A 72,089-nucleotide genomic window follows, 5' to 3' on the forward strand; every position below is an offset into this window, starting at 1 on the left:
CTCTTGAGTTCTCTTTAAGGGCGAGAGGCACAACTGGATGGGTAAACAGTGCAAGTCAGATTCAACATGTCTTTACTGACCTCTGGTGGTAAGATTCTGTATTGTCATGTCATGGGATGGGATATGGACTTGTTGCTTTATAATTCTTGCCAGTCAGACAAAGGTTTTCATGGTAGTCCTCTGACCAAACACATGAACAAATAAACATTTTGCTCCAAAATAAGGAGGAAATGCAAGAGGACAGTGCTTGTTTAAGTGGTCCATGACTTGAAAATAAAGTTTTATTGTTCAAGTCACAAAGGTTTTTGTGCCAACTGGGCTCAATGAGTACAGATAACATGGACAACATGTATCACTGAAAGTAAGCCTAAACACAAAAGACCTCATATTTTCTACCTCTTTTTGCACTAAGACAAAATCAGCAGGATTCACAAGGAGAAGCCCTTTGGTGTGTGTGTGTGTGTGTGTGTCACTGGGAAACTTTCTGTATCCATTCATGTGTTTAAACCTTTTTCTCCTTCTCCCTTTCCCCTCTATAGGATACAGTGTTGAGAAGCATGGGCACATTAACTTCCCTCCCTCCCTCCCAGCCCCCCTCCTCTGCACTCCTCGCCTCCATCCAGCCTTTAAAAGAGATTCCTTTCTATCCAGGACCATATGTTTGACCCGTGGTCCCCGTGAATGCAGCCATCTGCTCCGGCCTCCAGATGATCCGCGGCTGTGTGAGAATGCGGGCCTGCCTTTGTACAAACTCACTGGGCAATGTGGGAGAATCCCCCCCCAGAGCACCACAATGGGAGAACAGTCAGACATTTTTAACCCTTTCCCGGCTACGCCCTCCTCAATGGCAGCCACCCCATCCCATTGTCCCTGTGACAAGGGAATGATGAACTATATCAGTTTCTCATTACAGAACTGCCACACCGTGATGAGGGGTTTGGTTTTCTTATTATTGTTGTTCCAAATCTTTTTGTTGTTGTTGCGGTGACCCATGGATCTCATTTGAGGGCTGGGGGGCAAACTGATCAACATACTAAAGGGGAAACCATTATTGAATATCATTCATAGGACATTGTAAAATGAAAATGATTATGCAGTGGCGACAACTGCCATTATGTAATTCACTGATTTGAATGATTCAGACATGCTATAAGGCACCAATGATTTTCTTAAATTACATTGAGCTACTATTCATTTTCTATTGTCATCTTTAAATAGCAGCCACGCCAATGAGGCAACAGTTGTTTGGTCCAAGCATCAGCTGCCATGTAAAGGCATTCAGCTGTATTGCTATGCAGGGAGTGCAAGCCAAGGGGTGTAAAGATTAAGGATGAAACAAAAGCCACCTTATCTCCATATGAAATCTGATACCTTGAATTGTTGGGAGGGATGCATTACCATACGAGGACCCTTGTGTGAGGAATACGATTACAATTATGTAGGAGGAAAAATAATCATCCAGATACAGATTGTTGTTTAAAAAAAAAAAAAAAAAAGTTTATTTCCAGTACAAAAAAGAAAAGACAAGAAAAAGAAACCAATATATTAAACTTGATACAAACAACTCAAAACGTTATCTATAAATACATTAAAATAAATTAAACAAATTAATTTACTAAAGATTCTCCATTAACACTAAACAAGCCTGAAACATGTCGGTCAAAAAGGCATTTAAATACAATGAAACGCAAAAGCATCCATTTTTCTGAACCAACCACCAAACATCTCAGTAACAAACAAATCTAGTCTCACCTGCCCAAGCACTTAATCTATAAAAGGCTACTATACAATCTACTGAACTAGGCACAATTCTGGTCCAACTCAGAAGAATCTGATTTCAAAGGCGACTTGGTTATAATCATAGCACTTCTCCTTTTACACTTATGTTTCTGCTAATCTTGGAATACATGCAGAATGTCTACCACACAGAAGGAATAGCACTATCTGTGCGTTTTCAGAACTTCTACATTAGCAACTTCAAACACTTGCAGAGATCACAGAAACACATGAGAAAACACTGATAAATTCTCACTCAGCTGCCATGTAAAGTCAAGTTAGGAAACCGATTCATCTTCGATCTAAAATTGAAACATGTTATGGTCCCTCTACAACTTTAACAATGAAATTGCAGTTTAAGAAAAAAGTATATAAACCTGCTAAACAGCTTTACAGGCACTTCAGTCAAAAAAACAAAGTTTTTTTTTTTTTTTTTTTTAAAGGTCCACTTTAAGGCCAGTCGAGAGAACAATTGTGCACAGTTAAGAAAAAGAGCCCTTCTCCAGTTTGTAAAATGATTCAACCAACATTCACATGGGGAAAAGCTTCCATCTTGGAAGAGCGATAGGCCTACACTACTCCTCATCTTTGGCTTTTTTTTTTTTTTATTCTTTTTTTTACATCTAAGATTAATTTATTGCTTCTCAAAACTGTGGTTTACATGACTTACACTTCTTATGACCGGAATTCAGAGAATTTCCATAGCCAATCACACTGTGATTACACCATCTTTGTAAAACATCTTGTAAAACATCAGTGCAGTGCAACTCTGGCACCTGGCCCAACAGTTGACTTGGACCTCGATCTTACACTCAATTGTATAACTTACTCTAGGCTTGAGCTTTACTGAAGATCACCTTAATGTGTCAAGCATCTGCCCTTACAATAAAGTGGGTATACAATAGTATACAATCAAGGTTTCTTAAAAAAAAGTACAAAAGTATTTTCATTGACAAGACACCAGAGTCAGTGAGTGGTTTGGGTGGATGGGTTGAAGAGACCCCACCTAAAGGAAGAAGCTAGTGCCGCTGCAGCCCTCGCTACTGAAACCCTCGTCAGGCACTGAGAGCTGGCTGAAGATGGGCAGCCGCCGGCCGGAAGCGTCGGTACCAGAGGAGTCGGAGCCGCTGAGGCTGCTGGCTGAGCTGCCGCACCCCCCCTCGTGGTCAGACAGGGAGGTGTAGGAAAGGCTCCTGGATCCTAGGGTAGGCCCACTTGGGGGGCTCTGCAGCAGGCCGCAGCCCTCCGAAAACACCCCAGTGCTCTGGCAGGGAGAAGGCACAGGGGACATTCCGCAGAGGGAGCAGCCAGAGTCTGGGGAGGGGAGAAACTGAGGCCGGGGGGAGTCGACCTCAGGGAAGGGATGGCCGAGGAGGTCGGTGAAGTCAGCCGAGGCGGGAGGGGAGACAGAGGGCACACGGAGGAAAGGGTGAGGCAGGGAGGGCCCAAGGGGCGGAGGAGGAGGGGCGGAGGGGAAACCGGCAAAGCTGAAGCTCTGCTTAAGGAGAGGGGGCCGTGGTCGGGTGCGAGATGGCTGCTGGGGGCCGGGACGGCCTGCTGCTGCGCCGGGACCCAGGTCGTCCTCGTTGTTGTGTACAAAGTGGCAGCGGATGCCATAGGGGCAGAAGCCGATGGTGTGGAAAGTGCGACAGGGTTCCGTCTTGTACTTGGGATGTCGGTTCAGGTCTCGAATCTCATCTGGGCCATGGGCAAACTGGCACTTGCCCCCATACTTGCAGATACCGCTCTCGGCAAAGGTGCGGCACATTTCAGTCTTATAGCGCGTGGAGGTGGAGGAGCTGGATATAGGACTACCATTGGGTGGGGTGGCGGGCGACTGTTTAGACTCGGGGGACGCCCAACCCAGGCTGCCTGTGTCATTGGTCTCCACCATGCTAACCGAGCGCTCAGCCCAGAAGGACATCTTGTTCCATCTTGATGGGAGGGAGGCCTCTGCCTGCTGGCCCCAGTTGCTGGAGTTCATGGTTGCACTCTCGGTAGAGTCTGAAGAGAGTGCAGAGCTGGATGCAGACAAGGAACAGGACCTCTGGTAGCCTACAGGTCTCAGTGGTAGTGCTGATGTTTGAGATGGGTCTCTGAGGTCCAGGCTTAGAAGCTGCTGTAGGAGAGACCAAAAGTAAATCAATGTTGCTAACATAAGCCTACAATTTTCCCAAGAGCAGTTAGAGGACTATGGTTGTGTATATCATGATCTGGCCCACTTTCATATAATCTCTTGTTATACAACAATCATTTTAGTCAAAACAAACCTACGCCTACTATGTGTTATACTGGAATGAGTGAGCCGCCAATTCCGAATAACAAATTGCATCCGATAAATACCTTTCAATTGGTCAAACTGATCATGTGCAAAAAACCATGCTTTCTACTAGTTAAGCGATTCGACATTTAATCTCAGTTTTATAAAATACTTCAATGCATCATCTCCTAAACTATAAGACACCATTGGCAGTTGTCATACGAGAAGGTTTTCGGTAAACTACGCTAAATGCATATGCCCAAAACTCGTTTACTTTTGAAGCGCTAACTTGAGGTCCGTAGCTAATCAAGTTGCAAGTTTACTTGTCTAACTTGCTAAATCATAAACCGTTCGGTTAGCCAACGCTTGTGTCCGTTCTGAAAATCTAGCTATTGTGCAATCGATCTACCCCAACTACACTAGCTAGCATGTTTTGAATAGTTCCTGGTGAAAAATCGAACCGCGCAACAAGTTCCAAAATGATGTCAATACAACTACAAGAATGACAATGATGTGTCTACTCAGCTTCAGTTCAGATGTAGCACGGCCCCCATTACATTGATTTGTGAATAAACGCATTGCATTTTTCAATTAATTAACTAATGTGCTGTCAATTAGTTACCTACTCAGTTCCTCATCATTTATCCGATGCAACTGTTTGATTGCATGCGGTTGTAGCTAGCTAGCCAGATATAGGGAATGAACCATAACATTACCACACACACCAACCAATTTGCTAAGTATGCCTAGCTTCCGAGGAGAGGACTCGCGCAAACAGCTGCATGTATCAACTATAAGAACTACTAACTCTGCTATCTGTCGAGTATATTAGCTACCTTTAGACCACAGTCCAATGCAAACTAATCTATTGATTCGTATGTTACAAGTTACATCTCTTGCTTTGTTGAATCAAAAGTGATGATTAGCTTTCAATTGCGGATTGCATGCATGCGAATAACAGACTAGCAAATTAGCTAGCTAGCTACAGCATCCAGACTACACGCTACGGCTAGACACGAGCTGACGTTAGCAAGTTAGCTTCGTTCGTGATGTGATGGGAAGTAAATTACCTTGCACATAACCTCTTCCAAATCAAGAAATTGATTGAGCGCGTATGATGGCATTTTCTTGACCGCTATTCACCCACGATTGCCTACGAGCAACAGAAACTTGCAAACTTGCTAGCTCCAGTTGACAGAGTTTTCAAAGTTTCAGTGCAAACTGCAAACCGTTTGCTGACCCACGTGTGGTTTTAATGCTACACTGTATAGATGGCCACACCCCCGCCCAAACCCTCCTTCTCAACTTTTCTGCATGGCCCTCCCACATGCATGCACAGAGAGATGAGGAGAATATCTCACTACGCTCTTTGCGCGCGCTGGCTCGCGAAATGATCTGTAGTAATATGACTCATTTGACTTGCAGTCACGTATTGACATTAACTGATGCAGCACTTATTCACTTTTTCAGCGATTAAAACTAGCACGCCGCTTACTTGAACATGACAATAATTGACAAATCATATACAGACTACTCTTGCCACTAGGAGCACGGGATGTAAGTTGCTGACGGTGGCGCGTGCTCTGCTGCGTTGACGGGTGATCGAACCTCATTACCATGATAAGATGACAGTTCATGAATGCTAATTCATGGTAAATCATATGAAAATCCAATTTACCTGACAAAATCAACACTCAACAAGGCAAATAGCAACGATAAATGATTTGACAAATTGTGCTAATGGGTTGATAACAGATATTGCACAGACCTTTGGGAATCAAGGATTGCAATAGTTTACCAAGATGTCCAACACTGCAGTTCAAAAGGTTGTATCATGTCTAATTCTGAATCTAATGGCCAATGGTCAAATTAAGTTTCCTCTTTACTTGTGGAGCCACCTGGCCAGTTAGCCTATATTATACTGTACATAATACACACCTTTCCATACATTAACAGTCTCCTCAACATTCACCTAATTAAAACATCTGTCCATAGAGGAAGATCTTGAAGTGAACTGATGTGCTGTGATATCACAATCACTGGCGAGTCATGTCCTCCTGGTCAGATAAAAGAGACTAGGGGGGAACGGGAGAGCTGGCTAGACAAGCCAGCATCCACGAGTAGTCGCTGGGTTAGCCCAGCTCAATACTGTCCCCCTCCCTGGAGCTCAAACAGAGATGAGGGGTCTTGGGGGAGAAAGTCCTTTGATTTCAGAGGATGAAGGTGTTGAAGTTTTCACCCCAAGGCAGAGATACACAGACATAAAAGCCAACTGCCCAAGGTGACAGAGTGCAGGGGGTGAGGTGTTCACACGTTGAGTGTAGCCTGCGCTGGTGACATTTCGGTTAGAGATAGCACAGCCAGGGACGGTAGACATGAGAACTCAGTGGGTGCATCGTGAGTGGAGACAGTGTACAGGCCAATTGGCAGACAATGTTTCCTGTGTTGCTGCCACTTCTGCCAGGCACAAGTTCGGACACCCCAGTGGATTTGCTTATTACCAGAGAGGTTACCAAACTTACACTTGTCCTACATTTCTAAAACGATAATCATTATACTGTATGTCTTTCCTAATCCCTTATGCATTAAAGTGTTTGTTGAACAACAGCTTGAGGTGACCCACATGAGAATCACCACATAGGCAACCTGCAGCAGCATCCTACCTTTATCTAAGTATCACCATTTGGCATTACACATATTCACGTCATGAGAAAATGTATATGAAAAAGGATACCAGTTTTTGTTTCATGCCTCAATATTGCACATATGGTCTTATAGAGTCACCACTTGTTAGGGGCCTGCAGACCTTGCTCTCCCCCCTTACTTTGCACTAACAAGGCCCTCTACATTGTCCAGGGAGAAGAGAAAAGACCAAAAGGAGGAGTGGGGGTGGACAGAGGGCTCAGTGAGGGCCAAAATGTCAGCGCTCTAAGGGGCTTTTGGAAACACAAGGGCACTTGTGAACAAGCTGACTTATAGGTCTTATGTCCCATGCACTTTAGCTCTTTCAGTAACATACCGTAGACATTGGACAAAGCCAAAAGAAAAGCTTTGTTTTTGTTTCGCCCCAATGCTCAATGTTTTGTTCCCCCCTCAAAACACCACCCTATAATGTAATCAAAGGTTCTCTATATGAGATATAGTAGGTCCACCATTACAGGATCACCTATCCTTTCCCTACATCAGTCCTAAACAATGAATACAAAAATTAATTTAAAAAAAGAAAATCTATTATTATTATTATAAATTTTTTTTTATGTTGTTTAGTAATATAGTGGATTTGCGCTATATTATGTAATGCTAACAATAATTGAAAATAAAATAATATAGCCATCCGCAGAACAAACAAGGAAATGGATAGAATGATTTAGTGATAGAGATTTGCTATTCTAATGTCAATTTGTTGCTCAATAATTATAGTGATAAAGGCTACGAATGTAGGTTCCCCTTCAAAAAAGACAAAGAAAAACTCTGGGCTTGATGGAAGATGCACTACCGAGCAACAGAGTCACAAATGATCCTGTGGACTGTGACGAATGCCAAACACCTCGCACACCAGACCTCCAAAACTGTTGGTCTAACTAAAGGTCATTAGAGTGTGGTAAACAACAATCTGTGAGTTTGTTTTGGGTAGTTTGAGGGGAGCATTAGGGGTTTCTGTGTTTGATGTGATGTTGTCCAAGAGCAGGGGGGGGGTGAGTGCATTTTGTGTTGTTGGGAGGGGAAGGGAGGAGAGGTGGAGGGTGCGTTTTTCCCTCCTTTAGCTCAGCTGGGGTAATGGGGCTTTAGTGCATAATTAGTTAGAAGTTTTTTGGGGGCTAACAATGACTCCCCCCTCCCCCCTTGAGGAGGTGAGGGAGAGTGGTTTGACTAGAAGGGGGAGGGGAGGGGAGGGGAGGGGGAGGGAGGGAGGGAGGGAGGGAGGGAGGGAGGGAGGGAGGGAGGGGTGGGGTGAAGGGTGATTGTTCAGGGAGGAGAGGGCTGGCCAAAGCCCCCTCTCTAATGCTTAATCACAACAGTGTCAGGAGGCACTGAAGGACCCCTCCCGAACAGACCTCTCCACCTTCATCACTCATGCAACACACACTGCACCAGGAACTATAATGTGTGTGTGTGTGTGTGTGTGTGTGTGTGTGTGTGTGTGCATGTGCAAGTGGGTGTGCATGTGGGTACGTGTGTGTGTGTGAGTGAGTGTGTGTTGGAATGACACACAAAAGGTTTACAGTTATGTGTGAGAACATGCTCAAAGCCTTTGTGGTGGCTACATGCATACATTACATAAGGAGCCAGGACATGCTACTAAAGAACGATTTCATTCTCATGTTTAAAGGCACGGGGTCGGTGAAATGCTGACCCATCTGGAGTAAACAAAAAACATGGTGTTTTTCGCTTTCGAAAGAATTTTCAAAGTGGCAAAGTTGCAAAAGTTACATGGCTGCCCTCAGAAGTTTTACTGCAAAATTGGTTGGTTGTTGGTTTCATTCCCTCTCTGTACCACTTTGTTTACAAACATTATCTCAGACTGATCTGAGGAGAAAGAGACACACACAGCTCACCTTATGCCGCTGAAAGTAAAAGTAAGTTACTTTTACTGCAGCGAAACACCCTCAGTTTCTAAAATGCCACAGGTGGTTTGTCTCATGTTGCCTCAGTGAATATGGGCACGATGGTACAAATGCTATTCACACACACTGTTGTGCGAGGTCTGATAATGGAACGCCGTTAGGGGCTATGGCAGAAAATCCCTGCCCCCTTCACCAAGGCTAAAAACAAAAGAACATGGGCCCTGACTTGACAGGGATCGCAATCCTTCAGTGTAGCATGAAAAGGCAGCTTCACACCCTTCTCAGCTAGCCATTGTCATGCTAATGTCATGCATGCTAGAGCAATGCATTGAAAATGTGATGACAGAAACCTGTCCATTTTGTGTAGGCGACATGCTCTTAGTGCAAAAACAGTCCTCATGTCTGTAGTATAGACCTATTTCAAAATGATTTCTGGATAACCTTTCATGGAAAATCATAAACATATAACATCACCAGCCATTTATACAAAACCCTTCCCCTCTTGTTTTGGATACCAGGCAGCTGACAACCAAATCAAATCAAATTGTATTTGTCACTTATATCACATACAGTTGTAATTGACATCGTGAAATATTTTGGGATCTTGCTCCTCGCTCAACAACAGCAGTCGGCAAACAATCAACAATTCAATAATAAGTGACAAAAAGTGACAATATTTACAACAACCAAGAACTGCTTAGAGGTCTATGCACTGTGCCCTACGTTTCTCCCTATGTTACAATAAGGTCAGAGAGAACATTGCAGTTAAGTCATTCAGAGCATCTACTACAACTTTGCTACAAGAAAGGCTTATGCTTTTATAGAAAGCAACACAAAACTTCCCTGAGCTTATTTCTGGTGGTATATGGCTCACAAGGGAGAACGACAGTCACTTCTGGAGCTGTAAGTTAGAGACCTGCAGTGTCCCATTGCTAAAGGGAACGGCAAATATCAAGGCCAGAAAAACAGAAGGCAGCCACCTGCACTCTCCCAGATTGTCCCAGAAACGCTGGGCCCTGCTGCCATGATCTTCTTCTCTCTGTCACATGAGGCCTGTATACCGTGACAGTGGGTCATCCCGTTTGTTTGTCCTCTCCTTAATCTGTTGTGATTTCATTTGGAGATGATGAAGTGCACACCCTGTTGCGATGATTCACCTCAGGGGGTAAAGGAGTGTGTGTGTGTGTGTGTGTGGGGGGGGGGGGGGGGGGGGGGATGTGTGTGTGTGTGTGTGTGTGTGTGTGTGTGTGTGTGTGTGTGTGTGTGTGTGTGTGTGTAAGCATGTGTGTTATTACGTGTCTTGTATGTAGACCTGTGCATGAGTGCAGCTGAGCTAGCTTGTGCTGAACAGACATGCACTTTACTGTGTTATTTACCACTAAGTAAGCAGTGTTGAGTAAAGCATTACATTTACATTTATGGCATTTAGCAGATGCCTTTATCCAAAGAGACTTACAACAAATACATTTGTCTCAGTAAGTGAATCATCTATCCATCAGTCATCATAAGAAAACGTAATCTAGGGGCCATTGGCAGTCACAATGCTAGAAGAAGGAAGACATTTTTTTACATTTGTTTTTAAATTTTATTTTTTTTACAGTAGAGAAACTTGTACAGGGGGGTATTGAGGATGAAGAGGTCTTTAGGAGGGACAGTTAAGATGTAGCCTGAAGAGATGGGTCTTCAATCTATGGCGGAAGATAGGTAGTGACTCCGCAGTCCTGACAGCAGTGGGGAGCTCGTTCCACCAGCGGGGCGCCAGGATAGTGAAAAGCCGTGACCGAGTAGCGCGGATGCTGCATCCATGTAGAGGCGGTGGTGCTTAGGCGGCCAGCCGAGGTGGAAAAGTAAAGCCCTGTGTCTGTAAAACAGACAGGCCGGTGGATGGTTCAATCAGTCAGAGAGGTTCCTCAGGTGATGCCAGGAGCAGGTGATACACCTCCACTTAAGACAAGTCAAAACAATCTCTCAACCTGAGGGGAGGTATTCACTCTGGCAGACTGACAGGCAAACCCTCCCTCCCCAGGGCATGGCGTTTGTGTGTGTGTGTGTGTGTGTGTGTGTGTGTGTGTGTGTGTGTGTGTGTGTGTGAGCATGACAGTGTGTGACACAGAGCAGGCAGTGGGGAGTAACGGGGACAACAGTTTACTCAACCACAGTCCGAGAGCAGAGAGGAGTCTGGTTACCCAAAGAAAAACAAACCGCTTGACAGACAGATCAGATCAGGTCTCAAGAGAACCACAACTACCAACTGGCAAAGGGTCATCACACAAAGGAATCCGATGAACGATCAGAACTACTTTGGTTTGTCCTGCAGTTATGGTTAACTTATCAAGTGCATATTGAATAATCCTGTGTTGTGTCTGTTATTAGAATATGTGGTGTTTGATATGGCAAAGAGCACAAAGGATGACCGCTGCACAAGGTTGACGACTGGTGGTCTTCCTTATTGGAGTTGTGTGACCAGATAGGTTAATGGAAAAAGCACATGAGGTATTTGGGCCTTAAACTACTCAGCATGTCCTCTTCACAGAAGTGGAGTCTTGGAAACGGTGTTATAGGGAATGGCAGGTCATGGCTTTGAGGTGCCCAAATGGTTTGTATTTGGCAACCCGATCCAAGCGGTCAGTTTGGCTTGGCCTGATGGCTAAGCTGAAGTGAACTACCGGGACTGTAAAGGTCATGAAGCACCCTCCCACAATGCAGAGCTACCTTAGTAGAGCAACAACATCTCTAGAATCACAAATTGACATTTCACTTTGTCGAACATGATGTGTTTATTTTCGGATCCCAAAAGCTGTGGATGAGCAATGTATTTGGAAGCACTGAAATTCCTTGGGAACGTGTTGTAGATATATTTACTGAGTAGCCCAGGACTACCTAATCCTTATTTGGAAAAATATAGTATGTCCCATCTGGCCTTTTATATCCCCCCCCCCCCAAAAAAAAGAAAAAGTCCCCGTTTAAATGGTAAGTTAAATATTTTAAATATTGATGGTTCCTTACCTTGAAAGTAGTCTAGAAGCCAGGAGAAACTGTAATCCATGGATCAGAGTTGTTTAAATAGTCACAACTAACTTCAGCCCACTTTAGCGGCCGCTAACAAAGAAAAACAAATGGAGTGATTGAGGAACAAGTTCAACATTTGTAGCAAAAGCAAACATCAAAGTAACTTCAGAGAGTTCATTTGAGGTGATAGTGCCCAATCACTCCCATTGTTTTTGTTAGCGGCAAAAGTAAGATGAAGTTAATAGTGGCTATTTAAACAACTCTGCACCATAGATTACAGTTTCTCCTGGCCCATACACTACTTTCAAGGTAAGGAACCATCTGACTATACAGTATGTTGAAAAACATTGAACGAATACAAACTCATAAAGGTTTAATGAAGCATTCATTAACCCTTCGTAAAGCCTACATAGATGCCTCATAAATCATTCATTAGCAAGGGTGTTATACCAGGTCCTGGCATCTGGCACTTTGCCAAATTTGGCATAGCCCTTTTGCCAGCCTTTATGTATCATGACATTTGCTCCTAAATAAATGATTCATGAAGCATCTATGTAGGCCTTAAAAAGTGTTTATAAAGGCCTCATAAAAAAAGTTGTCTGTGTGAGATGTCTGAACTCCTTGCAGCCTCTTTCTCATTAGCCCATAGACCAAAGTGTTGCGTTGTACAGTACATGTAAATCTGTCAACAACTGACCTAGGCCACATGAAACCCATGTATGTCTTCAAAATACACTATTTAGATAAGGCCATCTTGTCTCAAATCTCAGAATGTCTTCATCTGCATGTATTTCTTGCTGTGGTGGGTGACCCCTTTACACAGTTGGGAGGGAGCATTCCAGAACCTTTTCTTTTAATCTTGAATATGTTAGAGAGGCGAGAGAGGGTGTTTTTGTACGTTCCTCGGAGACTCTGTTTTTTATTTTCCAGCCCTAGCCCCACAGGGAGGTTCCTTGTGGTCTGTTTTTCTCCGCTCCCCACAGAGGGCCCTATCTTACCTCACATCAGGCAGATATGCTTTCAAAGCCTGCCCCTGCTAGCCCCCTTTATGGCAACTCTTTTAATGGCCATTCAAAAGCATGGAAATGTGGGCGCATAATAGGGAGGAGAGGAGGAGGATGGGGGGGGGGGGAGTATGCGGAGTGAGAGAAAATGAGAAGAAAAACAAGGCCCCGGCTGTACAAAACCCCATTGAGAGAGCTGGCTGGAGGGTGCTGCACAGCACAGCTATGACGCTGAGGGATTTTCTCTGTGAGGGCCAGGGGAGTTATTTGGGACGCTGCGGAACATCTGCTTGCGAGTGAACAAGGCAAAGGCAAGCCCCCTCACGTTCTTTCCTCAGCCACCCCCCACCCCCCACCCACCCACCCCCCCACCCTCTCTTTCAGTCCCCCCCTAGCTCCTTCCTTTTCACCACGGCTGTCCAATCATAATAAACTTCAGGGCTCGTCTAATTAGGGCTGGCCTGGCGGGGCTGAGGAGCGACTCCCTGTGCATGCCTGAGCACTGTGATTGTGGTTCTCCTTTAGATGAACAAAAGAGCCTCCACCTCCATAGCTCCATAGAGGGGGCTCCTCTTTTAAAAGGAGCGACTCAACACTATAGCACCGTGCTGTGGGCCATGCTCAATGAGGGAGAGAAATTAATGGTGAAGCATAAAAACCTATATATATATATATATATATATATATATATATATATATATATATAAAGTGTGAGTATATGTATTTAAAGCGTGTTGAAAAGATTGTTAACATATTAATCCACTAAAGGACAGGTGGTTGCATCCACTAAAGAGCGCTTTTCTTTATTTCTTAAAAAAAATAAAATGATATATATATATATATTATTTTTTTTATAAGAGAATGCAGACTGGTTGCGATGGAAAGTCAAACCGTTTCCATTATGATGAAGTGTCTGTACAACGAGACTTGCAATGAAATCTACCATTACACTTCCAATGAGCTGGAAAGAAATGCATGACGTTACACCCATGGAATGTGAGATGTGTAGATATGCAAATCCATAATAAAGATGGATGACACAACATTTGTGCATTTCCCCTCACCCATGGCTCTCAGTTGGCTGGTTCAGGGTGGATACGTGTAGCAGAGTGAGCTTAAGTTGGAGTGATATGACATCATATGACATAATACCTTATCTGTGTTCGCTCCCCACTGCTGATCTGCACCATCAAGTTTAGAATGGGCTTTTCTAACTGTCATGATCGAAAACACATACTGCTCTGTCATAAAGATGACTTAATTGTAGTCACTATTGTGAGATGGAGAAAGAAAGAATTCCATGTCAGCAGACAAATTTGGATTCAGTATTTCAGCCCTTTTCCCTTCAAAGAAACCACTGTTTGTATTCTATCTTCATGACATTCACTGAATGCAAAATAATGAGTTTGAGAAAGGCTTTAAACCTTTAAACTCCAAACGCCTCTCTGCTGCTCATGTCTGGGAGTACATGCTTAAGCAAACAAAAAAAAATACAAACCCTTCCCCCCACCATCCTAGGCTCTAACCCCAGAAGGCTTTGCAGGTCACCGTTTAAATAACTGCAAAATCTAAAACAGGCCCACATTTCACCTCCTCTCCTCAGACACGGTTGTTTATTCCTCCTTAAGGACACTTGACAAATAATCTGGTTACAGGGCTGATTTGTGGATCCTAAGGGCATGGAGAGGTGGTTGGGGGATGAGTGGGGGTTGGTGCGCTCCACCCAAACCTCCAGCCGCCCCCCAAGGCCAGAGGTAAGGCAGATGGGCTGTGGATCAGAACATGTGGAGGTGATTAGGCCTCAACAGGCCAGGCCACTAGCCGGCCAACCATTCACCAACCCCCCAATTTTGACCAGGTCTTCATGTAAATCATGTGGTTATATGTTTATTCTCCCTCCTTGGTTGGTTTGTAACGGTTTGTTTTATATTGTGTGTTTGAGAGTGCTGTTTATCACTGCACTGTGGAGAAGACCTAGCGAGACCGCTAAATCGTTCTCTAGTTGCTTATGTTCCTGCACTGTACAAGCACTATGTTAGTGATTCAATGAGTGCATGTCCCTGTGCACAATGTGGAGTGCATCAGTTTTGAAACCACCAAAATGCCCTCTATTACTGACGATATATTGAATCGTGATAAAATCCCAACTCAGCCCTATTGACATATATTCAAACGTGGCTTGAGTGAATTGATGAGTTGAATATTTTCACTACCACTGGAAAGCAAATTGATTTGTTTGCCTTCATTTTTCCAGGATGAATCAATGTGGCCAGATGACAATAAACCCACACTAGGCATGGTAATATGTGCATCAGGGGATCTTTCTGTGTGTGCTCTACCCTACAAGAACAGCCAGCCCCCTATCCAGCTGGGTCCTATTAGAGCCAGCAAAAATACCCACAGGCTTAATTTAGCCCAACACAGATGCCCTAACACCCTTTGGGCATGCCCAGCAGGTACCACACAAGGGTCAGAGGTTACGACCTCCCCTTTGCCCTCTGACATAGCCCCCCCCCCACCCCCGCCCCCCTTGCCATTCCGTTCCTTGGAACAGCAATCCTGTTGATTCAATTAAACATGAAGAACGCCGTATTGCTCGCTTACTAAGGGTGCTGGGGGACATTGGGCCAGTCAGAGAGAGAGAGAGAGAGAGAGGGGAGGGGGGGAAGGGAGAGTGAGAACGAGCAAGAGAGAGAGAGAGAGGCAAAAGGAGATCCATTTGAGCAAGAGACAGGCACACAAAAAGCTCTGTAACCAGGAGAGAGGCCAAATGGGAGGGAGAGGCGGGGGTGGAGGGGGGGGGGGGGGGTGAGGGGTTGGACAAAGGGGTAATTCTTTCTAAGGGAGCCCATTGGGTCCCGGTAGGGATGACATAGGGTGACTCAGCTGTGAAGGAACTCTGTGGGGTCGACTGGCCACAAATGCACGGATTACCAATGACGGGACATTTCATTAGGTAAACATTGAAAGATAAGCAAGAGTAACTAATTCTCTTCTTGGGGCTTGGGGGATGTGCCTTTCTATAGAAGACTGTGTCAGTTCTGAGATGAGAAGAGGCAGGGACAGGTCTGTTGTGCTGCTTTTCAAACAAAGCACAGCACAACAAGTTGGTTGAGAACTAAAACAGTTCTACAAATGAATTGCATATAAAGGCTACATATTAATAACATGACATTTTGCTAATGTTCGACAAAGTTGTAAGCATACATCTCTTGATATTATGCATAAATATATTGTTTGCAGGATAAAACAGACCATATACAGACCAGCACACCCACCAAGTTTTTGTTATGATAAAGGGGCTTGGAAGGTGAATGAGGAGACCCATAACCAGATCTCTTCTTTTTAATCTCTCAGCCTGAAGGATTGATCCTGGAGGTATATAAACTGATCTCTGTAAACCTTATGACCCAACCAGACCTCTATGTACTGTGGGGGAGTCTCAGCCTGTACGCAATGAGGCATGGTTGCTATATGACTTGTGGTAAACCAAAATAAATCTGGTCAAAAATATAAGTTATCAAAACAATATTCTACCATGTTTAATTTCTACACACATGCACTACATCTACATGTCTGTTGTGTATATATCTATGCATCTATACTCCACTGTAGTGTATAGCACAAACTATCAACACATCAATACATGTTACGAGCTAAATATGTCAAATAGAAAAACATTTTGTCCCAAGGATTTGACAATGCATTAGGTTGTTTAAGAAGTCTGAGATAGAGAGTTAGATGCTGTTGTTACGAGGCTTTGTTTGAAGGGTGTTGAAGGTACAGAACCCTGTGCTGATGATGTCAAACTACAAAAAGTCACTATTTTATAATGTCTTCAGATACACCCCCCCCCCCCCCCCTAACAGTACACTGTACCTGCAGGCTGAACCAATTGTGGATGACCCCAAATGGGCATTCTAATTAAATACCTGTTGGACACACCTTTCTTAGCCATTGGAATTTGGGCATTGTGTTCTTGATGGGGTGAAAATAAGGGTACGGTTGAAAAGTGTCTGATTTGCCAAAACAATCCATTGAGTTAGGCCTGAGCTTTAGTGAAACCCAAAACCAGGTGGTGTACTCTGCATTACCTTGGCACCTGAATAAGGTGTGTGTGTGTGTGTGTGTGTGTGTGTGTGTGTGTGTGTGTGTGTGTGTGTGTGTGTGTGTGTGTGTGTGTGTGTGTAAGTTACAACAGTCTGGGAGTTAGGAAAGTAGCACTTAAGGTGATTTGAAAGAAAGGTGCTCCTTTTCCCCCATGGCATATAACCCAGGGGACGTTAACCTGACCCCACCCATGTTAAACCTATAAACAACCTGTCCCATGTCTTTGTGACAGCACATACAGAGGAGATAGAGTGGTAACAATACATACTGACATATGATGAATATGATAACTTTTATGCATAGTCTGAGAACTAAAATGGCAAAAACAATTGTAATAATTTGGGCTATTAGCTTTTCAGCTTGTATTAAAACCAAAGCAATCCCATTATTAGTTTAAATAGGCTCAGTCGGTCTACATGTGACCACTTGGCCCTAAATGCCTCAGATGATCAAGATTTGCTGTTGAGGACAATAAACAATGTCTTGAAGAGCCTTTAAAGTGATTTCTGACAATGCTGGCATTAATGGAATGGTTTTGTGCAACAGCAATAGAACCCTATGATTAGTGAAATGCCACACTGACTCCACCGCACACAATTATCTCCTTAGCAGTTATACTGGGCTGCATTTGGATTCCCTTCTGAACTGAAGGAACCTTTCTTTCTTGCTGGTTGACCTGGAAGTTACTGACCAGCAGCCATAACAAGGACCATTCTAATTGTACAAGACATAAAGGACAGGAGATTTGGATTCAAACAAGGTCAAGGAAAAGTCGCAAGGTAAGGAAAAAAGCTGAATCTTCTAAAGTATTCGAAAGCAGTCCAAGTAGCACCCACCCTCCCTTCAAAGAGTAGACTTCCTGTCCCTTTGATACTCTCATATGCCGCCCCCCACCCCTTTTAATCAAGAGGGGGGCTTTATTTGAAGGAAGTGATTAGCTACAAGCTCTCAGTTGGAGAAAAAAAAGTAATCCTTTCACTAGCGACAAAGAAAAAAAAAAGTTCCTCAGACGTCCTGTTATAGAGACCAGAATGATTTCACTTAAATAAAAACATTTGACTGTTCGAAACTTCCCTTGTACCTGTGTTATTAATGACATATTAACCTTGAAGGAAACCACACAAGGATTCAATTGTTTCGTACAAATATAAATGGTGCAAGACTGTGTCCTTCACTGCCGTACGGCTAGATGTACGCAGCTGATCACAACTTAATACTCTGCCAAATTATTAAGCATATTGATGGGACATGATGAACAGATGTGTAGTGGGTGCAGAGACTCACCGGAGCGTTGTCCTGTTCTCTAATCAGTGGTTCACCAGAGCAACGTGGCCTCACAGGGAATGTAATTCATTAGAGTTCTTCGGAGGTAATTAACTCCATGCAATGCAATAACTGACTGAAGTCTGTGACCCATTGACCCCACCTGACATCAGCTATCATACCTGGTGATGCTCTGCCAGGCCTGTACTGCATCCATCTTCAGTTGTTGTTTGTTTTTAGGTGTTTTTGCCTAAAACCTTATCATAAAAAAAACAAACGAATTATGTTCCAAATTGTTGATCTTGGCAAGCGTTCGGCTATGTTTATGATGTCTTCCGATTTTTCAGCCTAATAACGGGTTCCTTGACACGTCTTTGGTGCTCAAGTTGACAGACACCAATAGCAGACTCCAAAGGCAAACACAAAGCCTAGAATCATTGACAGCTGTCTTATGCTTGCACATATGATGTGACGGAACACCCTGACTTACCAGAAACTCCTGTCAAGCCAATTCCTCCATTACTTATGGTGCCCTGATGTATGGTTAACCCGAACCCTATGTATGTTGTAATTTCAAATGGTGAAACCAGTATGTACACATATACCCACAATTAAAAGCTGGGAATCTCTACTTTAACCTCATAGTAATTGTTTGATTTCAAATCCAAATTTTTGGAGTATACACTGCAGGGCCAAAAGAAGAAAAAATGCTTCATTGTTCATTACTTATGCAGGGCACTGTACATGTGTATCGCAACTACATTGTCAGGTTTGACTGACACTGGTTAAGGCCACAACATATTATTTGCCTGAGAGCGTGGTTTGAACCAATCCCTTATAATATATAAATAAAAAATAAAAAGGGCGTAGCCGACTTCAGCTCTGTATTGTACCCAGATTTCCTCCTTTGCCCACAAACGGTCACATCTGCCATTTCGAGGAAAGAGTGGTAAATTAAAAGTTATTGTTGATACAGACCTCCGCAACTTTACCTACGTCCCCATTCCCTCATTGCAAATTTCATGAAGATTTATTGGAGAAACAATAGACGGAAAGTTCCTTTCTCCATCTGGAGTGCGCAAATGTCAATCAGTTTGAGGTAAACCTGGAGCAATGACGGAGGTTGCAGCCCCCCTACAACACAAACAGGATAACACTGTTAAGCTGCTTCAAGAGCATAAATCTGTCTGCATGCCATAAAGCAATCTACAAAGAATCAAATCACCTCCCCCCCCCTCTCTCTCAACATTCCACATTCTAGACTTTACAGATGTATCACAATTAGTTTATAGATGTGGACAATTAGGTACGAATATTTGTGAATATTAACATTGAAGAGCCGCTTGCAACCCCAGGAGCATGAAATGCACTGAAAAAGACCAACCGTAAATACAGTGAGGAAGTATAATCACAGGATATGACAAGAAAAGAATCATCTACACATCTCTCCTTTCGCCATCAGCTAAGAGTGGATTCTTGGGAGAATAGAAGTTGTGACAGCAACACAAATCAGTAAAGCCCAGCCAGCTAGGGGCAGTGGGTGTAGTGGGGGAAGAAGGAGGAGGGAGGGAGGGAGGGGGGGTTGCTTTTGTGTCAGAAGTACTGCGTACACTCATTCACTCCCCAGCTGCAGCCTGTTTCCAGGGGCTCCAGTTCCCATACTTAGATTAAATCTCCCAAACTCCGGCCGATAAATGAGTGACTGAGGAGGGTCCTGAAGAAGAGGAAGGGGGGAGAAGGGGGGGGCGGGGGGGTTGAGGAGAGGAAGGGGGTGGGGCTTTCCACTGACTGCGTCCGCTTTAGCAATGCGGCAGGGGGCGGGGATAAGAGATGCAGGAGAGGTGGGGTTGGTGGACAGAGATACAGGGGGTCGTTTCCTAATCAGACCGACCAAATAGAGTCCCCCCTTCCCCCTCCCTCCTCCTACTCCTCCTCCCTCTCCTGTAACTTTATTGATTACATTGTGATGCAGCTAGCGGAAGGCCTGGGAACACCATGAAGTACTATGTGGGGCGGCAGCTGGTTCCCTGCCTGCCCACTCACTCATTCTCACCCACTCGGCTCACTAAAGCTAACTAGCTTCCACTAGCACAATCAGGCTTTGCGAGACAGAGAGGGTTTTTACAGAGTGTACAGCCTGGGAGGAGGATCCTCTAAACTCTCCGCCAGATGATAGTCCCTCTGTCCCTCAGACTTTGTTGTGTAAATGTTATGACATGCACAATGTTTATGGGCAATTCATATACTCCCCCCTCCTTGTTTTTATACCTTTCTTTAAATTCCTTTAGAATGACCTTTTTACGTGTGGAAAAAAATTGTTTGGTTGTGCAGATGCATGGAAAATCGTATTATCCTGCAGTGGCACCTGGTGAATCTCTGATTGGAGAAAACAACATTTGCAGAATGCAGTTTTGTAAAATGTGCAACACTGACTCAAAGTCAAAACATAGGACACTGAAGGATACATCCTTGTGTTCGTAGCCTGTATTTATATGTATTTATACGTCTGTGTGTGTTCTACCCAGCTCCTCTGACTAGCCTAAATGTTTTTCAAACCAAATTACAGATCTGACAATCAACACTGTGATAACCAGGTTCATTTCTAGCTTCCTACCGACAACAATTACCTAAAGCCATTTAATTACCATTTCTTGAATATGTTGTACACACCAGTGTTTGCTAGTTCAGGGACAGTTACAGCCACATTACATAGCAATGCAGGTTTTTGTATAAAGATCACATTGAATTATAGTTAAGTGATAGTTAGAGGGATCTTTATTGGAGGAAAAAGAGAAAACACATTGACACCTTAAAGCTATTACAGTGGTCACAGGCACACTAATAAGAGGATGACTGTAGAATCTAGATACAACATTTGCATAGGTTTTTTAACTGTTTCATGGAAAAAGTAGACAAAAAACAAATTCACCGGAAAAGCCATTATATATGACTAAGATGTACATAGTAGAAAACTGTATACAACTCCAAAAAAATTAAGTGAGAAATTTCCACTGGTTATATCTGAGAAAGCCCGAGATAAAACAAAAAAACTGTCTCTGAACTAAAATAAATAAATGAGCAATGAAAACTAAATCAAGAAAATAAACTATGTAGGATGTTTACTTGAACATGCATGCAGCAGAGACGGAGCGTTTGAAGTTGGGCATAGTTAATTCTCTGCTTCTGAGCAACACACACACACACCTCTTTTTATGGTTTAGAAAGGAGAAGTGAGACAGCTGGAGTTCTGGACCAGAGCAGTTATTTACTTCTCCCTGTGGCAAAGTAAAAGTTCTCCACAAAGAGACGGTGAATAGCTGCACCCCGGGTAGTCTTGCCCCTGCTGCACCCCGGGTAGTCTTGCCCCTGCGTTCTCTTTTGTGTACCTTGGTTTAAAGCTTAAGCACACAGCGTTTGTTTCTTTTCATAAAGGGAAAACAGCCTTTAGGCGGCGTGATGGCGAAGTTGGTAGGGATGACTTAAAACATTTTGGCGATTTGGCTATTGAACTCACAGAAATGTGGAAGAATGATAGAACGTGGGCTACGTTGAGGAGAGGAAAACTAGTGTTGGTTTTGGAGGTACTGACAAAGATCCTTTTATCCTCAGAATGCCTTTCCTTATAAGTACATTGCAGGTCATTTTCAAATAACCTGAACCGAATCCAAACTTAAAACGTACCGAGAATATGGCGATTCAATACAACTTTTTTACTTTAAGGGAGTAGAAATATATTGATGTGACTGATTTTATCTTGATAATAATAGAAAGTAAAAAACATTTAACATCTTAAAATATAATCAAGTAATTTTCCTGGATAAAACCATCATAGATCAGATGAAATATACAGTCCAAGTTGGATACAAAAGAGGTTGGTAAAATATTCCACTTGATGTCAAAATGAATGAAGTCAGGATCACAAGGGGGAACATATATCCTCGACACATCACATACATTCTAAATTCTTTTTAAAAGTCCCTGGACAAGTTCAAACTAGAAGAGGATTTATGGAACCTCATTCCTCCATCCTCTGTACATCCTGATTGACAATAATATGGAGATGCTTATATGGATATGGTTATATTTTGCACCAACAGGATCAATCTGACAAGTTGTTATTGGATAGATACTTTATTAGAGCACCGTATTATTGTTTACAACACACAGGTGGAGTTGAGGCTGCGGGTTCCTACGACATGTTGAAGACTGAGCTGTTCTACGGCCTGAGGCACTGGTAGTAAACATAACAGCACCATGCATTTCAAATTAAGGTGGCAATCTGGGATTCAAACAACAACAAAGTGGTCTCCCCGCCACGCTTTTGATAAACAGCTGAGGGATGGGGCTATATTTCATAGACAGCACTATGGATCCAAGGACTGACCATCCATGAGATCAAAATGCTAGTTTTAACCGTATTTTGAAGCTATACAGTGCTTGTTTACCATTACAAACAATGGAGTAAAACAAGCTTATATTTTGGGTTCTGATGGGGTAAGACACTTCATGAGGTGTTTATTAATTCTATTCTTCAATAATCAATAGCTATATATTAATTACAATTTAAAAGCCCAACATTGGATGTACCAATCCCAGATTGCCCCTTTAAAACATAGACAATAGGACTGTATAGAGCTGTCTAGGTATCTTTTCCTGCTACACAAAGAATTACCAAATATGATTCCAGCAAAATGCCTCCAAAATAATGATAGCAACTTTTAAAGTAGCTAATGAATTCTTAATGTTCTGCACGTGACCTCTTAAATGCCAGGCTAACATGTAGGCCTATTGCTTTTGAATCAGGAGGTCAGAGTGAACACAATCTAGACTGAGGACTGGAGATGCTGCTTAAATGTCAGACTCCCTTTCCAATCTATTCACATCATGTCTAGAGGAGATGCTGGTGAGGCAAGGATCTTGCAGAGACTACCCTCTAGTGGCAGAAACATGAACTAGTAAAATACTCAATGGAAAAATACATTTTTGTTGAAAACCTTTGCTGAAGCAAGACCAATGACTGTTGTTTTAGCAAATACAGTCAAAACAGAGTGGAATGACATGGAATGAATATGTAAACCTTATAGAAATAAATAATTAAACAAATATTGGATGTCGTTGCATGGACAGAGATGTTACCATCGGTCAAATTAGAATAACTTTCATCACAAAAGTGTCACATTAGACTTAAATGAGGTCCTGAAACAATTGAAAAAAAAAGATACTGATACTAGGATGAAAATAATCAACGAAGGACACCGTTCAATTTAATAATCAGTGTCTGGTAACAGCATGAAGCGTTACGTATACTATAAAACTTGAGTAATTGTGTTTTTCTTTACAATTTATTATTGCTATAAGGGAAAATAAATAAACATTTGAATACAAAAATAACATGTTGTAAACCACCTTCTTATGTGATAACATTCAAGGACCTTATTGGTTAACATTCACATTATTTTCTTCTCCCAGAGGAAAAATACCATCATGAAGTGCGTCTAAGTCAAATCTTCTGAATCACGACCTGGAATTTACCTGTATGGGGGGGGATTCATGCTCTTACTTATGGTTTCCCAAAGTATCCACTGGAAGTATCTACTGAAACATCATGCGTGGGTGAATTTGAAAAATCTCTTTAAGGGATGGTTCAGCCTATTTTCATGTTTAGGTGAAATATCATCTTACCCCGAGTTGTCCTCATATGCCAGTAGTGAAATCCTCTCCTGTATGGGATCCATCCTACATTCTCTACTTTCCTACCCGCAACACAGGCTAACAGTAAGCAGCGCCGTCTCCAATAGACAGGATTCCAATGTACCCTAAGGTAGCATCATTTAAATGACATGCCAAAATTTTGAGAAACGTCAAACAAAGTTTAGTTGCTAGTTCGGCTTGAAAGGAGTTTTGATGTGAATTTTTTTAATTTGAAGTTAGCATTGTTTGAATTACATGCCAAAATCTCCTCATAGAAACGTCAAAGTTTAGTCGTGGCTGTATACTCGACAGACTTGTACCTGCTTTCAGGAACGCCTTACAGGAGAGGATTTCACTACTTGCCTATGAGTAAGATGATATTTCACGTAAACATGAAAATAGGCTAAACCATGCCTTTAAGTCATCAAACCTCTGGGAATTACATCGCTGAGTCTGCCTTTAAGGTTCAGTAACAACACCATAGATACAACCTACACAGAACAGCCAAATCATCAACAGACGATTTCCAAACTGAAGTATTCTATGTTACTTCACTTATGCCAAAGCTAATGTGCAGTTTTGGCAGGAATGAAAATACTAGAAAAAAATGGCAGGAAGGAATACTCACATGAGGGCATTAGTGAGACCTCTGCTGTCACCACACTGTCCAATCCCAGGTTAGACAAGGCTCCCCTCACCAATCCACAGGAGTATGCTAGGTACTAATGGGACACACACTTAACAGTCAGTCCTCACAACAGCCTTGTATTCTAGCACTAAAATTGAGCCAATTCAAATAATCTTTACCACGGTTAGGCATAGTCTAATGGATATTTGTTTGTTGTGTTTGGTTATTCTCATGCTGTCCATATCATTTAAAAAAATCTCTTAAGTAAAATCACAATATGCCTAGACTCTATGCAATTGCGAGATAAAAAGAAACTGCCCTATGACTGGGTCTTACTCTAAAAAGGATAGGATGTCTTACTTTAGGAGCTTCCTCAAGGTACTGTTTCCCACTGGAAAACTGAGTCAACAGTGTAAACTTGTTGTCTTGCAAAACATAAGTGCCCTGTGTTGAATCAAAACAAAAAACAAAAATTATTAGCGGTATAGTAATCAATCAGTGTATTCCTGAAGTGTGCTGCTACTTCTTAAAACATGGGCACACCTGGTGATTTGTCCGGAGGTTGTCGATTTGCTTTCTGAAGACATTAATCCAGAAGTCTTTACAGATGAATTTCATGACGTCCAGGTCATCTTTGAAGCTGGGAGAATCTTTTGTAAACCTGGAGGGTCAGAGAGCACATAATAACCTGTAATTTCAGGGATGTCTGTTCAACATGTTGTGATTGATTAAAGAGACCTAGGCCTGCCTGTAAACACTGTATGACATACAGTATTAAACTGACATTTAATTAAATGATGTTGGCTGTATTATAACAGTATTATTAAAAGAAAATTATTATTTTCTGTTGATTTACTTCACCACAGCAAACATATCACCCATCACCGTGTAAACTGTACCTTTCTATGAGCCCCTGTCCAACTCTGAAGCCCATGCCTTCCAGAGTGGACACACAGGTGACCCTATCCTGTGTAGAGAAAATGTAGGCCTAGTTACAACAGGAGTATGACCGTGGTTCAGACAAACAAACACTTTTGATACCCAAAAGACAATGCTGAGATGGTTAGCTAGGTTAATGGCCAAAGTTGACTCTACAGGCTGTAACAGAGACACACATGTCAGATATACAAAAGCCTGTATAATTGGCTTTGGTTACTAGGTGATGTTTAGCAATGAATGACTAAAGCATTGTTGCATACTGTTTGTAATCCTCTAACAGTATGCAACAATGCTTCAAGCCATTCATGGGCTAGGTCATATCCAACAGAAACAGACGAGTATTAGCAGAATAGAAATGCAGCTTATTATAGCGACCTACCTTGTCCACTTCCGCCCTCGATGCTTGGTCTTTGTAAATATGGGACACCATCTCCATGTGGAGAAATTCAAACAGTACATCATCTGCCATATCTGAAATAAATACAAAACATTCAGGCATACAATTGATTAATTTGGCGTGCTGGAAAACTGAGCATGCACCATCAAATGCATGATTTAATTGATCCAGCTATGCTAGCAAGCTAGTTGACTTGTTATAGCTTTCTTTCGAGGGAAAGATTTTGGCAGGCACCGTTTCTAAATTAAAAATACACTCCATTAACAGATTCAAATTGTTTGTCAAAGTGCCATCTCTGTGTAGGCCATTTAGGAGCATTCAAGAAAATATAAGATATGCAAACCTGTCGCTCTGCTTAGCAATCGTTCGAGATGTAAACAAAATGCTACTTCCTGACAACGGTGGCTGCGAAGGTACAGTTTTGCACAGATTTGTCAGCGACCACAGAAGAATCTTTGCACCTTCTCAGACACGTGACGCCTATTGAAATGTGACAAGAAAAAGGAATTGATGTAAAACTATCGGTTTATTGTCTTGCAGTTATTACAGTTTAGTAGAAAAGGAATGGGGACAACATCCAGTTAAAGGGATAGTTCACTTTTTAAACCTTACAGTCAGATGGGAGTTATGAGAGCAGGGAGATTATGTTCAACATTTGTTGAAAGTAACCAACCAAGTCAGAAAGTTCATTTGAGTTCATTTGGCCATGTGATCACTCCCATGGGGTTTTTCCACTGTCATTTTGGCACCTGTGCTTGGGCCAAAGCCTCAGACTTCTGTGTTTCCATCTCTGAGAACAACCTCCAAAAAGCCCAGGGCCATGGCCCCAAGGTCCTACCCTTACCTAGGATCTTGGGGAGATTTCTTTTTTGGGACTTGGGCAGGGTTTTGGGGATAGGTTTGCGATGAGTCCTGCACCATGTTCTATTTACTGCATCCTCCCATTGTTTTGGCTGGCTAACTGAACAAACTATGCTAGTTTTCATGTACATTTCCAAACTAAATAAATGCCTCACATTCAATCCCGCAACTACTTTGCTAGTTTCAAAGTCATGTTACTAAGACATTCGCTGGAAAAAAACAACGTGAAAATGATTGTTTCAGCTATGATCAGTCATGCTGGTTTGTGTGTGAAACTCGCCAGGAAACGTGTTTCTGGCGACATTGATAGTTCGCTCCTCCCTGCTCTCCCCAAGTCCTCAGAATCACCCTGGGTGGTGAAAACACAACACACCAAAACAAACACCAGTGCTTGTGACCAAACGTCAAAGCGCCACAATTGTTTTTTTTTTGTTAGCCGTGGCTCAAGTTAGCTGAAGTTAGCAGTGGCTATTTCAACAACTTTGATCCATGGATTACAGTTTCTTCTTTCCCATGGACTACTTTCAGGGTAGGTAACCACCTTACTAGGAGTGCAAAAGTGAACTATCCCTTTAACTACAGAGAGCTACTGAAACTAAAACTACACATGGGTCATCATGCCCATATATCCATGTTCATGGAATAAAATAACAACTCACAAATAATGATTGCCGATTAACCTGGTAGGAAACCAACATCCGTTTCCCCATACAGCTCATTTTCTAATGAAAAATACATTAGTGGAGTATCTTGAAGGGGGAATGTAAAATCGTAAATAATTTCTGAATATATTATGCTCGCTACACATTTTGAATATACTTTCTTCCTGGAAGACCATAGACATTGCACCATGCATTTTTTTTTAATTCAACAAGCATAACTGGTAAAGTTACTGATGAGTAACTATGCTAGGCAATAAATAATATGTTTATTGAATTTGAACTTTTTTTTTTTTTTTACTTTCAAAAATGCAATTGTATCAACAACATCTGACTCAAACATTTCAATCCATAAATAAGTGTGTAAATAAATGTATTTTGTATCCTTAAATGTTTTGTCTGCCTTGTTTTACTGCACAGAATGTACACATTTGGATCTCTGTTACTGTTAATAACAAGGTGCTTCAATTATATCATATGTAGAAAAAGAAAAGACAAACACAAATAAATAAATCTCATAGTAATTTGATTAGCATTGGCTTAATCTGATTTCCACTCGATAGCCTATATTTACAATGACTGGGGGAGGGGTGTGTCAAAGCACAAGGCATACAGTGTTTACACAATACCATTCCTCTTGCAAACCTAACCTGTCACTGGCCTAACAGACATACAAAATAGGAGTTCTAAAATGGCCTTGCAACATATCCTAATTTAATATCTAATATGTCATAACCCAACATGTGCATTTACATGAAGCTTTTAACATGTTTGTTTCCCCAGCTCCTACTTAGCTTAGCTTACCCAAAACCATTGAGTACTTATAACAGTGTGTCAATATACTTTTTTTTTCAAAGTAAGGCTTCTTTATACATACATAATAATTTGGGGGACCAAGTCTGTCACTGGATGATTACTTATAAGTTTGATTCTATTTAGAAGGGTATAGTTTACAAGCTTTCTGAAATTATTAAATCCTTACCCCCTACGTGATATGTAGGCATTAATAAACCCATATTTTGTTTTAATTTTCTAATGTTCTAATTTTTGTAGATAACACCTTTAGAAATGATCTCTATTAAATTAAAACATCAACATAATCAACCCTGTCACATTGTAACATTCAGACATGATGAATTAAACTCAAGCTTAAATTTCTGAATAAATGACCACACAATATGATCAATGAAAACGGAAGTCAGGGTGAACAACAATCTTCTGCTGAGATAGCCTACCTTACCACAAGACATTCAAATTCATAAGTCCCTCATAAATATAAGCACCTATATATCAATGTATTCCTGTTCTCACCTCGCAGAGAGATCTATATACACCACTGCTGAGTGAAGCCTCAAGAGCACTCACTCACTCATGCTGGCACTTGATCGAGAGTCCGTTTAGCCGAACTCCCTTCCGTGGGGAAGGGGAAAGCTGCTCTGATGGGGAGTCTCTGGCAAGTTCTGGCAGCCGATGGTCTGAGGGCTGTCGGTTAGATGTGTCATTAGTTGAGCTCCCATCCCTAAGTGGTGATCCCTTGTGGGCCTCTGACAAAGACACTGTCCAGGGTGGAGATGTGGGCTCAGAGGGGGAGGCCTTACATGAACACGACTGGTGTCCCTGGGTTTGGACTAGCTCCACCCCCCTGAGGATGCGTACCAGAGAGTTGTGGACCTGCTGGCTGATGGAAGTGTCACTCTCATCAGGATCTGCCTTCAACGGGCCTCCTATGCTTTGAGAGCTGGAGAAGTTGGAGAGCTGCTCCAGGACCTCAATCTGCCGGTCCATAAGTCCAAGCATGCTGCAATGGAAGGCCCTCTGCTCAGCGAGCTGCTCCCCTAGCTGGTGGTTCAGGACGTTGAGCTGCTGGAGGATCAGGCTGCTGGTGTCCTCACAGGTGCCTGAACAAAAATGAATAGCAGAGTAACTTGGTTTGATTTCAGGTAAAGCATGACTGAATCACTTAAATATCAATTACCCAACACTTTAAACAATTAGCTATAAAAAAGGTTGACATGCTAGGGAATTGTTTCTCCTGCCTTAGTCTTTGTCAGTTGGCAAACCACTCACCAGTGGGTCCTCCTGGACTGCAGCTTGTGGGGTCACTGGCACTCTCCCCATCATGCAAAGAGGGCACTGAATGTGGCTCACTTTTCACCGGGTAAAGATACTCTCCAGACAGGCCCAGAGTCATAACCTCCTCTGACTGTAAGGCCCAGCCAGGAGTGCTGAGGTTGGCCTCTTCTGGGACGACCTTGGCCTCCTCCTCATCCTCTCCCTCCAGCATGGGGGCGAGGGAGTCCTGCCAAGGCACCGCAGCGCACGGCTGACCAACATCACCTGATTTGGGGACGGAGAGTGAGCGTAGGAGGTTTTAGCAGTTACACCTTAAAATCATTTTCTATCAATCGGCCTACTAAAGGGTAACACTGATTACTATCCAAATTAAGTAGACCTTCAAGAACTAAAGCCAACGACAGACAGTGGTCAACAGTCCCACCTGTATGGTCCTCCAGGTCCGAGGGGGTCAACACCATATTGTGTCCGTCTGCAGTGCCTTCGTCTGGGGATCCAACCCTTGCCTTCCTGGCCAGCATACGGTCCAACATCCGGAAGTAGCGGAATGACTCAATAGCGGACAGGCGTGCGGCAGGGCTACGGTATCCCACTGTCTTGATCTTGCGGTACTTGTGCTTGAGGCTCTTCCAGCGGTTGCGGATCTGGTTGACAGTGAAGTGGATGTCACGCTTGGCCAGGCTGAAGCGTAGGCGGCGGAAGTGTGAGTCATTGCGCTGGCGCTTCTTGTCCAACTCATGCACCAGGTCCAGCTGCTCGATAAGTGCCAGCATGGCGAAGGTGTCTGACTCTGTCCACCACTTATTTGGCCTCCTCTCACTGAGGTCCATGGTCTCCTCCCTGGCTTGTGTGCGCCTGCTCCAGTGTCAGCCCCACCTCCTGGGCTCCTGGGTTTAGGGGGGGGGGGGGGAAGAAAACAACAACATAATGTGAAGAGACTGACACTTGACAGTGTTTTTGTGTGTGCCTAGCCACAAAGTAAACCCTTTCTTGAAAAGGAAGCCTTGGTTAAAGGTTGACTCAGTGACATAACGTTACCATGGGGATGAGGTGGGATGACATGCAAGATGTTTCACTCAATTTCATAGGGATCTGTAAAATAGCACAGCAATGCAACGTGATAGCTGCATGACAAATAGACTGGAAAGTGATTGAGCTTACTTCTTGCAAGCCAACTCTGCAGGCTGCCCTGATACTTTTTGCGTGTGGCTATGTCATATTGCTGAGTCTGCCATCAAGTGTTGTGTATGTTGTTTTTGATGGGGATGAGTTGTCAAATAAATAATGCCTAAACAAACTACATTGTAGGCTTTTATTGTACTGGATGTGCTACAATGTAAAATTGCATAATTGTGAAATGTGTATGAAATAATGATACAAATGCAAAGAGCAGCACCAATAGGGGTAGCTCCAACACGACAGTCCATCATTTCATGAGATGGAGTGTCGTGGTATTGACTTTATACCATGAGTGCCATGTTTGGAGTTTTCCAGTGTGGCTTCAGGTAATGACGGGTATACAATTAATCTGTATGGATATTAATGAGCCTTTTGGATATTTTGTGGGGCTGGAGAAAATCTCAGATGATGAACAGTACATGGATATGTTCAATGCGGGGATAAGTGATGCCGAAACAGCTAAGGGCACTCACGTTGAATTAAGTCGCAAGCGCCGGTAAGCCAATACCATTACACTCCATCTCATGAAATGATACGGAGTGTCGCGTCGGAGCTACAATAGGAGCAATTTTTTACAAAGTAGGCCTAAACTAAAACTCTATTCAGATTCAATGGTGTGCATCTTCAAACAGCAGCAGTCAAGTTGCATTAAACAAGACAGGGAAACTGGTGTGGTTATTTTTTGTTGCGTTTTTCTTTTTTTGTGTGACAAAAGACACTCCAGAGATTTGATTATACTTCCCAGAAGAGTACATGTTTCCATTAGCGCTTTGAAGTGACATCCCTTGAAATCTAACTTTCCCACGTCAATTCCATTCAAATGTGACATGATGTTGCCTGAAAATAGGACTATTTGTACACAGGTGTACATACATACATACACACACACAGCAAATGGATAGCATTGATCCCAATTTCACTCCCCTGTAGTAGGCTGCTGTAAATGACAGGAACGACCCAACAAAATCCAGACGAATGCACGATACACCATGCACATGAAACAATCAGTTGACAATGAGTACCAGTGACGTCCCAATTAATTAACACTGGCTGGCTATAGGACAGGTCCAGTGCAGTGGCCGTAGCTTGTGGCCGTAATGACCATCACCATCATCATTGGTGAATGCTGCCGATGGTCTCACCGCCGCCATGTCTTGATGCATCAGGCAGGCAGCACTTACTTTTGCATTTTCAATCCCAAGTAATGACAGTAAAAGAGTGCTTACTGTGAGTTACAGAGGAAACTTCATTCCTGCATTGCAAATTATTTCACGCTGCGCTCAGGCTGCGACGAGGTTGAGCCGAGGAAGCTTTCTCGCGTGCGTCGTGATCATATGATTGGCGTTTGTTGACATTTCCACCGTCACATGTCATTCTATACCAACTCTGATTGGACAGAATTGTGTGCGAGGGCTGTCAAAACGATTGACTTGAGCGACTTGCTGCGCAAATGACCAGACCTACAAATCATGCACATTTCTAAAGAGATGGGATTTCACGGTTCATGTTTCATATGTATTTGTGAATCTGCGCAGCGCTAGCTCCTGACCGACTTTAATGAACAACCAAATTCACTTCCTGCTCATGTGACTCTTGTTAGCAAGTCGGAAGGTATGGTATGTTCTAATATCTGAGGTTATACTCCATGCTTATTGATTTACAGGAGAACAATAGTTACTGCACATGCCAATAGTAATACTTAAGTTCTAAGTTCCTCCTCATTTACGCTGTTTTATTGTGCTTCAGTTGTTGGGGTTGTGGCAGAATGGCAAGCAACAAATACCAGATAGTGGTCCAAGGAGAGGCGTCTGAGACCGACTCGGATGATGAAGTGTACATCACCTCTCTCTCCGCACACTCTACCGGTGCAACTGGGGTGAAAGTTCCAGGCGAGGCTTCGGAGACAGACAGCGAAGGTGAAGTCGAGAAAGCTCGCAAATTCGTATTTGCTGCAAGTTCTGAAAATCCGCAGATATTACGCAGGGACTTACCTCCTCTCATCGTGATTCGAGATAACCCTGAAATCCCTTCTGTGGTCGAGGACAGACCCGTGTTGAGGCCTGAGAACAGTGGACAATACAACTCTTTACTCCAGCAGAAACTACTGGAGAGTAATGTGCGTTTATGCACCGACGTGTCCCAGACCATTAAACAGGTGTACAGTAACGCCACCAAGGAGATCCGCATGGCCACAATCCACTTGAATAACTCCCAGAATGGCATAATCAACGCCTCGCATAGCATCCGACTGATCCTGGAGGACCTCAAGTCTGTCTCTGAGAAAATAGACATTATTACCAGCTGTCATCTGCTCCCTGACATTGCCATTTCGACTGTGCCTGTGCAATGATGTGCCTGTGCCTTATGCCATGGCAGATCAGGCTTTTCTAGGAAGCCTAAGCCTGTTATTGTTGGTTAGCATATGCCATGCACCTGTTATTAGAGGTAAATCAATATGCACCGATATTGACATTAACTGATGCTCAATACATTTTAATTGCCATGCACACAGCAATATTTTGGGGTTGGCTATTTGTTATGATCAGTTTAACAGGTTTTTTTTTTAAATGCATTATTATTTCCTTTGTTTCTAACAAAGGTGGTTAACAAACTGCATTATGCTATTCTCATCTTTAGGAATTGTCCATTAATTTTGAGATGATGTCCATTCTACCTTTTTCAAGCCTTGTAGTGCACTCTTGTGGTGTCAGTGTAGCATTCCAAGTTGGCTTCTGCTGTGGCCATTTACCTAAAGTAGAGTCCATCCAGGCTACAGACCGGAGAGTATTAACAATGTTTTCAGTTTGCCCAAGCACTGCAATTCACCTTAATGTTAATAAAATGGAAAACCTTTTTCTTTTTCATATGATATTTTCAACAATATTTTTGCATTTTACATTTTTGCAATCACAGTACATCACATTATACACCTCTATTACATGTCAATAAAAACACGAGTTGACATTGTGTCATACTAGGCTCTGAGCATCCTGTTAAAGAACAAAGCATTGCTTACTGCTGAAATTACTATCCCTGAATATTAAACACTACCTTCGGCCCAACCTTGAATGACAATGGAGATAACAAGATCAATAGCAATGAGGCCTTTACTTTAGGGAACATCAAGAGGGAACACGTACAGTAGATTGAAACATTTCAGCAGAATACAGCTTTCCAAAATTATTTTATTGTATCTTCAGATACAGTAGTTTTTATGAAGGGCACAAAAAAGCATGGTATTGTCAAACGCAAGCACATTTTTGATAATGCCAATTTAACATAAGCTTGTTTGGGCTGTGTTGGGAGTGGTTGGGTTATTTGAGGTGAACCCAGAGGAGCTGATCAGTTATCAGCCCTATTAGTGCACAGTCACCTGTGTGTGTGAGGTTGCATGGGCAACTGGCTTGACGTCCAGGAAGTGGAAGCTGAAAGTGACCCATTCATCCAAGGTCATCAGGGCCCAGTATTTCAAAACTGGAATCTTGATCAGAATGATCCAGATTGTTATTTGCTATCTATCTATCTGCCAGATTTTGAGTCGTACAGGGGAAGTCAGCCAGCTCGATTTGATCCTGGATAGCAAAAAAGTATCCGGATCATACTGATCCAGATTAAAAGTTTTGAAGGGCATATCTGATCTTACTGTTGCTCCCATTAACCAAGGAAGTTCAGTTGAGTCGATTCTCCTTCAGAAGCTGCTGATATGTCTCTGGAAAGTTCAATTTCTCCATCTAAAGAACAAGGCAGACGTGACATTGTGAGACACACTGATCTATATATTTCAATGACACCACTGATGTGGCTGAGAGCTAATGAATTATTCTGCTTGGCCACCAGGGGTTAATACAGAAGCTTATGGAGTGTGGGAAGTTCCAGCATTGGAGATGGGGAGTCGATGAGTTGATGATCCTTCTCAAATGCGTGTGGTTTCAAAGCAGACATGGAGTGGGCTATTATTGGTAAAATTGACCTGTAATGCCTCATTTGTTAGCATTGTGACTCACCTTTGCCCTTTTCAAGGAAGTCACTACATTGTCATTAAGAAGGCCCTTTTCAAGTGCAGAAAACCTACCAGTACCCTGTTTTCTATTCTCCCTCCTCCACCATGCAGACCTTTAATAGTGGCTGCCTGTCAGCAAGGGTTTTAAAAACCCAGTATTTGGAGTCTCGGAACATCGCCGGTACGGAGAACTACACGCCGGTACTGTTTAGGAAGTCGTACCCGCTGGTTGCCAGACCCCTGCCGAGCCACACAGTTTCCACACAGCTTTCCACACAGTTGACCACCACCCTGGGGGTCTGCAGCCAGAATGGACATCACAGGGATTCTCTCCCCTGCCAGGGTGCGGACCCCCCTGTTTGGGGCCACAGCGGTTCAGACGGGTGATATCAAGCACCTGACCTGAAAGCCAGAGATGTAGAGAAGGACACATGCTCCTATGCTGAACAGTGCCATGACAAGATGCAAAGCAGCTTTCTGGCCTTCCAGTTGATCTGATCACCATTACTCTCAATCTTCTTCGGATACAGGGCAGACGAGTGACATCAGTTTTGTGCTTCTGCTCTCTCCACTCTATCTCTCTGTTCATATAGACTGTGAATAGGTTGAAAATTGGCCAGAAATTACTTAGAAGAACAAGCATTGGCACATTGGAATTTGGAGAATGAACACGTGTGAATAATTGTGTGTTATTGTTATTAATAAGTGAGGGAAAACAGCTTTCTCACATATTTATATTTCACACACTCCTTTTTCATCAGTGAAATCAATCAAATCTGATAGTTTATGCTTATGTTAATCCACGTTGTGATGTGAGATGCGAAATTTGTATTTTGTGCACGCATGATGAATTAAGAGAAGACAGCATAAAGACTGGCGAAGTAAACTGAAATGTACTTTTGATCTTTTTCAGCAGATTTTCAGCATGGCTTGGACAACTGTCTCAGAGTGGCTGGAGGAGTGCTCTGGACAAGCCATACGCACACATAGACATCATCCAATGAAGGGGAGATGGAAATCGAAACATTTTTGTACAGATTGACTTATCAGGTATAATGCCAGTAATCCTTTATTCTACAGCCCTGTTTCAGATGGTATTTACCCAGTATTTACTAAGACACTATATGGTAATTATGTAGTAACAAGGGGTATTGCCTTATTTGCCCCCTCTCCATCCATGTGGTTATGGTTCCAGTGTGCCTGCGTTGTGTTGATACTGAAGGGAAATCAGGTAGTCCAATATTCGATTAGAACAAACAAAGCTATACACTCTTGTGAGACAGGTTGGATTCGTGATTTATATAACTGACCCATTGTATGGTTTTTTAATATATTCCAATACAGTATTAGTGAAATGTTGTTTCATTGAAATTCATTAGAGATATTTTTGTTTTTCTTTGCCTTTGTCAGGAACAATGTAATGTACTGAAGCTGAAAGGTCACAAAAACACCCTGTCACCCTGGCCAAAGTCATACATAATAATTATGGATAACATTGTTTGGGGAAAGGACCCAAATATAATGAGGAAAATGAACATGGCCATTGTACAATAAACAATAAGACAGCCTCTTGATGAATATTTTATGTTTTAGTGGGGTGCAATGACCACAATCGGGGCTTAGCCAAAAGTTATATTCAATCATGTCAGTGTGTGCTGAAGAACTTGGCTTTTCTACACATTTGGGTGTATTGCTAACTCAGAGCAGTGAGTTTGCACAACAGTAATTGCCTCCTTAAAAATGTGTTGACTGTTCATCATTGATTTTAGCTCCCAATTATGGGGAGACAGATTCTACTCTATACTACAATGAAAATAAACTCATCCTATCTCACAAATTCTCCTTGTTTTTGCCTTGAAGTCCTGAGCAAAAGTACAATTACAAGATCAATACATGGTAAGTGAATCCTGCAGTGTCTAAGCATGATTGATTGAATTATATTCGATCCAGAGATAAAGTAGTTTAATATTTCTGGATCATGTTTTCTGTTTCTAGTATTTACATGTGACTGGCAACACTGAAAGAAGTTGTCTTTCTACACAACACAAACACTGACGTAAGTCCTTTCAACCTTATCGATGACCTTTCTATAGGGTACGCCAGTCCTGAAAGATCATGTTGTTCTTAAACAATTTACCCCCAAAAGAAAGTAAAAGTCAGCCTTACTGTGCCTGTGTGTCTAACCACTTTTACATTTAACTGGACAGATGCTGGCGCATTCACTGTGGAAACCAAAAACGTTATTTTCCCTAACAAAACTATTTTTGTGTTGTGTAACCCCACTATTTCTACTTGACACATGATAAGATAGAATCTAACTGGAATTGTTGTATGGAATTTGCCAGACTCTATTCTAGAGGCACTGTCAGTGATTTATGCATGCACCAAAAATACATAAACAACCAATTGCATTTTAACATGCAAATAGCAATTGATTTCTATAACAAATCTGCTGTGGAATGCAGTTCCACAAGAGCAGCATTGCTTTTACAAAACAGAATTTGTATAATGCATAATATGGTGTGCTTTTGTTACGATGACATAACATAATTCTTCCACCCTCCTAACTATAACCCACTCACTCATATTCATCAAAATCAATCGGTATATTTCATGACTTAAAAATGCTGACAATATCACTGGTTGACTGTGGAGTGTCGTCGGACATACAAGTCAAAACAAATCAAATCAAATCAAAGTTTATTTTTCATATACACCGAATACAGCCGTAGATGGTGCAATGATATGCTTAGGGAAAGCAAGCTCCTAAACAGTGCAATGAAGTAATAATAATAATTTTAAAAAAATAACATAAAGTATTAAGCAGCAGAAACACAACAACAGCAACAGTTGGGTGAGTAGTAGCAATAGTAGTATGTAATGGTGTGTATGTATGTGTGTGAGTGCATGTGCATGTGTGTGTGTGTGTGAGTAGATGTCCTGTACGGCAGGGAGCTCACAGCCCGTGATGAACTGGGCCATTTTCACCACCCACAGCACCCTGATCACTGTATGGGTGTGGTGTAAGTCCTCAGTGATGTGGACACCGAGGAACTTGAAGCTGCTGGCTCTCCATTCCAACCCCACCGATATGGATGGGGGCGTGCCGCCCCCCCCACCCTGAAGTCCATGAACAGCTTCTTAGTTTTGCTGATGTGGAGGGAGAGGTTATTGACGTGGAACCAGTCAGGATTTATCTCTCTTCCCTCTTCCCTGTGGGATCATTGTTAGTGATCAGGCCAACCACAGTGTCAACTTGATGATGGACTTGGAGCTGTACGTGGCCACACAGTCGTGGGTGAACAGGGAGTACAGCAGGGGACTGAGCATGCACCCCTTGGGGACACCCGTGTTGAGTCAGAGTGGAGGAGGTTATACTGCCTACCCTCACCACCTGGGGTCTGCCTGTCAGGAAGTCCAGGATCCAGTTACATAGGGAGGTGTTAAGACCTGTTGAATGCTGAACTGTAGTCAATGAACAGCATTCTCACATAGGTGTCTCTCTTGTCTTGGGTGAAACCAATGGCGTCATGAGTGGATCTGTTGGGGTGCTATGCAAATGGAGGTGGAGAGGTATTGTGGCGTTGATGTGGGTCTTAACCTTAACATACAAGTAGGCTAGTTTACAGAACTACTAGGCACCCGTAGCCCTCTAGACTAGGCAAGTGTAGTGTTAACATGTTCCTGGCTAGTGGGTTTCTTAACATTAACATTAGTCATATTCTTTGAGAATAAATGTATATGGTATACACACACACACACACGTATATTATAAATTGAAATAGCGATTGAACAGCAGAAAAAAATCCCAGATTGTGCCTTTAAAGTTATAGTTCAACCTAATTACAAAATAACTGGATTAACCCATGGATTTATTAAAAACCCATATGTGACAGTGAGCTAAGTATGCTTAGCATAGCGCCTTGATGAAGCGTGTAGCGAACTGTCAGTGACACATTTAAGCAACTCATTTTGGGTGACATCAGTGAGATTATAAATACGACATTTCTATTCGGGCTGCCCAATTCAATTAGCCCTCTCCATATACTGTATATAAACACTGGTTTGCGTGTTGCATCATCTCTACAATGTGTTCCCAGCCTCCGCCTGCAGAGGCTGCCTTCAGAAGTGTGCATTCATTGCTGGTAAATTAATTCAGCTGGGAAACTCATTTAAATTCCATTACTGGCACTTTGCAGGGGAAAGAAAAGTGCATGAGAATCAGATACGAGGATTGCTAATGAGCATTGTGGCCTCCAGCACAACTCCACAGAGATATGCTGTCTCACCAATGCCATCACACTAACTAAATAGATTTTAAATTAAAAAAACAAAAAAAACATTGAATGAGACAATGAATATGCAAAGCAATGAGTGAGAGTTTAATATCTGATGTAAATTGATCAATCTCTAAAGCTCTAAGTGGACCTTTGACTTTTTGCAATGTTTTGCTTCTTTTTTTTTTTTCTTCTCCAAAGTGCAACTTTGCAACTAACTTGTCATACACATTAATATTGTAAAGCTCAATGCAGGTATTGTATTCCCATACTGAGTCCACATTAAGCAGACAAATATAATGTGGGTTTGGGGAGTTGTACATTATTGTGACCATATCCATCTTTCTTGGTTATAATTAATTTAATTCATGCAGGATGCTATATTGTATATCTTATACAGTTAGGTCTGGAAATATTTGGACAGTGACACAATTTTCATAATTTTGGCTCTGTACGCCACCACAATGGATTTGAAATTAAACAATAGAAATTCAATTGAAGTGCAGACTTTCAGCTTTAATTCAAGGGGTTGAACAAAAATATTGTACGAAACGTTTAGGAATTGCAACCATTTTTATACAGAGTCCCCTATTTTCAGGGGCTCAAATGTAATTGGACAAATTAACATCATCATAAATAATATGTTCATTTTTAATACTTTGTCGAGAATCCTTTGCAGGCACTGACTGCCTGAAGTCTGGAACCCATGGACATCACAAAATGCTGGGTTTCCTCCTTTGTGATGCTTTGCCAAGCCTTTACCGCAGCTGTCTTCAGTTGTTGTTTGTTCGTGGGTCTTTCTGCCTTTAGTTTTGTCTTCAGCAAGTGAAATGCATGCTCGATCGGATTGAGATCAGGTGATTGACTCGGCCATTGCAGAATATTCCACTTCTTTGCCTTAAAAAACTCCTGGGTTTATTTTGCAGTATGTTTTGGGTCATTGTCCATCTGAAGCGCCGTCCAATCAACTTTGCTGAATTTGGTTGAATCTGAGCAGACAGTACATCCCTAAACACTTCAGAATTCAGAATTCTGTCTTCTGTCACATCATCAATAAACACTAGTGATCCAGTGCCATTGGAAGCCATGCATGCCCATGCCATCACACTGCCTCCACCGTGTTTTATAGATGATGTGGTATGCTTCGGATCATGAGCAGTTCCAAGCCTTCTCCATACTTTTTTCTTCCCATCATTCTGGTACAGGTTGATCTTAGTTTAATCTGTCCAAAGAATGCCGCTGGGCTGGGCTGGCTTTTTTAGATAGATAGATAGATAGATAGATAGATAGATAGATAGAAACTTTATTTATCCCAGGGGGAAATTCAGGTTCCAAGTAGCGTACAGACATAGAGGTATCACACATAACATACACATACAACATACAACATTAGCAGTATTGTATACAGGCGAGGTGCAGTTGTAAACGTCTTTGCAGTTAGGTGAGGTGCAAAAAGGTAAGGCAGACAGTGCAATTATAGGACAGATGTTTTTTGGCAAAGTCTAATCTGGCCTTTCTATTCTTGAGGCTTATGAATGGTTTGCCCTTGTGGTGAACCCTCTGTATTTGCTCTCATGAAGTCTTCTCTTTATGGTAGACTTGGATAATGATATGCCTACCTCCTGGAGAGTGTTCTTCACTTGGCTGGATGTTGTGAAAGGATTTTTCTTCACCATGTGAAGGATCCTGCGATCATCCACCACTGTTGTCTTCCATGGACGTTCAGGCCTTTTTGTGTTGCCGAGCTCACCAGTGCGTTCTTTTTTTCTCAGAATGTACCAAACTGTTGATTTGGCCACTCCTAATGTTGCTGCTATCTCTCTGATGGATTTTTTTTTGCAGCCTAAGGATGGCCTGTCTCTCAAAAGAAACACTAGTAACATTAAAAATATTTCAGTGGACAGATTCAGTTTTATATCCATAGTTGGTTACAGTGAATATTATCACTCTATTTGTTCATAAGGACCTAGATTATACATCTCAAGCTTTCTAATCATCGATCCAATTTCTTGTCTTTGAACTAGATGAATGTTGTTGCTTCCATTCGCTTCCTGTAGGGGGCTCTCTTGATCTGTCACTACACCCTCTCTGGACATTGTACAGGGAAAAACATCTGAAGTGAACCATGACTAGGTGAAATGGTTGAATTTTGTAACAGGCTCGACGTGACAATTAGCATGCAGGAACCCTGGGGAGGCAGAAACACAATCAATCCAGCTGCGATGGCAGAGAGGTTACGTATACAGGCACTGTGTTTTAATAGCTCCACGGCTTGCTCTTGTAAGAAAGAAAAAAAGTCAGTATTTGGGAGCTGTACTGACAGTATCTTCACTAATATGAATACTTACAATATCTGTACTAATATAATCAAATGGCATATATGCATAGGTTTAGATTAATTGTTTGAAATTAATCATAATAACAGTAAAGAATTCTTACCTAAGATCCCTCCTCAAACCTAGACAATTCTTACCTAAGACGGAACTTAGACATTCCTCTCTCTTATTTATTGGATTTAAAGTATACTTTTCGACAGCTCATACCACGTTATGTAATAGAATCGCAAGGTAGGTTGTCATTCTATAATAAATGGACAGCTCAAGGCTGGTTGGAGATGAGATTCATTTTCAGCTGTTCTGTTCTGCAGGGGGATGTCATATGAATTACATATCTTCCATGATCGAAATCACTGTTATGTAATCTATGATCCAAGGAAGCTGCCAATGCCAGTGTCTTGGCGGTTCATGTCAGTTGAATGTTTGTTTATTCATGCCCCATAATGAAGTTTATATGTTAGAGTGTGTGATGCAATCTTTGAAACATAGTCCTTCCTGACCATTGACCATATGATTCAAGTAAAGGAGTCGAGTGGCATAACAGTCTCCTTGCTGCAGCGGAAAACCTTTGAACATCACTGATGTTGAGTATGTGATTATTTCTCTCGAACAATGAAGCTTTTGAAATTATTCCAATGATTTGATGATGCAACTCTGTAGGCATCAATTAGAATGTAATGCAAATCAAACCTTGCCTTTATATTGTTCTGTATATTCACATGTGCTTAGTGAGTGGTTTAAGGTAAATGATAGAAACACATCTTCCTAATTGACTTGATCACTCTACACCTGAGGTAATGATGTGTAAACTCTTGGCTTATGATGTTTCAAAATCACTTTTAAGTTCTCCATCTTAGTCTTTCTCAAGAATCTGGCTGTAGGAGAAAACCAATTAGCTTTGGACATCAAAAGGATGTGGCAGAACCCCCATACCTCACATCTCGCCATCACAATCATCCTGTAAGACAGCACTTTCTCTCTCTCTCTCTCCCTCCCCCTCTCTCTCTCTCTCTTTCTCTCTTTCTCTCTCTCTCTCTCTCTCTCTCTCTCTCTCTCTTTCTCTCTCTCAACAATATTAAATAGACCAACAGGGAACCGTTTTTTTGTTTGGCTAGTGCTACTACTTTGTATCTCTGTGCACTTAATCTAACCTCATAAAGTTCTTGCCAACGATGAACACAGATTGATTTTAACGGACAGTTTTCTGGCAGTTTGGAAGCATTGTGCCAAAGAACTGCCAATCCATCGCCTTTATATTTGTAGAATTGCCAGTGTGCCAGGATCAATCAGACCCACATCATCTTTCTACCTGGGGACACATCGCCATCTAAAACATCTACCCGCCTGGTGCCAATTTAGCAACTATTACTTGCTTGGGCTCCAGCCACAATATCCTCATCAGACTGACAGTAATAAGCTGTTTTTCACTGGGGCACTTTTTAGGGTCTGCATCGCTCTCCTCCCCTTATTCAATCCAAGCGGTCGCAGGGGGACAATTGTTATGGCAACCAAGTGGTAAGAGAGTAGTTGTAGAGGTCAAATGAAAGGAAACTCTGGGCGCCAAGGGAGATGAGTGCACGGAAAATATATCTGACCAAGCTGGAATGACCAGAGTGAGAGAAAGAAATGTAGCTTCTCTGCATGACGTTACTGTTGCACACACAACACATGGAGTGAAGCTGTTATGCTATAGCCTATATATATATATATATATATATATATAGCCTTATAAGGGAGAGGCAAACAGAACTTACGGCTGATCCTGTGCTCTGATCTCTCTGGGGATATGTCCCCTAACGGCTCCAGGGGCATTGCACTATGGCTCTGAGCTCTCTGGGGTTGTGCATGTGTGTTGTCTCGGGGGGTATGAAATAAATAACACATTCCTAACACTCTGATTGTATGGCAAATAAAGCATTGATTGACTGATTGTGTAATTCTAATACACCCAATTTCAGTCTAAATGGGCAACTGGCTGATAACATGTCATGACTATTTCCGATGCATGCAAACTGTCATGACGTCTTATAACTGTAATGTCATGTTTATGACAACACGCCATTATGATGTATACAGTTCAAATGCCTGTTAGTATGCTTGTAAGATGCCAAGGAGATTTCCTCATCAACAGTATCCTGTTCTATTCTGGAAGTCACTACATGTTAATTGTCAGCTGATATCCTGCGCAGCCCAGGTGCTTCCCTTTCTCTGACTGATGCTGGGTGCTTTCTGAAAAGCCACAGGCGCCATTGACCTGTCTTCACTCAGCCGTGAGTTCATGGGACAGATCTGTTGCCATGGTAACGTGCCTGCTCTGAGAAATGAAACGTGCCTGCTCTGAGAAATGAATACCTCTTGAGATTGTTATCTGTGGTTCCGGAAATGATGGATTCTTTAAAATTTTAACTACAGCACGAGAGGACAAAATAAGTTTGTAATCTAATAATATAGATAAGAAGACCAAAATCTATATTCTGACTCACAACATCCAATTGTGCAACCAACCTGAAGTGTATTATTTTTCAGATCTATATGTAAAAATAAAGATGATAAGATATTCTGAAATGTAACCATGTGTCTCATTAAAGGGAATCTCAATTTATATCACTCACATTTGCATGAGTCATGCCCAGATTGCAAGTTAGAATTTGGCCCACAATCATGGTTCTTGTAAACGGAAGTATCTGAAGCAAGGCAGATATGAACGTTTGATAAAATGTAGTTGTACTGCAGTGTGCTCACTACCCCTGAGGGAAGGATCTCAAAAGCCAAAGCCTCTAAGAATTTACTACTGCTGCATGTAAGATGGTGTTTGAGCTCAACATGGCCCCTTGACAGTTGGGTATGGTTCTGAATGCTGTCATAAAGCTGTCCATACCAGAGTTATATGTATGACATTTCTTGGATCCATATATTCACATACAGTTATGAAGCAATATCATTGTTTTGCTTATTATCATGATAATGTTTTTGATAGACCTATAGTTCAGTGACATTTTAAATGAATTTAGCAAAAAAGTGGAAATATAAAGTGGCAGCTAAATTTTGTGTCAAAATGACACTTGTTGTCTTTTTCCCGTGCAAAGCAACCTGTCTGTTATGTCATAAGAGCTCATTCAATACAAAAAGCAACATTTTAAGTTAGATATTTTGAGCTGTCAATAGCCAAAAAAGACTCAAAATCTGACCTATGCACTGATGGGGTTTTTGGCACACTGTGTGTTTCTTCTTTCAGCCAAATACTTACTCTTCACCCCCCACCTCTACTGTTAATAATAATAAAAAATAATCCTTCCTTCTTCTAGCATTGTGACAGCCAATGGCCCCTGGTCCTAGAATTGTGATGATGGCTGATGTATAGATGATTCACTTACTTTAGACAAATGTACTTGTTACAAGTCGCTTTGGATAAAAGTGTCTGCTAAATGTCAAAAAAGTAAAATGTAAATGTCTTCAGAGAGGTAATAGACCTTATAGCCGACTGCTTTCAGAAGAATAGCCAATCTAGGTTTGCATTTGGTTGATTAAGGTTACAGTATAACCTAATGATAATATAAAAAATAATACTAATAATACTAATACTACTGGACACTCTGGCTGTAGTGCCACCCTCTCCCCTGCCTGCCCTTTCTGTAATCAAGTGATAGTTTCAGATTTGTTTCTAATTTGCTCAGGAGCTCTTGAATAACATTGTGGAGACGTGTTTGTTCACTATGAACCCTAAGGCTGCTGTCATGAACAATGTGTCTGAAGGTTTCACTTCGCCTTAGCTATGAAAACGTTGTGCTTCCCTGACTCCCACACAGTTACTCAACAACTCTCACATTATGTGAGGAAAACCCATCTATCTGGCCGAGGGCACGGAACCAGACATTTTATTTGCAGTGTATTCACTCTAAAATGACCATTATGGTTTTGACATTTGCAGCACATTATAACACATTCCCATGACTCATTTCTATCTCGACCATAAATAAGTGTAGGGTTTTTTCTTCACGTAAATCATGCTGTCTGGAAACTGCTATTTTCAAAGATAGTGATTTAACAAAGTAGAGAAAAACATGTTTTCAGATGACTTATGTGTGTTTTGCACAAAATAATGTATTTTTTTTTTTTATGTCAGCCCTTCACCAAAGAGCTTCATACATGTTTTCACATTTTCTGTCAAACATCCTCTATGCAAAACTACGCCTGAACATTTTACAAGTCGTAACATTTCTAGAGTTTATCACAGGCACAGTGCACAGCCTACACAGTGCACCGGAAAAGCCCCCAAAACATTTCTCATTTGAAGTACATTCTGATCGTGTTTGATGGTCCCTGTTGCTATTAAAATCAGTCTAGTAAGAGATCACCCCAGACTGAAATTGCTTTACTGTAAAACGACAGCACAGTAAACCTTGAGATAATCATAGAATTGAAAAAAAAAAAAAAACATTTTTCGATTTAAAATCTCCTAGAAGTCCACTTCAGATTCAATTAGACCACTAGGTTACACAGTCATGGAGAATAACAACGATGCTCTAATGACGCTAATTTGTGACATTCATCTCAGTCCGGCAAACAGCCCAAATTAATGATGCAGGACATGCTCTAACGAGGAGTCTATTTCCCCAGTCCATTTCCCTCTTTATAGGGCACAGTGATGGCTCGTGGCCTCTGCACTCGCAAAGCTGTACTCGTTGCAGACGTCACAGCGACTGGCAATGTACAAGAGGCCTGCATCAGCATTCTCTGCATACTACTGTGAATGTTGACATACAGTGTTATAAGTGCGTTAGTGATGGGATGGCGCAAATGTTTGATACCACCATCATTGAAAAGTGGGGCTGCCCATCGCTAGCCTGGTGGAACTAGCCAGATCGTCTGCAAGTTCACATTCTGTTTCACTTAACATTATACGTCTAGCCTTCAGTCAGTAAACTGGCCCCTGGAAAACATCAAATACATCCGACCAATGAGTACACAAAAAAAAAAAAGATACAAATAACAGACTGATATGTGAAGTGAAACATACTGTAGCAATCAAGCTGAGTCGCCCATCACTGCTCTATATAGTTTGTTTCACTGGCAAGGGAACCAGGAAGGCACAGACATCTCTATACACTCACCGGCCACTTTATTAGGTACACCTTGCTAGTACTGGGTTGGACCCCCTTTTGCCTTCAGAACTGCCTTAATTCTTTGTGGCATAGATTCAACAAGGTCCTGGAAACTCCTCAGAGATTTTGGTCCATATTGACATGATAGCATCATTGCTGCAGATTTGTTGGTTGCACATCCATGATGAGAATCTCCCGTGCCACCACATCCCAAAGGTGCTCTATTGGATTGAGATCTGGTGACTGTGGAGGCCATTGGAGTACAGTGAACTCATTGTCATGTTCAAAAAACCAGTTTGAGATGATTTGAGCTTTGTGACATGGCGCGTTATCCTGCTAGAAGTAGCCATCAGAAGATGGGTATACTGTGGTCATAAAGGGTCAGCAACATGGTCAGCAACAATACTCAGGCAGGCTGTGGCGTTTAAACAATGCTCAATTGGTACTAAGGGGCCCAAAGTGTGCCAAGAAAATATCCCCCACACCATTAGATATTTGCGTTAACGAGCAGTTGAACAGGTGTACCTAATAAAGTGGCCGGTGAGTGTATATGCACTACAGGGACATATCAATACGAGCAATAAGGACACTCCACAATTATTTTAAAAAACATTTAAATTTGAATGGAATGAAATCATTTTCTGTCCAGTTTTTCGTTTTTTATTGAGAAAACATTCCATTCCAAACCATCTCCAACACTCTTCTCCTTCTCCTTCTCCTTTTCCTTCTCCCAGGTGTGGGGAGAGAATTCAACACCTGGGACAAAAAACTGCAATTGCGCTGGTCATTTCCCACAGACCGAAACCCATTTAACCCTGTGTCAGCATCACTAATAACCCGTCTAAAGGGTCACCTTCAATCCCTGCCTTATGAACGCTCCACTCTTAGAAAAAAAGGTTCTTAGGCACCATTGTCATTTATAAAACCATTTCATTAAAGTGGTGCTTTTTGGAATCTGTTTCACCGAAAATGTGATATTTGGAACCTTCTCATCAAAGAGGTGCTATTTGGAACCTTCTCATCAAAGAGGTGCTATTTGGAACCTTTTCACATATCTAATTCCACGCAATGCCCGTGTTTAAAGTTTGGATGTCACGTGAACATGAGCACAGAATCTCACTAAGCAACGTACCTGTGATTTTGGTTATTGTTTGTTACATTACATCTGTTGTCATGTTCATGCATGTGTGGTGGTTGGTCCCACACCCATTAGCGTGAAGTGGGTGCAAGTCTATTGGTGTGGCCCTCCACTTCTTACTCCTGAGATTATTGTACAAAGCCTTTGAGGTATCTTGACGTTTTTAACATTGAGATATGTTGTGGTCTACCAATATGAAATGGCACCATACCTGTACATGATTCTGTTTAAGACCATTTAAGGAACCCTCTATGGTTCTTTCATAAGAACCATTTAAAATGGTTTAAAACTTGTAGGGGTGCCTTATATGCATCAAAGCATAGAACCTTTTTTGGTTCCATATACTGTAGAACTCCTAGTCCTTAGAGTGTACAGAACAAGATATCCCTAAAAGGAAGGGAAGGGGAAGGGAAGATAACATAAGAGAAGCAGCAGATGGCTCCTTGACGCCACTGTCAGAATCCACATGCCGCTGCTCTGGGTCCACGCCATCTTGCCTCGACAGTCTGATCTCCATACCATCCATGCATACACTCTTCTCCTGCGCTTCTTCGACAGCCATAGAGTGGCGTAAATAGAGATTGAGTGGAGGAGGTGTGGAAGCTTAGGGGTTGGGGGTGGAGGTGGATTCAGCTGGGTAGAGGTGTCAGTTGAGAGATTATATGGAACAGCATGTCAAGTAATTTCAGGCTGGCATTGAGCTGGCAGCACCAATCATCCTTGGCATAGCGGCGCTGACGTGAAAGTATAGATGGCGGGATATGCCACGTATAGCAGCAAGGCCCCGTTTGTTAGTCATTCATTTATTCATGTCAAAGCATACAAGGCATCCTACAACATGAGCTTACAAACATACTGTATTTATATACGGATATGTATGTAACCTGAAATGGGTTTTTTTGTTTTTCTGAGGTGCCTTGTCATATATGGTGCTGTCAAACAACCTATACAATAACTCGAGACTATTGTTGTCGCTGTACAGTATATTTCTTCCCTTGCAATGCAAATATTGTACTGTAATGACTTTACCCATGACTATGTTGATCTGTACAGAATCGTGTATTTTCCACTTCACACTGCTTTGGGACTGCAAATTTTAATTAACTCTTGTACAATGGTTGTCATGTGCCTGCACTGTGCTACATCTGTACACCTTGTTAAAGCAGCATGAGGCATGTTTGCACTCACAGGTATGGCTTGTTAACACAACAAATAAAGACGATAATCACTTAGGGTCTGGTAAACACAGAGAAGAAAGCTACTGCATAACGCGTTGCTAATGATTTATATTGAGAAATTAAATACCATGAGGGGCTGATAATTAATCATACTATGAAGGTTTGCACAACATTCCTTAAGAAATGTGACTTACTCATGTAGCTGCCCATAGCAAGACATTAAGTTATTGAAACAACTACTCCCATCTCCATAATTCAATATATAGACTTGACCATGGTACTGAGTCCTGCATACAGATTACATTTTTTTTTTTTTGAAAAAGACAGAAATGTGAATAAGACAAATGCATATATAGACTGGAGGCAAACCAACTGGGAGACAGCAGGGAGTACCTAAAGCTGTGGATCAATTTCAATGTTGAGGAGTTGCTAGAGTCTCATCGATGCTCCTCTTTTCCCCAAGGCCCTGTAGAAACATACTGTTCTGGAAGCTGTACATAACAATAGCATCCCAGACTCTGCAAGACCCTGAACAGAAGCACTTCAGTGTCGTAGTCCTCAAGAGTCTCAGACTCTCATTCACTCATAGTCTTCATTATTCTCGAAAAAAGTATTAAAGTACTCTTACAGATCTACAGGCCTGGGTCTAAGGTGAGGGAGGAAATGACAAAGAGGCCTCAGTAGCTTCGACACCCTACGAGTGTTGCATCAACTCTGCAGGGTTTGAATGTAGACACCTGCTAATTATCGGCATAGCAATGGAGCAGGAGAGAGACACGGCGGGTGTCAGTTCTCTCACCTCACCACTTCTTCATCTTCCTGTCCCTTAACTTAGCCTTAAAAACAAACAGAAACCCAGCCGGGTAGTAGTGCACGTGCAGTAAATTATTCATTCAATCCCTCTATTCCTTCTGAATGCGATCTAAATTGCAGGCAAATTATAGGCAAAAAAGGGAGCCTGTCTTAATTAGGTCAGCTTCCTGTCAGCTGGGGGGGGGGGGGGGGGGGGGGGAGGTGGCATCCGTGAGCATTAATGATGAGACAGGCGAGCGCTGGCCGCGCCTATTATCAAGAGCTCCACTCGTGCTCCAATCCTTTGAAGAACTGTACTGCTCAAACTGGGGCTGCCAGGCAACACGGCAGGCAGTCAAGTGGTGGCTCAAATAATAATCTAAAAATGTTTCTAACATAAAAAAACCCTAAATAAACTATCTCTAATCAGCACTCCACCAGGGGGACCACTCTCCCCAGACCCCACCTCCCACTCTCTTTCCCCCAGTGACAGGCTCACTTCTCTGCTATTAATCACTCTCTGACTCCCTCCAGGGGTACTGTTCTGCCGTTCTCTGAGTTGAGTGACACACAAAGCCCTCTAGATAATGCAAACACTTAAAGCCCAGGATCTCAGGAGCCTGATCCCAGATCTAAGCAATGCACCCCCCCACCCCCCCGCCGGCTAATTTGCGGAGAGGAGGCCAAAGGCGAGACGATGTTTGTGTCTGATGAAGACATTCCGCTGAAGGTGCTACTGTGCCATATGTGGAGGAGGGAGGGAAATAAAACCCATCATCTCATGAAGTACCCTGGAATGGAGTGTGTATCTGTGTTAGGGATGCAGAGTGCTTTGCTGGCAGACAGTCGGTAGAATGTGTATTGATGGGTTTGGGGTTTTAGATTCCTAGCCAAGCTGACATTTTGAAGAGTGTATGCGTTGTGATGAATACCACTGCAGGCAATCCCCTGAGTTTTGATGTCCTGGAAGAACGTGAGACTGTATTTCAGAGCATGTGGTCGTCCCTGCTGTGACTACCATGCATCTGTTCGCAATATATTTTCAGGTTGGGTGATGAGATGCAAAAATGTTAACTATTAAACTAAACTACTGCTAACTATTAAAAATCCTAATGTGATAGCCATAATAAAATCAATGTACACAGTATACACACAAAAGAGACAACCTAAATCTATTATATAATGCTCTAAGCAAGAGGAAAGTCAAGCAACTCTCATGTAGTCAACCATAAGCTTTTATACGTGAACCCTTCACGAGAGCGCGTAATGTGGGCTAACTTGGTCAGGATAGGAGACGGCGGGACAGGAGACCTAATGCTATTTCGGTTTACAAAAATAAACATTGATTGAATGCTTTCAAATAATACTGTCACTGGGCTACTAATGAATCAAATAAACACTACAATAGACAAGAGACAACGACCCAAGTTATATGAAAGACGGGACGGGACAGGAGGGAAATGCCTGATAGCAGGGCTTCTTTTGAAATATTTTCTGTAGGTTATTCTTGCATGACTTTGGAGGGTTGTACCAACTCTCTCTGCTTTCCCATGTTGTGACAATATCATTGTAAACATGTCCATACTGTATCAAATATAGCCTGATAACACTAAGTTAAAGCAATCAGATTGATTTTTTTTTACCATCTGCAGGACTGGTTGCTGCTAATGCTTTTTAATGCTGGATAAAGTAATAATTTCCCTAGAGGTTATCATAATGTAATGACTTGTGAATAATCAATAAAAGTCATACTGAATACAGGTTAGGTGCATAATTGCCACATTTCTGGGTGATATGTGCACTTGAGGCTGTTTAAATGTCTAGAAAATAAACTCTCTTAAAACAACCTTTTATCTATCTGAATATTTTCTTCACATTATTTGGTAACAAGATCTGATAAAGGCTGAGACCATACTACAAGGTGCTGTTAGTATTTTAATACTGCACTAATCTTATAGCGCTCTTGATTAATTGTATTTATTATAAAACAATATTCCAGACAAATTGTGATATGACAAATTGTGACAAGCATGTTTTTAAAAACACATCAGGAGTGAATTTTGAGGATGCACCCACCCTGCAAGTTGCCTAATAACTGTGACTTAAAAGGTGTCTTGGCGTAACGACTGGAGTGAAGGTATGTGGTTAATCACAGGAATGTGATTTTAAAGGAGCTATCCCATCAAGTCTAGAGTTTGTTGGAGTAGGTATGTTAGTGCTGGACTTGGCCTAAAGTCTACACTCCTGCTCTAGTCCTCACATGGTACGACTGCAGAAACATAAAGCCATACATGTTGTTGTTTTACCATGGAATCAGAGAGGAAGTTGTTTTTTTATCTTGAGAGCTTCCTGTGTAGCTGTAATGTAAGCAGTAGCTGAGCTGAAAACTGGGGCCTCTCTCTGGCTCTGCTGGTGGTGGGCCTGTGCTTTGGTGGAGATTAAACGACAATGATCAGCCACTCACCACATTTCTTCTTAGCACTGTTGGTTATCATTAGGGAGATAAAGATTGTGTTCGGGGGGACACTTTCAGTATTTTTCATATTTTGGCTGTTTTGGAGCAGACCGCTTCAATTTTCATCCGAGAGTAGTGAAAGGAACTGTGATATTACTGCAATATTACACTTCAAAGAGTATAGTCACAGGTGCTTGACTATAAACATTGATTTATATATTGAGAGTCTGGGTGTCGGTGAGTCAGTTTAGCCCAGATGTAAATTGAAGAAGGCTTTTACAATGTGGGACAGAACAGGGCCAGTGAACTGATTTCCAAGGCTGTGTGGGGAGTTTATTTTAACTCTGGATGAAAAGTTATGTTACAAGCAGAGTGTTTGGGGTTGGATCAGGTTTGATGTAATGTGTGGATTGTTGGAGTATTAATAATCACTGTTATGGTGCCATATTTCGTACAGATTTATAGTTTTTCTATATTTATAATTTTGGCCAATGCATATGTTGAATATTCTTTCCTTCATGTGTATGGACATTTTTTGCCTCGTGTTGAATATGATAAATGTTATGAAATGTTTATGGATATGAATATTATAAAGCATTGAAGTCACCTATCTTGTCACCTATCTATATGTTGGTATATGACCCAATCTGGGATAGGAGATAGCATTTTGTTATTTAAGGATAACTAGATGCAGGCTTAGATACATAGCTACACGTTACACTGTTTGGTGGTTGATGGTATATGCATGAGCAACTATCCTTTTCTTGTTTTCTGGAGCCTTGGTATACCATGAATATGATTATATAGTCCAGTGCCTACCACAACCACTTTTGTAAATAAAACACATGCTTTCAGATGACAAGCAGTTGTCCTGGCCTTCATGTCATCTCCCTCATGTCACTGTATAATAATTCACATTACATGGTTTTCAAGTTATTGTTCATTGTTGTGGTTTGAAAGCTAACACAAAATATGCTGTACATGATGTACTGTCTTTTAAAAAAAATTGTTTTATTTCATATTATTCATGGATGAAGGGTCCCATTATCTGTTGAGCTTTATCTGAAATTGCCTTACCCTCTTCGTCTCAATTGCACTACTTGGATTTATTTATTGTTTTGCATTTGCTTGCAGTCCATGCGTCTGACACCATTGTGTCTTAGTCTCCTTATGAGACAACTGACTGGGCCAGAAAAGCAGACTGTTGGTGTCTCTTTTTACCACATCTGAACCCCCAAGGTAACTTTCAGTCTGTGGAAGGAGGAGCACAAAAGCCTGTGGCAGGTTGTCTGAGACCACAGGAGAATAGCAGCTATCCCAAAAAACAAAGGCAGAATCAGAGTGCATTTTCACAGCATGAAATGACCCAGTTTCACATAGAATAACTACCATACCTAGGTAGTACATACATAAGTATGTCAAAATACTGGAAGAGATTTGACCTTGGCTTGTTTTGTCTTGGAGTTTGCACTTTTGGATCGGTTCCATTAGTTCCAATGTTTGGGGCGATCGGTTCTGGTTTTCACTTCTTTCACTTCCATATTATTCAGCCTCTCAGTTTCGCAGAGTACACAACTGTGTTCAAATGAAGCACATCTCACGTTTAATTTAGTATCTCCTTTGACAACGTATGACGACCAGCCCTGACTCCAGGTGGGTTGTCATAATGGTAAAAATATGACTTTAAACAAGAAAGAAATAATGAATTTGATGTAGTACTCAACCCAGGTCTGATAACTGATATGTATGTGCTTCTTTCTATGAGATTTCACAGTCCTCTTTTACACTCTGGAATAACACTGAGAGGTCCAGTCTATTTAAGCGTCCCAACACAGACGGTCTGTACAGATGTGCTTTTTTTTTAACCAGAAGTCATAAACAAGATTCATTGTTGGTGCTGGGCTTTTTTTCTGATATTTTCAAAGGCTAAACCATGGGACTTGCAAAAGAAGAGGCCTTAAAAGCAAACATATTTGTTTGCTTTTCAATGCACACAGTATTTGTACTATTTATTAATGAGTGTTGTATTTCTATGCATTATAAGCAAATTCCAAATTAGAAGCAATTTGAAAATGCATTAAGAAATCATTTTGCAAGCAACTAATGGCTGATTTGTAAGAGCATTTACAGTCCTGTCCAATGGTGATATCATCTACTACTCTTAAACCTTTAGATGCCATCTACCATAGCGCCCTTCGCTCTATCACAGGTGATAGTTGTAATATTCATCATTCCCTACTTTATCAAAAGGTTGGCTGGACCTCGTTAAAATACCATATATCCCTTCATTACTCTCTTTTTGTGTATAAAGCCCTACTGCATAAACTCCTGCCTTACCTAACCTCATTATTAAAAGTCAAGAACATAAATTACCTAACCCGTTCTCAGAGTTGGTTAACTCTTGAGGTTCCTTGGGTCTCTATCTTTTAGTTAACCCTCACTGCTGAGAACAATCTATAGAACAAATTTCAGTAGGATGTTCTGGTGCAGCTTTGGCAATTTAGGGTGTTAATTGAGGACATCCTTGGTGAAAGATGTGATTGTTTCTCTTAATATACTGTGGTTTTATATGATGTATTGATTTCTGTATTTAACTGTGTTGTATTTTGTATGTGTTGTTTTGTTATTGTGTAAATATTGTGAACAGGGTGTACCTGCAAAAGAGGCCTTGGCCTCAGTGTGTTTCCCCAGTATAAATAAAGGTTAAATAAAATCCTTCCCCAAAGTGGTTAAAGGTACAAGCTGTAAAACAAAGCTGGTTGGTAAACAGCTGAGGGATGGGGCTGGAGAAATGTAACCACTCTCAAGACATAAAGGATTGGAAGAAAGGATTCTTTGAGGCTTCTTCATAAAGCGAACAGGGTTTAACCTTTTTATCTGAATAACCCTTTTCTATTGTAAATTAATGTTTGTCTTTGTTGTAGATAGGACCTTCACACTGTAAACATGTCAATAATTTTACAGTAGACATGTGGGTCCATCACTGGATCTTTACCGAGTTCTGTAATATCAAAAAATACCAACCCAACAAAACACAAGTGTTAGGATGGTGGTGAGGTGAACTCAAGTGCGGATGGATACTCAGACGACAGACGTAGTACAAATAAAGAATCTCTTTAATTAGAGGGTTGGTGCAAGGTACAACAACATATACTGTAGTAAAGGGTAAAATAAAGGTAGAGAAATCCAGGCTCCATAAACCAAGGTACGCACTTAATAAGTGGAAAAAACGTTGAGCTAAGAAATAATAATAATGGGTCAAAACAGGTATAGGGCAACGGGGTAAACAACTAGGTCACACGGACACAGACTGGCAGACAGGATCACTTACACACGGACAGAAAGAATCTCCGACAAGGATATAGGGGAACAAACGGGCTATATATAGCAAACACAGGACAGGAAACACAGGTGATCAGAATGAAGTATATTTTTTTATACATAATACACAGTATTTGGCTGCTATTTTACTGACTTTACTGTCTTTACTGACTGCTCTTTTTGCACTGTTTAAATTATTTTTATTGAATGTTTTACTTTTAGTATGTGTTATCTGTTGTGCCTGGGCACTTTATCTGTCTCACCGTGGGAGAGTGAGAAACGTCCTCTCGATTCCTTTGTATGTCTTGACATGTGAAGAATTGACAATAAAGCCACTTTGACTTGACTTTGAACTGGTGATTGGACAGCACTGGCACCGGACCGCCAGAGGAGGACACCAGAACAGCAACCTCAGGCGTGACACACAAGGACATTAGCACAGATGTAGTACAGTTAGAATCAAATAAGAAATAACATCACAGGTACATCGGTTGGTGAGATAATGCACCACAAAGAACAGAAATTCACCATTACCCACAATTCCCTAGCAAATCTGCATATTTGCTCCCTTCTGTTGGCATTGTGGTTAATTGTGAATTTCAGTTCTTTCTGTTGCATTATCTCACTAACTAATGTACCTGTGATGTTGGTTCTGGTTTGATTCTAACTGTATTACGTCTGCGCTTATGTTCATGCAAGTATTTTGTTAGGGTGGTTGGACCTGGACCTATTGGCGTGAAATGTGTGGAAGTCGGTTCGGCCCTCCACCGTAAAATTAAGAATTAAGGAAAGCAAAGAAGACAACTAAAGTTAATATTAAATACATAGAAAGTATCAGAAGGTTCTACGTAGAACCCTTAGAAGATAAATAGGTTCTTGGTAGAACCCTTCACAGAGGATTCTAGGTAGAACCATTTACAGGGGGTTCAGGGCAGAACACTACATAGTGCGTTCTAGGTAGAGCCCTCTGCAAAGGGTTCTTCCTCGCAACAAAAAGGGTTCCCCTATGGGGACAAAGCCTGTCCCCATATTCATGTAGCCTTGAATATTCATGTAGCCTTGAATATGTTCATCATTATTTCAATATCATGGACTGTAAAAACACATTCATAATTTCCATGTCCACACAGATGAAATTACTTTAAAAGTGTGACAGAGCCTATAAATAGTTTTCTTATGTAGTTGCACATCTTTAGGGTTGAATAGCAACACAATTATTTGGAGGTATGGAATGAAATACTTTGATCTATGACTTAGGTTTCATCTGTTGCATTTGATTGACCAAATTCGCAGAGGGGCTATCTGTAGTCCAGGATAATCAATATCTACTGAGTAAACCCACAGTTGATTGGCATGCCAGTTCTCAATGTCGGTGCTTTTTAGTGGAAGGAAAATGGACCCCAATGAGGCTGTGGTTGGTTAAGGGCAATGGACTTTAAATGAACGCTTATTTCACTAAATGCTTAATACACTAGTAGTGCAGTGATCAGCATTTGTAAAGTGACTTTGAGTACGGTAAAACATTTCAGATTTTCCCATTATCTGGTCATATGGCGAGACATTTACTTGAGTAAGCACCTGACTTAGCAAAAAGACACTCCTACAAAAACAACAATCAAATAATCTCTAAGAAAAGATCGTGCTTCCACATCAGTCACTTTAGGAGGTAATGAGAACATACAGTACACATTATCTGTGTGGCAAAAACATGTGTATAACAAACACTACATACAGTATGTCAAAGTTTCCTAAAACCATGAACTTGTAGAATCAAACTTTTCTTGGTTGAGGCCTTTAAATACCCTCTAAAATTTGAAACAGTTTATATAACCATAGGGCTGCATCAAGCATATTGATATTTTTTACGCATATGTAAAGCTGTAACTTACACGAGTCTCTGTGGATAGCAGAGACTATGCAGCTGCTAAGTGATAATAATTAGGGGTTGCAGAGGACTTTTTTATAACCTCTACATATGAAGTGATTGACAACTCTATATTCCCAATGTACTCCCTGAGGATGGATGACACCATTGAATAATACTAACCCCATGTGACTCATACTACTTCACATTATAGGGTCACGAAATACAGCCTTGTCAAGAATATTTCTACACAGGCTTTGATGCAATTGTTACGGTCAGAGCTAAGGAACCCAAGCACAGGACACAGAGACAGGACATTCATATAAAAGAATCAGGTTTTAATGAGGGAATAGGGGAAAAAAGAGTAGCAGGGTGGAATGACAAGCAGGGTAGGGTAGCAGAGCAGACAGACAGGGCAGGCAGGACAAGTAGACAGGCAGACTGGGCAGGCAGGCAGGGCAGGCAGGACAGGTAGGCAGGTAGACAGGGCAGGCAGGAAAAGTAGACAGGCTGACTGGGCAGGCAGAACAGGAAGGATAGGCAGGCGAGCAGGCAGGCTGGCTGGCAGGCAGAAACCAGGAAGTGGTCCTGTAGCACAGAGAGAGCGCGGTTAGACAAATACTTAGACACAGAGAATCTTCTGGAAACTAAGCGCTGCTCAGCGACAGAGAGCAAGACTAACGTGAAAAGACAACAAGCGATCCGGCGATAAGTGGATGGGAAGCCAGTTGATGAGCTGATGAACCGCAGGTGTGAAGATCGAGCAGGTGGAGATGATGACGTGAACTGGATGGCTCAAGCCTGGAGCCACGCCCACACAGACAGACAGAGACAGACAGGGGAGAGGGAGAGAGACTGGCACAGGCTAGGTGGAAGTGGAGGGCGTGGCAGCAATAATAATCAGAGAGTCAGAGACTTCTAGCCCAAGTAATGCAATATATGACAACCAACCTCAGCCCATTCCGGGATACAAGGCTAGATTTTTGGTATACTATATCTCACTGTGCGGGAGGATGTTTCTGTATCAGCACAGTCTTTGATGTATAGACCTACTATAAATCAAACAGTGAAAGCTAACTAGCCATGGGAATTTGTTAGTTCTCAAAAGTCAGTCAGAGAATATGTTATTCATAGAATTCTGTGACTATTGCCAGTTCTCAGAGTATGGTCATATTCTCAGTAAGCTGTTTGCACACTCTCCATTCCTCAAAAGACACGTTTGGCGTTTCCTGTTACATTACCGGTATTTTACAGTTACTGTTGTCTGTAAAATGAGCTGGGACAGGGCATATGCTGTCCCAGCTCATGTTTCCCTGAAAAAGCCACCCCAGTAACAGTAACTGGAAGTTTGGCCCCAGCTACTTCGCCCCCATTGCCCCCCATTGCAGTTTTCAAAGAGTGTCAAACGGTGTGGCTTCTCCTGAACAAGACTAGACTGGGGCAATCAGACCTGAGGCTGAGCCTGCAGCCAAGCCCGTGGCCATTAGGAATCACTGTGAGATATTACCCTAGCTTCTGTTTGTTTCACTTATAATTTGAGCCTTTGTAGGTAAATAAGTATTTTTTCCCACATCATGGTTAGATGGGTCATTAAAAGGGCTGTATCAAAAACAAAGGTGGTCTAATCATTTGTGTATTTAAGTGTGGAATGGATATGACCATTACAGTCACACTTAAATGGGCCAAAACAGACAACTTTTCTACCCTTGCCCATTTCAGTATTTAAACACCCCCTTCTTAAACTGTGCAGAGGCTGTTTGTACACAAAGGCAACTCTGCTTATAGGCTTTTGGGAACCCCGCCTTATAGGCTTTTCCCAAATGTATTTTTTAATTATTATTACAGTTTTACTCAAACTAATTGCTTTCGGGAGTAGTAAGCATTTGCAAGGAGGTATAATAATGTAATAATTAAGAAATATGGTATTACCAGAATTATGTCTGTTATCCACAGGGAAACTAAATATTTACTCCATTCCACAGAAGTGCATTCAGCATGAGGTGCCATTATTGTAATGGCATTTTCATCAACTAAACCACATTCCCCACCGAATCTATCTTCATAGGGAAAACTTCTGTCAAGAGTAATAAACAAGTATGTCACATAATTACTAAGGAGAGGTGCAGAATAAAAGGAGTGATAAGGCCTTGCGCTGAAAGAAACAATTAGACAGAAAAAGTCACCAATAATTTAATCAGAGCCATACTTAGTGCAGACTAAATGGCCACATTAACCTTGAGCAGATTGGACTCTGTTTACTGCTATTTATTTGCGCTTTGCGCTTAATGAACTGTCAAATGTGAGGAAAGGTCTTCACATACACGCTCCTGTATAGACCCTTATTACACTGGATATGTTCGGTAATGAGGTGGACGAGGCTGCTGGATATGTGATGTCGGGACCTGTCATAATCTCTCCATTAAAATGTCTTTCAAGAAAACATTCTGTTGCTGGATAACTGCGAGCTCCCAGGGTGAGCTAGTGATGAGCAATAATGGGCTCATTTGAGATCAGAAATGAAGCCATTCAACTCCCAATTTCAGGACATGAGGGTCTTTTATTGACAGGGGAAAAGGTGTGACAGTTAAGCCTGCAACTTCTAAACAATTGCCTCTGACAAGTTCAAGCTATGTCCCCAATTTATACATCTTTATGGAACTGTTAAGAGTTAGGGCCCCTCTGACCCCTATTTCTACAAAATGTGAGTCAAAGAGATAGGGGTCCTGCACTGGGGCAATGAATGTTGATTGGAGCTATGATACAGCGTTGCGAGACATCAAGTCTGCTGGGAAGTGCATTTACTGTAGATCAGCAAAAACAACACTATTTGAAAGCTTGGACCAAGTTGATTGATCATCTATAGTACTTAGACAGTAGACAGTGCATATGGCAGATGGGTAAACAGTTTTGATGGAGTGGATGGGATTTAAAAAATCTCTTAGGTAATTAGGAGGAAATGACCCTTTCTTTAAAGGGATGTTTCACCTTTTTGGCCCTGACCTTGGCTGTACTTGACTAGCAGAAAGTTTTTAGTTACATATTTTGCTTTCTTAGATTTTAAGTAACTTAAAAACTGTCCAGGCTAATCAACCACACCCAATGTCATGGCCAGACCAGGAAAACATTGTAAAGAAGTGGAACATCCCTTAGTGTATTAGTATCTCCTGAAATGTCAAGGAGAAATGCTTAATTAATCTGGAATAGGTTGAATCCTGTCGTATGATCTATGTTCAAATGTGGTGCTCAGGGCTTTTTTTTTTTTTTTTCTTTTTTACTTCAGAGGAGCTGCCAACAGGCTGTAAAAATTGATGTCAGTCCTATTTGTGGCCAGAGGGCTGCCTGTAGGTAATTTCAGTCACCTCAAAAATATTCTTGAGAGGCCAACTGAACGTGACCAGAAAGCTGTACTCGGTTTGAAATTCGTATCTTTTCGAAGCCTTTCACATTCCAAAGAGTTGCTCCATTATTAGTGCTGCATTATTGCTGCGTTGTTGCTTCTCTGTTTAATGACTCAGCAGTTTGTTTAGGCACAGTCAGAGCAGCATCTGTTCATCCATCATCGATCATCTCTAGTGAAGGTGTCCTCCTCCCATAATCACAGAATCATCATATCTCTCAGCCAACAAACCCAAATTATGTAAAATAGAAAGCGGCGAAAAGCCAAATAAAATCCACTCATTCATGAATGTTGGCAAACTTGTTGGAATTGGTCGTGTAATGGATTGTATTACCGGTAGGTCATGTCTTAGATGCTAACGTGCAGCGGAAGAGAATGCACAGTTGTGACATATTTGACATGCCTATATTACCAGCAACAAATATTTGCAAATGATTCAATTTTCAACGGAATAAATCAATAGGTAAAGTCACAGCAAGATGACTGGATATTATGGAGTAGTGATTAGTCATGCATGAATGATCACAACACACATTTCAGACTATTTGTCATCCCTTGACATTTTTCAGAGGTTGAGGGAAAACAATGTATTAAATATGCACAAGTGCTTTGTGCATTTGATTGCAATTTCAACTTTAATCAATGCCCAATGTGACGACAGTGGAATCTTAATTACCAATGACCCCCATGACTGCCAATAACCAAAGCTCTCCACGGTGATAAATAACTTGATGATGAAAACATTCAAGGCAGGAGCCCAGTGTTTGAAACACACACGACTTGAGAGCGTGGTGCTTCAATTACATTACACAGTGGCAGTTAATTGCTGGACCATGGGTTTATATAATGACTTTTTGTGAGAGTGAATTAACATGCAAGGCCTCGCCAAGTGAGATTGACCGATAACAATTTACTTGGAGGGCTTTTGGGAACAGAGGTGACTGGAAACGCGACTATTAGATTGTTCCAGGTGAGCTTGTTTTTCTCCTTTTTTTTTTTATATAAAAAGGAAAAAAATTAAAAATCGCTTTAATTAGAGGGTTCCGTGCACTGCACAGTCTAATGAAGAAAGAAACCATTGGTAATGGCTCTCTTTTCTAATGAAACAGACCCATATCGATACCACCTATGGTCTCAGACCCCATAACAGAAATACCACCTATTTCCAGTTTTATCCCTGTTGAAGTTGTAACAGCAGAGTTAGTTAGCACTTTACTATACAACTGCATTTCAAGTGACTTTGAGGATCCCTCCTAAAGACCTCTTCACCCCCACTACCCCCCTGTACTAACCCTAACCCTAACCCTAGAGACCTCCTCACCCCCACTACCCCCCTATACTAACCCTAACCCTAAAGACCTCTTCACCCCTACTACGCCCCTGTACTAACCCTAACCGTAACCGTAAAGACCTCTTCACCCCCACGACCCCCCTGTACAAGTTTCTCTCCTGTTATTGTGCATCTTTGTCCATTAGCATCTTCCAGCATTGTGACTGCCTCTGGCCCCTGGTCTGAGCATTGATTACTTCATGTTATGATGACTGATGGATAGATGATTCACTTACTTACACAAATGTATTTGTTGTAATTCGCTTTGGATAAAGGCGTCTGCTAAATGCCATAAATGTAATAAATGTAAAGGATGTTTTGGCATGCCATCTAGAGCCTGCTTACATTACCGCTACCACTTGCCAACAAAAAAGTGGGTTTTTGAATCATACAATTAACCTTCCATTAAATGTATGTGTAGTGATCTACAAGTACAACATTTAACAGTCTTGGTCATGGTTGTATTGGTCATGCACATCGCATACAGCCGTAAGTGATATAGTGAAATGCTTTTTGAATATAGCTCCTCGTACAACAATCAATAAATTAATAAATCAACAATACAATATAATAAGTAGTAATAAGCAATAAAGCAACTGACTTTACTATTTCAGATTCCTCCACCTCTGAATTCAGGTGTATCATTACAGTGATACGGCAGGTAGCTGTGCCTAATCAAGGAGCTGGATCGCCAAAGTAAGCTATGATTTGGTTCCTGTCTTCACTAGTCCCCTCTGCAGGCAAGGGTGGTATGTATCATAGGGAGTACACTTTATTCTCACTGACAGACACACCCCAGTCCAACTTCACCATTCCTTCCCACATCTCATGAATACTCTGCAGCTGATGAGGCATATAATCATCTCCCCTAACTCAGATGAGCTTAATCGCCATCTGCGTGCCTGTGCTGAACCCTAGGAACACCCAAGCTCCATATATTATTAGACATTCCACTCAGCAGAGCAGCGCCTCCTGCTTTGTATTTCATGGACCGAGCGCAGGTGCAAATGAATTCCAGATGAGGAGCGGGGGCAGTGACTTAACTTGTATGAATAATTAAGACTCTCATATATTTATTTTATTTTTGTCCCTATCTCAGGGGAAATCACAGGATCGAGCACTTTACCAACACATGGCTGGAGCTCCTCTCACAGGTCTCAGGATGGGGATACCTGTGCTAGTGTGTGTGCATGCACATGTCAGGCAATAGCAACTGGCAGAGGGCTACAAAATAAGGATTGCTTTGCTAGGTGGTAGGTGGGAGTGGGGGAGGGTGTATAACCAAGACTTGCAACCTGAACATTGCGTATTCAAGTTGGCTTTGGGACAATTGTCACAAAAAATGCTTTTAGCCGTTTTGTTCGGTAATAATTGTTGCTAATACCTTCCTTGACAACCTACCCTTACCCTAACCATTCAAAGTTAATTTGTAACCCTAACCACTTGAAGTTAATGCCTAACCCTAACCCTTACCATAACCTCTTGAAATAATGCCTAATACTGCTAAGCTACCACCTTTAGTTGTGCTTTGTGGAAGCATGCCGAATTCACACTAGAGTAACAGGCAGGTGAGCATCTTATGGTGGTCTTGTGCTATTGTTTTTGCATGCACGTTTTGCTAGGAGACAGTTTTGGCAATAGATGTTGGCTGAAATAGTATCCATTTAGTTTTTCAAATACTTTAAGGGATCTAGATATAGCTTGCCTCTAGCTATGGGCACCAATGAAGTGTAAACCCTGCCCACCCAACTGTAATGACTGGAGTACTTAGGCAGAGGACTCAAATGTAATAGAGACACAAATCCAATAGAATAGCCTTTACTATCAAAAAGGTTCGGTACACAGGTAGGCCGTCAATGGGTAGGCAGATAATCCAGGAAGGGGGTAGGCAAACAAGGGTTTGGTACACAGGTAGGCAGTTCAAAAAGTCAGGCAGATAATTCGAAAAGGGGTAGGCAAAAAGCAAAGTCAGAAACACTATCAGAGATCAAAATAACCAGGAATACTCAACACTAGGAAAAACGCTTGACACAAGGTACAAAGACGAACTGGCACAGAGACAGGGGAGCACACAGACTAAATACACAGGGAAGGATGATGAGGAACAGGTGAAGCCAATCAGGGCGGGGTTGACAATCACACAGGCGGGGAACACACAAGGGCAGGTGGTGAAGTGTCGGAAACAAGAGACAAGATGAGTAACACAAAAATAAACAACAAATGAAATAACATGAAACAAAGACAAACATAAACTAAGGAACAGGGCGCGACATTACACCAACAAGCTAAATCCCCTCAAACATAAAAATGGTAAAAATCCAATACCACTTCGACCCAGGTCTGGGTCTACATTTCCCAACTGGTTTCACTGTTGTGGTTGTGTTTCTGGTGTTCTTCTTCATCCACGGCCACATTTGTATTGATATATAGCAGCAGTGGAGGAACATTTGCTGAGACCATGAAGACAAAATCTGGGACAATTGCTTGTTATTTTACTTTATTGAACCTTTCATCCAGGTTAGTCTCATTGGGATACATTCTCTTTTCAAGAGAGTTACAGGGTGAAAAAACTGCAAAAACTGAGACGGCAAGACTGATAAGGGCTTTTGAGACAAATGAGGAGAAAACAAAAGAAAAAGATGACATCTTCGCTGGTGGCCTGAAGCGTGTCAAGTCTTAACCCATGGCCAAAGTCATGGAAAGCCAGAAAGGTCACACATTAATCATAAAATGCCCTGACTTGGCCTGGCTGTCTGTGAGACTCTCCTCACTGACCGACACATTAGAGCCTGAGGAATATGTCACAGCTCAGCTACAAGTGTCCAAGCTAGTGCCAAGCCTGTACACATGGAATAATACACCAGTGGCTACATTTCCCATGATGCTTTGGGTAGGAACCCTTATTGAATGTCATAGGCATTGAAAACTATGTTGGGTGAGAACATGACAGACAGCACTCTATGCCCAGGAGTGGGTTGATGCCTGTTTTTCCCTTTAAGACTGCCCTCATTGGGTATGTGTCCTCATAAGACTCTCAAAGGGTAACGTGTGAAAGATTGTGTTTTGCGGTGTGAGGTTGATATTGGCTTCAAAATAATTATCATCAATATGGTTTATGACGTTGACAACTGCAAAATGGATATTTGATGTAAAGATACATGTTTTAACATTCTGCATACCATGCAAAAATAATGCATTAGTTGTGTTTAATCAGGAATCACTAAAATCATTAGAATACCACATTTTGTATTTGGAAGGGCTATATTGAATTATAACATATTCACGGATATAATTGATTTTTACTGTACATATACTGAAAAATAAAATAAAAATAAAAAGGACACTTCAAACCACAAGGCCTGCGGTCAAATATGCAACTGGGCTTGAGCCACGTCTGGGGGAGCAGTGGCTCGCATGTTCACACGCTCTTATCCTACACTTCTACCAAGTAGTTTACCTTTCAGATGTTACTGCACATTGAAATTGTTTGTCTTTCTCCCATTATCTATAAATTGTCATATTCAAAGATCAAAAAGCTACATTTCATTGTTTGAAATGACTGGACACATTGCAGACTGTGGCTTTAACAGTTGTTGCATCAGAACACAACCTCACAGTACACAACCTCAAGTGAGTTGAGTTCTGGCCAAAAGACACATACAAAGCTTTTCACACCATGTCAAAAACAGTCACAGATGACACAACTCTCCATTTGCACAACCAACAATGTCTGTTCAAGACCTCTGATTTAGACACACAAGTGTCCTCAGCTCCTCCGACAGAATCACTGTGCAGAATGCTGCATTGAGCAGTTTCCCAGAAGACTTCAGACCCTGAAGCCAGACAGATCCTGATCATTACTTGCTCTCTATTCTGCAGCTACGGCTCTGTTCTGTTGACCCAACAAAAAATATGTTCATATACTAGAGGGCTTATGCCGTGTGTCCACAGTCATAGATTATATTTTGTCTTTGAAAATAAGCAAACACTTACCAAGTCAAGAGGTTATTTTCGTGACCCATTAGCATTATGTCAGACCAAATGTTATGACTTGACACTACGTTTACAAATAAGGCTGTGACCTCTGACTTGTCCTCATCTGCCCATGCTGCCTGATATGCTCTTAAATGTTGAGATTTTTGTGTTTAAACAACAGTTTACAAACATTGCATTTATAGCATTTGGCCATTGAGGATGCACTCATTTCTAGATAACAGGTTTCGATCATTCAGTTTAGAAATAGGGTCTCTTATAAGACCACTGAGTGTTTTCTGACTCTATCTTATATGTTCTACTATCACACTGTACATTAAAATTACTTGTGCTTTATTTAAGACAGGAGTTGCAAAAGGTGCCTAGCATATCACCAACATGTTTTTCGGGAGATAATTATGTACATGGGATCTCTGCAGTATCCAATTCTTTTGAAAGTGATTCTGTGCTCTGCGACTAGGGAGGAGGAGGTTGGTTCTTGTTATGAGAAAAGATCAAATGAAAAGTACCTAAGGATCAATATCAAAGGTTGATGGAGCTGGCAGCTGGCAAAATAATGCATTATCCTAAAACTTTGTTTATGGTATACCTAGACTGATAGTGTCTGAGATTGCATACACACCTGTAGTTTACACATTTGAAACAATGTCTTTGTTTTATTGTTAACTTTCCACCACAAACATCATTTGACATTCCCAAAACCTTCGTTCTGAATGTGATGAATGCTGCATTTTTCATGTCTCTCCCTCCCTCAGATAGCTTACATGTGTTTGTTTGGCGTTTCCTGGAAGCCACTGTAGTGCAAATGCAGAGGGCTACTCTGAAGAGGACCTCTTTCTGATTCTAAGCTAAATTATTTAAGCTGGCTATGATGTGTGTGATGTTTTATTGAGGCATCCTTCGAAGGGGAGTAAACGTGTTATCGGGAGAGCTCCCATGGGGAACATGGATTTCAACTCCTCCACTGGCCAAAGGCTAGAGAACCTGCCTGGGATACTCTGCTTTCAAAATAGCATTAAAAAGTCCAAACATCCCAACCCATGGCCCCCAAACATATTAATTTACGCAGGCATGAATACTCTCCTGTGGACCTGATCACTATCTATAGTGGTCACAGTGCAGCATCCATGGTTCATTCAAGGTGCATGACCCATACAATATGTGTATGCAATGTGGTGTGCCAAGCTTGTAGGTTCATGACGATGGATTCATAAATATTGTATTGTTATACTCTCCTAGCTGTCTCTGTCTGCTCTGGCACTTGTCTGTTTGAGGACACACCCCGTCATCAAAGGATAAAGCAAAGGCATTCCTTGTCAGCTCAGGGAACCTGTTAATTAGAGATGAAATAAAGCAGTTAACGAGGAGCAGTATTTAAACACTCCCGGCTCAACAAGGCAAAACATAACCAGACAGCCTTTTTTCAATAGCAGTCCCAGCACATCATCAAAAATGTAGGCAACATCCCTCATACACTATGTGTACACAGAGTTGGCTTAGGTTTATGAATAGTTTAACTCTCAAGTGGCTTGGTACTGTAGAAATATAAATCAATTAAAAATTATAGATCAATGATTCTGAAAGTTCAGTGTGTGACTCATATACACTCACAGAACACTTTATTAGGAACAGTACATTCATTCTGGGTAGAGCATCCCTTTGCTCTCAAAACAGCCTCAATTCTTTGTGGCATTGATTCCACAAGATGTTGGAAACATTCCTTTGAGATTCTGGACCATGATGACATGATTGCATCACGCAATTCCTGTAGATTTTTCAGGTGCACTTTCAAGCTGTGAATCTACCACATCCCAAAGCTGTTCTATTGGATTCAGATCCGGTGACTGGGAAGGCTACTGAAGAACACTGAATAACTTTTACATTTAAGCCTACAACCTAAATCCTACAAATCTAAATTCATTCACCAACATGTTTTTCTGTGTGTCATGGATGCTGATCCAGTTACTAATCTCCTGTGACATTCAAAGTTTCCAACATGCCTTCATAAGATAATGTGTAATTACATGATTTTCTTAAGTCATTTTATGCTCAATCGTTTTAAGAGTAACCCTAACACCAACTGAAATGGAATCATAGTCAATGTACTGCATTAATCACACAGCATTCATTATAATGAAGAGTGTCAACCCCCTCTTTTTTAATACATTGATGGAAAGATTGTGACTAGCACAGTGAGGGAGAAATAAGATGGGAACTTTGGGGTGGTGAACTGCATAGCTTGCTTGACATTAGAAACAGTAGTTCATTTCACCTTTTACATCATTGTGGCCTGTGCCTGAAAGCGCTATGTATGATTCCTGCCTCTGGCAAGGGCATGTGGCGAGATTGAATATTAAAGTGTTCTTTCTCCATGCAACAGGGGGAGTGTGTGAGACCTGAGGTGTCACGCTCCTGTCTTCCCTCATATCTCATTGACTGCCGCAGAGAGATTTACATTATTTTGTCAGTCAGTGGCCCATGGCCAGTTGGCCTCTAATGGTCACAAGACGGATTGGATTGCTTCCTTCTCTAGGTGGCAAAGCGTCTGGCCAGATGATCATCTGGGAGTCTAGGCTTACTAAACTGGGGTCACAACTCACAACGCTCTCCATTAGCAGGTTAACAGACAATATGCAGCGTTTCTAGTGAAGAGTAACAAGCAAGTGCATTAGCTTGCTATCATTGCTCTAATGCTAGCTATCAGTTTAATTCGAAAATAACTGGGCTGCCAAAAATAGCTTGTTAGCTAGTATGACAGCCATCAGGGTAGTGTTATTACGGTGTTATTACACCTTTTTACGGTTGGTATGTTAGAATTTAATTCAGATGGTAACATCGTTGTTTGGGGTAACCAGGGGTAACATGACTCAAAGCAAGACAAATGTCCACCATGTTTCTTGTTTTGACTGGCCAGATGCAGTAGAAGCAGTGCACTGTGGGGCAAACTTTACTGTACTGTCCCTCTGCACAAGGTTCTCATACTTCATAATTTTGCGGATTACGTGTGAGGTACTAGTACTTTTGGCATACTGGAAAAAGTCATACTACAGTATACATCTTAATCATAAAATACAGTTTAGTATGTTAAGTAGGCGGTTTCAAACAGGCCCAATGTTTTTTTTCTCAAGAATATGTGTGATGAACCGGTATCAATGTAGGGTTTCCTGCAGGCAAAGGCCTGCTGAGCCAAAGACTAAGCATTAGCTTGGGGAGCAACAACAAGTATTCAGGTCTCAGGCAAGGTTATAAACAAGCAATACTGCAGTACCTCTGGCTTTGGCTCTAAAGCCACACAATTGACATCTTGAAGAAAAACTTGATCCCTGATACTTCCTGATTTTGGACACAATTGCTTCCAGCAACATGTTACTGATCACAACATGTTACTGGAATGAGCTCATTTCGGATGACCTTCCGGAGGTAGGGGGTGTGGATCTTGCCATCTTTTATTCATGTGAGACGCTACTCCATTTCTGGGAGTAATTTGGCATGGAGTTCAAAAAGTGTCCCTTATTGGATTTATATAGAGAGTCAGAGTCCCAGGTTTCTCTCATTAAGGGACTTTTGATGCAATCTAGATGTGTCTGTAAGGACATCCCACCATCTTTTTTGTTCAGATTCCAAAAGTAACATCAGAGCTGGTCAATGATGTTGCCCTGCTTCAGGTGCACATCAAGTTCCTTCCAATACATCATGGATTGTGTGTGCTCTGAACTGTCCTCATAGTTTCACAAAATTCGAAATGTCAAGTCAGAATATGTATGTAAGGCGACCAAATCTGTCCTCTACAGTCCTCTTTTTCCAAAACAGACACAGTGAAAATATATTTTTTATCTTTCTTATTTCCACCTACAAGTAGAAGTATACAATTCTGTCTAGCCTGCACAAATAAATAATTCATCAAACGCACAGACAGAAACCCAGATACACTCATATATAATATTTCAAGGTGACAAATGTGGAGAAATGTAGATCATGATGACCCTGATAAGATCAGATAAATATTCAAATGTGTTCACATTTCAAATTCCTTGGCTCCCAGATGTATAAATATGTAGCCATTAAAATAAAAACACGTCTCCTGCACTGTGACTCACAATGAGTTTCTCTCCGACCACTGCAATATTTGCCAGGCAAAAATAAGATTGCTTGCAATAAATGGGAGAATGGTTTCCATTTATTGGTGCTGTTCCATGGCCAATCAATATCACCTTAGTATTTCTGATGATATGTAGAGCTGCAGCTTCAGGCTTCCAGACCAGAAGTCGAAGTTGGTCCACAGGCTCTCTGAATGGGTCAAACACACATACTGTAATAAGATACACATTTCACGTGTGCGCACACACACACATACAAAAACTTGATGAACACACCTGTATATGTTCGTGCACATACAAAACATGCACACACATACAAAACACACACACACACAGTGTCAGATAGGCTATATACTTAAATTCTCTTTTCAGGTTGTAATATATAGGTTCATATACTTTATTTTCTTTCTGTACAAGAATAGTTGTCAACCCCTAAAAAATCAAGATGCATGGCACACTCTCAGTTGTTTCAATGTGTCCAGGAATCGATGGGGCGCTACCTTCATAGTCTGTGTCACATACATCATGGAGCAATGTTTCTCCACACACCATGAGCAGACAGTCTGTCTGGGCTGTGTGTGTGTGCACAGCCTGCAGCAGAGGACAATTGAACTCAGCACCACTATCCACTTTCGTTAGTTACTAATCAATCAATGTACACATTACTGCCAAGGCAAGGTCAAACACTCTGGGAAATCAACGTGGACGTCTTTCTGCGATAGTACTAGACAACACACCAGTGGGTTTTACCATCATTTGCATCAATAGTAGTACTTAGGTCAAGCGCCTACCAAGCACAGTGGTTTCATGACAGCAGGGTAGTCAGTTGATGGGGTATTGATGGCAAATGATCTGTTTCCTGTATTGTTTACCCTGAGTGGTGGGTCAGCCAATCTGCTGTCTCACGGATTACAGCTTTAAAGAGTAGGCTGTAATAGTGGTCGGGTATTTGGGTTTGGTTGGTCCATGAAGAGCTCTAGATGGCACTACTGCTTACATATTTTTTAAGAAATTAATTCTACCCCAAGTATAACACTATTGTTAATTATTGTTGGTACATTCCAGAGCAAACTGCCTCTGACCATAAGCATCTTAACCCATGTGTTCCTAAATGTTGCCACATGCCATTAGTAATAATGGCATTTTACATAATCTAACTTACTTTATTTTTTAATTCAATGAAATAGTATGTAAAAAACTTGGTTTTGTTGGCGGTCACAATTGTCCCTACTATTAATGGAGCGTGCAACGAGGTAAAGATAGACCCAAGCGCAGAAAGCAGGCAGGACTCAGGCAGTTGCAAAATCAAACATAATCTTCACTTGTTTACTCATAGGGAACACAGGTGCATTCGGTGAGTGAACACTCAAGACAGAGCACTGAGTAACAAATGGCAAGGCTTAAATAACAATTTAATTGAGGCACAGGTGTGGCAAATAAACTAATGAAAACAATAAAAGAGTCTATGGCGTCCTCCGGTGGCCAGTGGAGGAAGCAGCAGGCTCAGGAGCATTCCTGACAGAGCGAACTTAGTTCAGGCAGGACACGCTAAGTCAGTTCTAGATGAACATCAGGTGACACAATAACATGTTACATGTTGATATGGCGGCCTATTTACACTCACAGAACACTTTATTAGGAACACCTGTACATCTTCTCATGGTGGAGGTGGTGTAATAATATATGGAATTCAGCTGACGCTTTTATCCAAAGAGACATACATTGCAGTGAGTGCATACATTTCAGTATATATGGTCCCAGCAGGAATCAAACCCACAACCTAAGCGTTGTTAGCACCATGCTCTACCAACTGAGCCACAGAGGACCACATGTGGGGAATGTTTTCTTGGCACACTTTGGGCCCGTTAATACCAATCATTGCTTGAATGCCACAGCCTATTTGAGTATTGTTGCTGACCACCTGGACAAGCCCGAAGGTTTCTGGAAGTCTGTTCTCTGGACAGATGAGTCCAAAATTGACCTTTTTGGTCACAATCAAAACCTATGTTTGGCGAAAACCCAACACTGCCTACCACCAATAGAACCTTATCCCAACAGTTAAGCATGGTGGTGGGAGTGTCAAGATCTGCGGCTGCTTTTCCTCATTTATCATTAAGGGAACCATGAATTCTGAGGTATACCAGGAGATTCTTGAAACAGAACGTCAAGCCATCAATCAAGGAGCTAAAGCTGGGCTGAAAATGGGTCTTCCAACAAGACAACGACCTAAAGGATTCAAGCAAATCTACCAAAGAATGGCTTTGTGTTTTGGATTGGCCAAGTCAAAGTTCTGACCTAAATCCAATCAAGATGCTGTGGCAGGACCTGAAGCGGGCAGTTCAAGCGAGACACCCCTCAAACCTCACTCAATTGGCTGAGTTCTGTAAAGACAAGT

At 41.7% G+C, this 72,089-nt stretch overlaps 4 protein-coding genes across 6 annotated transcripts; 1 reads left to right on the forward strand and 3 right to left on the reverse strand.

Annotated features, from left to right (window-relative positions):
- Positions 1-1,475: 1,475 nt before the first annotated feature.
- On the reverse strand, positions 1,476-5,245 carry LOC310802733 (mRNA decay activator protein ZFP36L1). 2 transcript variants are annotated; one of them, XM_083667268.1, is made up of 2 exons: positions 5,107-5,245; positions 1,476-3,892 (listed from the first exon to the last, which is right to left on the reverse strand). In XM_083667268.1, exons 1-2 carry the CDS (start codon positions 5,158-5,160, stop codon positions 2,783-2,785), a joined length of 1,164 nt encoding a protein of 387 aa, XP_083523394.1. In that variant the 5' UTR covers positions 5,161-5,245; the 3' UTR covers positions 1,476-2,782. The 2 variants fall into 2 exon arrangements, with proteins under 2 accessions (XP_083523394.1, XP_083523393.1); XM_083667267.1 differs by having other exon boundaries at positions 1,476-3,895.
- A 15,494-nt stretch (positions 5,246-20,739) lies between these two features.
- On the reverse strand, positions 20,740-26,039 carry trappc6bl (trafficking protein particle complex subunit 6B, like). The gene is made up of 7 exons (XM_083667045.1): positions 25,986-26,039; positions 25,625-25,716; positions 25,206-25,273; positions 24,850-24,967; positions 24,667-24,750; positions 24,307-24,400; positions 20,740-23,519 (listed from the first exon to the last, which is right to left on the reverse strand). Exons 2-7 carry the CDS (start codon positions 25,712-25,714, stop codon positions 23,488-23,490), a joined length of 486 nt encoding a protein of 161 aa, XP_083523171.1. The 5' UTR covers positions 25,715-25,716; positions 25,986-26,039; the 3' UTR covers positions 20,740-23,487.
- Positions 26,040-26,830: 791 nt separating this feature from the next.
- Positions 26,831-31,709, reverse strand: LOC310801712 (uncharacterized protein). 2 transcript variants are annotated; one of them, XM_083665799.1, is made up of 4 exons: positions 31,641-31,709; positions 29,660-30,122; positions 29,230-29,499; positions 26,831-29,060 (listed from the first exon to the last, which is right to left on the reverse strand). In XM_083665799.1, the coding sequence occupies exons 2-4, from the start codon at positions 30,063-30,065 to the stop codon at positions 28,528-28,530; spliced, it is 1,209 nt and encodes a 402-aa protein (XP_083521925.1). In that variant the 5' UTR covers positions 30,066-30,122; positions 31,641-31,709; the 3' UTR covers positions 26,831-28,527. The 2 variants fall into 2 exon arrangements, with proteins under 2 accessions (XP_083521925.1, XP_083521926.1); XM_083665800.1 differs by lacking the exon at positions 31,641-31,709 and having other exon boundaries at positions 29,660-30,472.
- Positions 31,710-32,000: 291 nt separating this feature from the next.
- Positions 32,001-33,283, forward strand: bloc1s3 (biogenesis of lysosomal organelles complex-1, subunit 3). The gene is made up of 2 exons (XM_083666223.1): positions 32,001-32,025; positions 32,161-33,283. Exon 2 carries the CDS (start codon positions 32,180-32,182, stop codon positions 32,762-32,764), a length of 585 nt encoding a protein of 194 aa, XP_083522349.1. The 5' UTR covers positions 32,001-32,025; positions 32,161-32,179; the 3' UTR covers positions 32,765-33,283.
- Positions 33,284-72,089: the final 38,806 nt, after the last annotated feature.

Source organism: Argentina silus (genome assembly GCF_951799395.1).
Source record: "Argentina silus genome assembly, chromosome: 3".
Taxonomy (NCBI): Eukaryota; Metazoa; Chordata; class Actinopteri; order Argentiniformes; family Argentinidae; genus Argentina; species Argentina silus.

Excerpts from the sequence above, each read along its gene's own strand:
- trappc6bl (XM_083667045.1), bottom strand. The coding sequence starts at position 25,714 with ATGGCAGATGATGTACTGTTTGAATTTCTCCACATGGAGATGGTGTCC. Across the intron at positions 24,968-25,205 it reads GGACAGGGGCTCATAGAAAG|GTTTACAAAAGATTCTCCCA; the intron begins GTACAGTTTACA and ends CTGACCCTCCAG. Across the intron at positions 24,751-24,849 it reads ACCTCCGGACAAATCACCAG|GGCACTTATGTTTTGCAAGA; the intron begins GTGTGCCCATGT and ends GATTCAACACAG.
- bloc1s3 (XM_083666223.1), top strand. The coding sequence starts at position 32,180 with ATGGCAAGCAACAAATACCAGATAGTGGTCCAAGGAGAGGCGTCTGAG.
- LOC310802733 (XM_083667267.1), bottom strand. The coding sequence starts at position 5,160 with ATGCCATCATACGCGCTCAATCAATTTCTTGATTTGGAAGAGGTTATG. Across the intron at positions 3,896-5,106 it reads TGGAAGAGGTTATGTGCAAG|CAGCTTCTAAGCCTGGACCT; the intron begins GTAATTTACTTC and ends TCTCTCCTACAG.
- LOC310801712 (XM_083665799.1), bottom strand. The coding sequence starts at position 30,065 with ATGGACCTCAGTGAGAGGAGGCCAAATAAGTGGTGGACAGAGTCAGAC. Across the intron at positions 29,500-29,659 it reads GGACCTGGAGGACCATACAG|GTGATGTTGGTCAGCCGTGC; the intron begins GTGGGACTGTTG and ends TCCCCAAATCAG. Across the intron at positions 29,061-29,229 it reads CAGTCCAGGAGGACCCACTG|GCACCTGTGAGGACACCAGC; the intron begins GTGAGTGGTTTG and ends ATTTTTGTTCAG.